General features: G+C 36.0%; 1 long non-coding RNA gene across 1 annotated transcript; it reads left to right on the top strand.

Annotated features, from left to right (window-relative positions):
* The first annotated feature begins 36,495 nt into the window (after positions 1–36,495).
* Positions 36,496–56,568, top strand: LOC112948056. Its single transcript, XR_003249528.1, has 2 exons — positions 36,496–36,573; positions 56,158–56,568. It is a non-coding gene; the product is annotated as an uncharacterized LOC112948056 (long non-coding RNA).
* The last annotated feature ends 15,521 nt before the right edge of the window (positions 56,569–72,089 follow it).

Genomic DNA, 72,089 nt, shown 5'->3' with positions numbered 1-72,089 from the left:
GATTTCATCTGATACATGCTGAATATTTTCTTAAGAATATGAAACATGACTTTTTCCACTTGATGGCTAGAGTGACAAGCTAGAAGCTATACAGCTACCTCACTGATGTCTACATTTAGTCAGATTAGTTCCAGTCTTAAAGACCAATTACGAGCCAGTACTTTTCCTAATAGCTGTTTGAAAGTGTCCATGTTAGCTGAATTTTCTTGATCAAAATAAAAGAAGACTGGTGCCTAGATTTCCAGATCCTTAACCAAGTGACAGCTGGCTGCCTCAGAAAGGATGTTAAAATTTGACTGGAGATGGAGAATGAAAACCWTCACTTTTCAGTAAAAGGCCTCTCTAGGTCATTTGTAAGGCAAGCTAAAATAATTTTCTTGAGCACAGATTGCAAAATAAGATTTCAGTCTTCAAAGTTCATAAATTTTTGTTGAAGATATACATTTGTATGGTGAATAAACACTGATGAGTGACAGGAGGAAATTCATATTGAAATATGTAAAACATGTTTTCTATTGATTGATTTTCAAGACCACTGAGTAGATTGCACAATTAGACTGACGTTAACAGATTTATTCCATTTCTGTGATTCTGTCCAAGCTTTTCAAGCTGTGTTATACAAAAGACAAAATCCCTCCAAACTAATTGAAATAACATTAGGCATAACACTAATGAAACAAAACATTAAGTGTGAATTTAAGCAAATGTTAATAAAATAAAAAAAAACCTATTATGAAATAACTTCCTATCTAATCTTTCTATCCATCTAATCCATCCATCTAATTTATACATAAGCTATGGAAGTAGATTTTCTTTCACTGTGTTCTCACAAAACCTGATATTACTTGGAAGACATGCATGCATATTAATTGTAATATGAGTTACAGATACAAAAAAAATCACTATTTCCATAAAGTTGTAAGCCTTTACATCTGATTAGTTACAACCAAGGTTATCAAATGACTGAAAGGTTATTTGCACAATATTTATATATTCAGATGATATGTTCTATATGAGTATGGGGAAATATRGGAAAAAATATTGCCTATTACTCAAGAATCTGTAGTCAAAAGTGTCCTATCTGTGGAGGCCCTCAGGGACAGATTAGAGATCAGAAGCTTAGACAAATACTAAAATTTTCTGGTCATTTTTCTCCTCGTATGTCAAGGATGGTTGCCAGGAGAAGAAAAGTGGGAGCAAGTAATCACTTCAACTTAAGATTCAAAGTTCTTAATTCATATACAGTGTCTAATGTGTGTAGCAAGCTTATACAATTAGTATACTGTAAGAAACAAATAATGCTGAAAGAGCAGATATTGCTCCAAATGTTCCCCAAGCTTCCTGTTTAAAAAGATCAGCAAATTCACATGAGGGAAAATAATATTTTCCAAAAAACTGTTAAATGAGAAGAAGACAGAAAGAGATTTAATGAAAATAAAGTTTGAGAAAACTGGAGATAGAATGAAGAAAGTAGGAAAAAGAATAACACAAGGACAAGGGAGATGTGATGTGGCATGGGGCAGAGAACAGGAGAAAGGACACCAGACTACAGGAAGCAGCCCAGTGCAGATGTTGATGCTATTACTTGTTGGCAACTGTTAATGTTTTTGCACTTGGCAGCTACATTTCTCCAGCTTTACTGTTTAATTGTTAAGCTTCCACATGTGCATTTCAGCTTCCCCTCAAAAGGGAGCGATTTTCATATATCCTGGATACTCAAGGTATCTGACAGTGCTAACTGAACTACAGATGTTCATCACCTCTGAAAGTCTAGCCAACCCAGATGTTCAGGTGCAAAAGCATGTGTACTGCAGTCATCCAAGAGCTTCTGTCTCGCTTTTGCAAGATTGTTTTCTATCCACTAACAGGTTTTTTGTTTKTTTGTTTTTCCTGTCTATTAAAAAAAGAGTAAAGTTCTTTTCTAAAAAATGTGAAAAGTGAACATCATTGTGGAACAGATGGAATTTTAGGATCACACCATTTGATCCTGCTCATTCTGATCTCAAGGAAAAAAATCTCGTTTACTCTCCCCTCACTAAAACCAATGTGATTTATGCTACAGTGAGTCAGAAAGGAATCAAGGCCCCCAAAAGTTTTAGCAATTTTGTTTATAAGACTGAAATAGTATCCAAGTGAACATTCTGGATCTATAATGTTACATATGCATTATATAATATTTTAAATTTTAAAAATATTATGTAATATTATAAAATGCAATATGTCCAATATTTAAAATATTACTATTTTTAAAAATCTTCTTGAAAGACTTTTTTTTTTTTTTATGTGAACGCATGGAATCAAAATTTATTTCTATAAGTTATTACTGAATTTCACTTGCTTTCATGCTTTCATTTATGTTTCCTGTTAAATATGACAGTATGGCAAAACTAAAGCAAACCAAAACAAATAAAACCAACAACATCAAAACAAACATAGATTGTCCAACTTAACCCATTCATAAGAGGAACTCAGAATATAACTTCACCGTCTTCTGTAGGATTCAAACTTGTTCACATTCAACGGTATCTCTTCTTCTCCTCCTTGTAARTTATTTGAAATGAATGTTTTCATGAAAGCCATGAGTCCCCCAGATATGTAAAGCAGCATCCAGACAGCAAAACATTTTGATGCAAATTGATTTTTTTTCTGTGAAAATTAATGAATCTGAGGCAGATATATAATACAGAGCAAGATTCCCCAAACTGAAAATAGACCAGCAATAAAAACGCCAAAATGCGATAAGGCTGCAATATGCGGAGGAGATTTCATSTATCACTTGGACAAAAAAAATAAAAGTAGTTACTGTAAATGAGTGGGTGTTCTTCTCTTGCTGTATTTTCCCTCCCTTCTTTCCCTTTTTGTTTATTTGCTTCATTTTCTTTGATTGCTGAACAGAGATGTGCTTGCAAAATGATGGATTAATTAGGAGAAACTTACAGCTCTAGTCCTCACCACCACTCTGTCTTTAAAAAAGGAAATAACTTCATTGCTATAAGGTCCCTTCCAAAATCCTCATTATTACAGCGTGGTGGGCTTTGAAAGCCATTTACATAATAGCTAACAAAAATGTACTCAGCAAAACACCGGGCCCACTAAACACGGGAGATAATTACATTGGGAGAATGATATTCCACTGCCAGCTCCATTTTCAAGATACATTTATTTGCCCTGTACACAGCCCCGAACAACCAAACAAGCATTAACATATCGCGTAGGTGTGCACTATTGCAATCTACATGGTGGGGGAAGGAGAGAAATACAACACACTATTCTTGGCATATATGTACCACCTGAATGATATTTTTCATTATCTCCTGCACTGGGAACATTGTATTATTCCATTGGGAAGTCATAGCGAAGATATAATTATCAGCAAAGTAATGGGGATCCTCTTGCTAATGGCCAGCTATTCAAATATCTCAATATAATCGCCTTGCCCAATCTCTCCCCGTTGCCTACTCTTCTGGAGAAACTCATCATTTTTTCCACTTACTCCAGCATAATGAATTCATTTTGCATTTTCTTTGTGAGAAATTAAGAGGAATAGCAATGTAATGTGTTGACATTTGAAATGCAGCATAGAAAAGTTTAGACTGGCAATTTAGTTTAATCGCCCACTAGCAGGGAGAGGTTGCTTATTAAATTAGTTCTTGGTGTACAGGACATGCATTTCTCACTAGATCTCTCTCTCTTCTTTTATCCATGACCCTGTTCACTAAAAAAGCAAAAAAAAACCACCTTGCATATTTTATTCTGTAATTTCCTTTTATAATCATTGTTGTTGAAAAAGTATGAGGGGTGGGTTAAAGAATCTATGCACTCACATGTAGAAAACCTATCTTCTAAAAAAAGAACAGAAAGTGCTACTAAAAGTCTCTTCCTTTTAAGCCAACCCTTCATAAAAAAACACTGAACATTTATTGTTACAAAAGTTCTCATGGCATTTTTTCCAAGAAAATGAGCGTTTTTCCTGATGAAATTTCAACATAGACTTTGATATTCCAGTCCTTTTTGTGCTTACTTTGAAGTTTTAATAGGAAATTAAAATGTTGCTGTAAGTAGTAGAAAAATAGATCCAAGTAATTATTTGGAAGTGGATACACTGGTGTAGTAATTCTATAACTCTTGATAAATCTTGTTTGTTTGTTTCTTTTTTTTTTTTTTTTCCAATTTGTTACAGATGCAAAATATAAAGACAGTCATCTCAGCTTGGTATATCAATGAAACAGCCAATAGCAGGAAATGTTAGTGACCAGCAGGTCACTCAAGATGAGAAAAGTGAAATATTAATTTCTTATCTACATATAAAAAACTATGGGTAAGAACATATTACATACATTAATTAATTGATTGTTCCCTGATATTTTCACACTCTGGCCATCCCCCAGATTACTTTCCACAGTAAAAACACACTGCTATTTCTCTGAAAATGAGCAAAAGCAAGTTTAATATGACTGGGAAAAAAAAAGCCTCACAAGGTTTATTACCATTTGTTTATTTATTTTAACATGACTTTTCTCAGTAAAAAAAAAAGGCTAATTAATACAGTTAGCTCTACCAGCAACGAGATGACAACTTTGTACCAAAATATATTATCTATAGATAAAAATATTATCAGATTAAAAGAAAATACACAACAAAACAAAACATTGTCAGATAATATTGATAAGATTCTCATGTAAAAAATGTAATAGAATAAAATAAAATGGAATAAACCACTGTGTTATTCAACTTTTTGTGAATTTGTCTTTCTTCATGTAAGGTCTGAGTATAATTTCTTTCAATTCTTCTCTTCTTAACCTGTAGGTTCTTTCAAGACAGAAGAATAAGAAGTGGTGTAATTACTGGCTGAAAATATTTATATTGTGTAGAATGCAACTACCTTAAACTGCTGACAATAGTAGTTAGCTGTTTACCATAAAGTTCATATACTTACTGAACATATTTGAACCCTTTCCTCAAGCATCTCCATAGTAGAGATACTTAAGAGGTCAGCAGAGAGGACAGGAGTTCTCACGATTAAATTAAAGGGAACATTAGAGGGGATTTCTAAACAGAACAGCTAGAGGACTTTGGATATATGTAAAAAAGCTTTTACTATTTAATATGTTAAGGACTGTCACTATTTAATAACATTTCTAGAGGAAAATCTTAATGGCTGTCTGCATAGCTGAAGTGTGTTGTTCCTAAGCAAAATCTTACCTGATCTATCTATTTTTACAAGAAAGAAATATGGCAATTTCTTCTCACGTAACCTTGTTTTATACTGGCAGTTAATTCCACCGGCTTTATTTGAATTGCTCCTGATTTACACTGATGACAGAACAGATTCAGGTTGCATGGTTTTGTGAATTTCTTCCTCTGGTAGTTTTGCTTCTTAAGGAGCTAAAGTTGTGTGCTGTGACGTACTGGCTTAAAAATCCCTGCAATTCCCCACAAACATGACTCAGAGCTCAACACATATTATGCTGGAGCAAGATGCCAACAGCAGGTCCTTAACAAAGCTGTTGATTTCTCAGTGTAAAATAGAGTTTTCTGCTTGAAAAGTCCTGCAATTTCCTTTGTGCCAACAAGCCAGCCTTCACCCTCTCCCTTCTTACAAATATGCCCATATTTTTCTTCACTCCCTTGTAATCTCCAAGTCTCTGGAATATTGGCATTTTTTTTTCTTGGTGAGAATATTTATGAGTATGCAGGCTGTTCACTGCAATTCCATGCTTACTATWCTTAGCCTCTGCAAAGAAGCCACACTAATTTTCACATCAGAGCACAATGGTTTGTAAACTTGTCTTACAGCATTTATTTCAGGAATCTTCCAGTGTCTTTCAACGGGAAATTGGCAGTCAAATATGTTTAGTTTGTGGAAACAGCAGCCATAGCACCAACAAGAACGACATCTCACAGAACTGTAAGTCGTTAAGAATAGAATTTCTTCAATTACTAATGCATACATTGTCAGGGGTGAGTGAAAGGAGTCGTCAAAAGGGAGAGGTAGAGGAGGAGAAAGTAAAAGAGACGGAAAGTACTACAATAAGCTCAGAAACTTGCTATGTTAGTCAAAACCTGTCAGCATTCAACCTGCATTTCCGAATGACTATTGTTAAAAAAGTGTTAAAAAAGCAGACTGGTTCTATTGTTCATCTCTTGGGAGAAGAAAAAAAAAAAAAAAAAAAAAAAAAAGACTTGAACTTTTAAAGGCTATTTTTAAAGGATCCTATTTAAAGTTTTGGCAGAGTTGGGAACCTAATTACTATATGTCATTTTTCTAAATGTAAATGAGAACGTAGTTGAAGAAAGAAAAAGTATCTGCAGTTGTCTTGGGTGTGAAGAGCCCCCCTGCTGACTGCACGGCTCTTTTCTCTTAGCTTCCCTGGCCACCGAAAGCACCAATTCTCTCCACAATTTAGATCATGGGAAGCCACTGTAGGCATGGTGGGGTGCTCTGGTGAACTGGAAACAAGAAGGCAGAAGGTCCCTCAATGATGACAATAGTGTTGTGACATCTGTTGATACCCACGATCTGTAGCTGGGAATCGAACAAGAGTGATGAGGGAGACAYGAACCCAGATCCTACCAGCTGTTTGGGGCATCTTCTCCCATTTTGTTCAACTGCTCTATGGAGAAGGTGAAATACATTAGGAGCCTGAATCAGGAGAATGGGATCTAGGGGATAATAAAATATAAACCAGCGTGTTAGTAAGAAATGACTAGTAAAAGATGACCTAAAGTTGCATATAGAAGTCATGTGTTCACAAAATGGGAAATTAGATCACAGGGAGCRCAATTCCATGGACAGTGACAGAGAATGAGCACCTAGTCCTCAGGGACTCGTGAAAATATGCACACAGCTAACAGGTGTTTTGCATTTTCTGCACCTTTTTTCACCTAAAAAGAGTCCTCCAGTTACCATTATCATTACCTTCCTCAACATCTTCATATCTATTGCTTTTTAAGGCTAAGCTGTTGTTGAAAAAACAAACACATAAAACAGCTATGCCTATATTCTCATGGCTCTGCCCTTCAAAAGAGACCAAAGGGGGAAAATGAACTGAACTGAAAAACATTAGGTTTGCACAGTAACAGACAACACTGGCATTGTGCAAATTTTACCTCTTAGCCTTAGCTGTGTATTTCTTACCTCAGGTTGTGTGTGGAGGTACCTAAGGCATCCCCCCCCAGGTCAGGATGTAGAGTTACAGGTGTAAGGATAATGAGGAGCCAAGGGCTACAGAGTTTTTCAGGATGCTGTTGTCATATAGCTCACTATATCTGTATTTCAGCAGGCACTGCTGAAAGCATCATCCGATGTCTGTCAGCAGCTGTTGGATAACACCTCAGTCCTGACACATGAGGAGAGCTGTTGGTGGAAGGGGAAAGCAAGCAAAAATATAAGGAGATTCTCTCTTTTTTTTTTTTTTTTTTTTTTCTGGGTGGGCCTTTTATTATTTGCATTTTTGTAGTCTGGGTTATGACTATCTGCCAGTTATTGCTAAACTGGCCTGTAGCAGAACTCACTGTTGACTTAACGAGGCTGACCTTTGTTATCTATAGTGTGTTATATGCTATACATAATGGCTATACTTTAAATCATTTCAGAAACTGAATCTACTGGAACCCTGGTGTGCTAACTTAGACTTCTATTTCTCTATGGCATACATTGAGCCCTTCGCATGCTATAGGGTAGTACAGGCAGGACGCAAGCGATCTCTGACATTCACTTCTCCTTAATAATCTGTCACTGTTTCAACATGTTATTTGTCACTATTGGTTTCCTATTCGAGAGACTGGAATGAGAGAGGTGTTACCAGTCACAAGTGACATCTGTTAGCATACACAAAAGTGAATGTTCTTCCTGCCTACCTTGTACATACATTTAAATATGATTTGGCGYATTAATCTCTACGCATCTCTTTTTCTTTTAAATAAGGCTGTCAACCTATTATGGCATATATATGCTTTCCTGCTTAAGTAAATAAATATGGCACCRTTTTTACCAGCTCTTAAATGACTTAGTCATGCAAGTTTTTGATGGTTATGTTCATAGCTATAAATTAAACATCCCTGGGACTGTTCATTTTTATTGAAGGCCAAAAAGCATCCATGTTATTAATCTCTTAGCCCTCAGAACTGGATGGCCTTTTTTAAACTGCCTATTGTGTCCTTAACACATGCTAATGATCTGCTATGCACAGGAATTTTGGGAGAATGTACTAGTTGGTTCAGACCAAAGACAGACCAGGAACAGACCAGTGTGGAGGACATGTTCAATTCATAAAACTGTAATGATTAATTTAGTGGTATAGATATAACCTGTGTGACATCTCACTGACATGTTTTGATTTCCCCTTTTGACTGGAAAGCGTGAGGAAGAGAAGGATGGATGGATAAATGACTACATAACTGTCTCAATTCACTACCTTTTTTTTATTTTTTTTTAAGAGGATTATTCTATAAACATTTCTTCCAAAATGAAAAATCKGAGAATAAATATAGTATTTATGTCTAATTTGGATATTACAAAATCTCATAACTTGTCATTTTTTTTCTGAAACACTAAAGGGTTTATTCGTCTATATTTTTAAGTTATTATGACATCATTACAATCCAAACTTTTTTATTCCAGTAAGATCTTAAGGGAAGAGAGAAGGACTGATCATGTATGATCGTATTTCCAGGGTTGAATACTCAAAATAAAATTATATTAGGAAAAGCCCCTTCTCCAATTACTTCTGCTCTTGGAGGAATTTCCATTTACAGCTCTGAAGCTGATGCAATTTTTATGCATTATAAGGCCACATTCTATCAATTTATTGCCCCTCAAATGAGTGCATTAATATTGATAGCAGCTAAACACATTGCAAACATGTTCTGCCCATTAATGCTCTGTAATAGAGTCATGTTATCCCATGTTATTCCCACTGTGATGGTGGGACTGATTTTTGTAGAGAGGGGTTTGAAATAAAAACCTCAGATCAAAGTATCTTCAAAAACTAAGGCTCATATCCACTGGTAGCATCTCAGATCTGCTAAAGATTCACAGTCTATTATTATTTGCTCCCAGCTTCTTGAGAGTCACAAGAAAATAAAATAAATGACCCCAAATTATTCTGAGGACTCATTTACACAATTCCTGACCTCGACAGAGGTATGTTATCRAGTATCCCATGACCATTATCCATATAGTCAAGAGAGAAAGGAAAGGATGTGAAAAGAAGGAAAGATAAAATGCATCTTCCAGTTTCCCTGCTAACCTCTACAAATGCCTGCTTGGTGGCCACTAGCCTTGAGATAAAAAAAGTTGCAATATCCTGATCCTTTTCAGAACATTTGACTGTGAAGTATCACACTTGCTGGGACTCCATTTGGAAGAGAAAGTGATAGGGCATAAATTTGGTTTACACACCTAGAAACCAGAGAGGCAAATCCTAGGTCCTTTATTCTACCTGTCTGTTTAGGGTGATAAAATATGATGATACTAAGTGTTCCATGGAAATGAAGAGTCCTAATACCCAAGACTGGGTATTAGACCCAACATCACATTTTGATACCCAAGATGGCCATAGGAAAACAAAGCTCTTTAAAGGTTCCCTGCTCACAAAGTTAAAAGGTAGCGTATTAGGTATGCGTGATATAAACATGTATTACATAGACTTATGTATATTGTAATAAACACATTTGTTCACTAAGGCTATCGAAGGATTTTGTTAAAGTAACCACATCCTGTTAATGATCCACAAGATGTTAACCATGAATAGGCTTTGCTTGCATAGGAACAAGTTTGGGAGACCAAGAGATAGCCAACTATTTTGCATACAATGGGCACTGAGGGCAATGGCAAACAGAGGGCACTGAGGAAGGCTTATCTGCCTTCCTCCAAAACGACCATCAGAAGGCAGATAACGACCACCTAGAAACAGCCGACGCAAGCACATTCCGACTGAGCAACATCAACAACACACAGCGCAGACTCAACGGAACCTTCGGAAAAAACACCAAAGGCGGGACCTGGATTCAATATAAATACCAAGACTTTGGGGACTTKGTTGGGGGCCTGAGAATGATTACCTCCAGGCCGCCCCAGCGCTGTTGCCCTTTGTATCCAGCTTACTTTAATAAAATGTAGATGAGAAATTGACTCGCCTCATCTATGACATATATTACATATAATTATGTACATAGTCCCATGCATCAGGAAAAATGTCACGTACCAATAAACTTTGCCTCTTAGACCTGCATTAGAATACTYACTGAAATTAGGATGTTATCCATATGCCCATAGAGCTTAAACACATAGAAAACTTCAGACTATGAACTAAGTTTGAAATCAAGTTTATGAAGCCACCAAACACCACCTACAAGAAAAAAGTAAAAAATAAAGAGGTAATAAAAAAGAGACATCTCCCCTTCTTTCTTCTGATGGTGTTTGCCACCTTTTTTTGTTTGTAAACTCAGAGAACTTTATTAATAGGGTCTTTGAGGTTTGTAAAAGTAGAAGAAACTAAAAACAAAATTGACAGAACATGAAATAAAAAGTTGAGAGAAAAATAAGAAATAAAAATATCTCTTATCTTGATGATTTAGAAACTATCTTCAACTATCTGTGGAAYAATGAGTTACTTCAGGGTCATCATCATGCCTCTTACCACATGTTTGTGACAGGAAAATAGGTGCCTCCGTTTCTTTCAGCTCTTCCTACTGCTTTTGCCTCAAGGTTGGAATGAAGCAATGTGCTCTGTTTAGAAAGATGTCTTTAATTCACAAGGAAGTCAGCACTTGTGTGGAATCCATTAATCAGTAGCAGAGGATTTACCCTGCTGTCAAGTCCCAACCAAGAACCTGCAGAGCTACTTTGCTTCCTGGTTTGGGAAGCCCACACCATTTCAGAAGCCTAAGCATAAACAAGACTTATCCTCCCCACTTGCCCAAACAAACTCATTGCAATCTCGATGTTCTGCACTAGTTTCCAGTCTTTTTCTGGGTCAAATGGAAGTTGCTTTTTACTCTAATTAGCATTGCTTTAGGCTACTACTGAGAGACCTTACCTCTGTGCGTGATACTGAAACCACTAGGATCAAGTGAGCCTCTAAAAAAAAAAAAAAAAAAAAAAACCACAGTATTTTCTCCCTCAAGGAAGTCAGTGAGTAAATAAGTGACAAATATATAAACAAATAAAGCTTGGAAAAAGAATGGAACAAGCAGTATTTTCACAATTTTCTCTCTTTCTTTACTTCAAACAACTGTAGGTATCTCATTCCTATGTAACCTGAATTTCCTCTCCTTCATAGCATACCATGATGCTCCTCTCTCTCCTTAGGATGTTAATATGATGGACACTGTGACAACTCACACTTCCTCTTTGTTTCTGAGTTATAAAATGTATTTTATACTTAAGGGCTTTTTGTTTTTTCCTCTCTCCCTTTTTTTTTTTTTTTTTTTTTTTTTTAAATGTACTGGAAGATGCCTCGAGTTTAAACTGCCAATTACCAATTTGAAGTAGGAGAAATAAACAGAAGGAATAAACTTTTCTCAGCTATGCTGTGAAGGCAAAAAGAGAATTCAACCCACTAACATTGTTGCAGTGTGCACATTAAATATTATTTTGATGTTGTCTCTATCAGTAGTGCTAATTATGAAGTATTATTTGTTGAGTGCCATCAGTGTGCTCACTGTTGTAATCAAGCAATCAAGCCTGAACTGGGGAAGGATGTTCTCAAGTTGGAAAAATCAGCTGAAAAAGAGAATGGGTATTTGGAGCCACATATTCTTGTGTTCTAATGCTTCAGGCAGAATTTCCACCAGAGACCTACAAGAAACCTTTGTAGGGGGCCTCATTAAGATCTCGAATCAGCAAAGCACTTAAACACATCATAGAGGTGAAAGGATTTGAGAACCCAGTTAAAGTTAAGTGCCAAGTCAGGAGCTAAATCAGGAAGAACATACCCTATTTTCTATTTTTTTGTAACATTTCCTTTTTCAAAGGAAATGAAGAGAAGAGTTTAAACTTTTCCCAAATCCATTGTGCTAAAAAAACTATCACAAACCCAATCTTTGAACTAATCTGCTAATGAAGGTGATTACAATGGTTTGCTAAGCTACTAGAATTGTGAAAATCATCCTTTGGTTAAATTACTCTGTCCAAATACAAGCATTTATAAAACAAAACAAAATAAATTCAARGGTAATTTCCCCCATTACTCTTAATACCAAAAAATATGCCCTTTGTTTAGTGAAACTTTGCATATAAACAAATTTTMTGGATTTGCATATCACAGAATGCCTTTGATTCTAGTCTAGAGGTTTAATTCTAGTCTCATTTCAGCCATACAGGCATCACTTTATGATATCAGAAAGATTACATCTTCCTTTCCTGTGTCTCAGTTTCCCCTTTCTTCAAATGGAAGGGTCTGATGTCAGTGCTCTTATAACATACTCTGAAACAGTGAATTCAGTAGAGCTGCATTTTATCGAATAAACAGCATCCCTGAAATTAAACAAATAAAAACAAAAAAAAAAAAAAAAGGAAAAGAAAAAGAAAAAGAAAATCAGAAAATGCAATTCAGGATAGATTGATTGTGGGGGGAAGCACCTTAATTTAAATCTTGGTAAACCAAGGGTAATTTATATTTTTCCCCCCTAGGCAATTTAATCACTTCTCAATAACAAAACTGATTATTTAACCACAGACAGTTCTGTTCAGACCAGTCACTTTTATTAATAAGATCCAGTCTGATCTGATTAGAAAACAAACTTCAAGAACATCTCCTATTAGCTTCCATTCATCTCAGCAGCAATTTAAAGTGCAGCTCATGCCTTGTTTAAGACACACACAGAGCCCCATTCGAAACACTCCCACTAGTATATTAGATATGTCTTTTTGAATTTTTTTTCCTCGTTTTCCTGGTTATTCTAAAGGCAAACATTTGCAGAGGACAAGAATTCCAATACTGTATCCTTTGTTTGCAGTGAAAATAAACAAAGAGATGGGCAGCTGACAGGAAAGGATGAAGAATTTTCATTATGAAAGAGGCATGTAAATCTCACATCATGCTTTAGATGAAAATGCTGTGTAAATCAGGCTTCTCATGGAGGTACCACCGAAYGTATTCTCAACACTGGAAGCTTCTTCCTTCCCTTTGAGATGGTCACAGTTTTTGCTGCTGCTGCCTGTTTATGATGGGATTGTTTTCATCTCTGAACATACATAATTTGAAAATATACTTTCATATTCCTGCCTGCAGTCTTCATTTTCCTCTATGCCCTTTTCTGTGGTTCCAGATTTAGAAGAACCCTGAGCATACTGAAGTTGCTCTTCAAAGCAGGCATTTCACGTACTGACAGCAAGGGACAGGGAAAAAGAATAAGATTTCATGAGCTGACAGTCTAAAAACTGGGGGAAAAAGGGACAGAGAAATTGAAACATCACAACTTGCTCAATATTTCAGGGGAAAGAAAGACACAGGATCTGCATCCTCATGATTAAGGGTCTTATCTCTATATCCATGCTCACAACAAAGCAAAACTAACTCAACCACATCCACATCCATTAATTAAATGTATAGAGTTTCTATTTGATTCAGCAGTTTGCATTAAAAGCACCTAGGAATATTGTCAGTTAAAGGCTGCTGATCCCACAGAAGACACTCACAGTGTAGGATTCAGCAGTAAACCAGCTAGGAGCACAGCTTGCCTTTCCTCCCAGTCACAAAGCTCAGCACTTGCAGCTCTTTGGGGTACAATGCTGCCTCTTGACCAACTGCTTGTAACTGTTTTCATCCTCACTCTGGTACCCAATTAGTACCTTGTTAGCTACACACCTGCAGTGCCTTCACCTGGAGGTCACTAAACCTCATGGGCCTGATTCTCCAGTCACTGTTCCATTCCCCCCTACTCCATTAAATCAACAGCTTTAGAGGAGCTGAAATAAAAGGGGAACRAGGTGATCTGCAACATTAACCCTTTTCCCTCTTTGTATTTTAGCACATGTACCTTTCAGCCATCTGTCACTGCTGTGAGAGTAATTAGCTAATAGGAACATTTCTTCTAATCAGGGCTGGGCAAAGCAAAGGCAAGAACAAATGCAACTCTCAGGCTATTGTAATGTTGCTCTAAATCCTTCTGGACCTAGTATGTCTTGGGAAGAGTAGTCGGGAACTACTTGATGTAGTAACCGCATCAGCAGTATGCTGAAAGTTGTATATCTAAATAAGTCATTCATGATGACTGCTTTGTGTTTTGGTCTCATCAAAATTCAGGCCTCCTATAGCATGGGGAGGAAAGCTCTGGGAAGTGAAATGAGAGCAGGGAGAGAAAAATGTAAATAGAAAATGTATGTCTGAATTGTGCTATGGGGACTAGTCTGAATATAAGCTACTGGTAAATGATGGTGCTTCACTCAAAGAAGCATATTGTCCAGTGGTGCTCGTATATATACATATATATATGTAAATATATAAAGTTTCAAAGAATTATATACATATATATTGTACATATATAAAATTTCAAAGAATTATCACAGCATAATACTGATTTGAAAAGCAAAGTCTCCAAGAATTAAGCTAAAAGAAATCCCCTGAGGAGAGGTGTATGTGTATCTATTGAAAGACAGCATTACCATCTCCATTTCAGGACCAATATTGCACCAACATTTCGTCATGATAACTTCAGTGTTTGATGCAGAAGTATCTTTCCATAGTTGACCCTAGGGGGAATATAACTGTTCAAAATTTTCATGCATCTGGCATAARGAATGGCTTGAATTTAAGAAGAGATAATATAAATGCACGCATTAAAGAGGGCTGAAGTGATGAATGTAAAACTAAAAAAAAAAAAAAGAGAGACTTTTAAAGATACCTAAGACTCATGCAACATTTAGATATACATTATTTTCACACACATTTGCAATTTATACTTACAAGCAACAAAAAATGGTATTGTAAAATGCAGTGTAAAAGAGCATTTATGTGACATCCTGACCTTTCAGGAAAGGGAAAATATTAAAAATCTCACAAAACAGTCATTCTCATGACGCTTATAACTTTGGGTATACCCACCCAAGAGGTCTAGAGCATTTAAATGAGGCATGGTACTCCATATCTTTATCTTTCAGCCTTCTAAGAGATTCTCAATGCAACAAAAACTTTTATGTTGTTTCATAAATGCTATTGCTTGATTTAAACACTGGATTTAACATTTATAGGTTTAGATTTTGACTATATCTGTTTTTTATATGTCATTTAGTGAATGCCAGAACATATTCTATATGGACCTCAGCAAGGTAGATTAGATTTTTTCTGCCATTTCCAGAAATGGCTTTCTTGATTTTTAGGAGATAAAAAGAGAAAATAAGGTAGGATAATTTAACAAAACTTCCAGTACATGTTTGACCATCTTTGTACCAAGATGTTTGATGAAACAGTATTAGTAGAGCTTTCATAAATACCTATTCACATTGTTGCAGTCTCAATTAATAAGAAAGTAATCCAGTGAATGATAATTCTGGTTTAACTTTGATGACCAAATGAGGAAATGACTCTGTATAAAAGCATTAATGATGCAGACACTTTGGAAGCAAAAACATTTCTGAATCAGGCAAGCATCAAAGGTGTAAGAACTAAAATAAAAAAGAAACAAAGGTAGGTTAGACTAGTAAATGATTTTATTTTTTTTTTTTTAAGTAGCTGTGGCTTTTTAGTAATAGTCCTCTCTCTAATATTGTTATTAGTAATATCCTGTTGATAGAGTGAACAGATAACCTTGTGTCAGAAGCTTGCTTTGCTACTAGACTCATCTTATGATTGTGAGCAAGAGCATAGGGATGAACTTAGCCAAAAGGGATAAGCTGTATCCAGTCTTAAAGCAGTAAACCTAAAATGTATCATCTGATTTTCTCTAGAGTACAGTGAAAACACAGTCCTTTAAGAATACAGTTCCACTATTTTTATCTATCTATCTGTCTGTCTATTTACTTATTTATTTTTCAATTCAGTTTCACTGTGAAATAGAAAACTGAGGCAAGAATTATGACAAAGGAGCTTCTCCCACAGATTGCTGCTGCCAGTGTTTCTGTTTTGTTCATTGTTCAGTGTTTCTTATTTATGCTGCTTTTAATTATTATATTCGGTGTTTCTGAGACTAAGCCTCACTATAAGTAACTTGCCTATGGCAGATATTTCAGGAAATAACATTTTCAGTAAGCTAGAGAAAACTCATGTAAAAACATTTTTTTAATGGAAATAAGCTGCTGTTATTAAGTTGGGTGTTGATGCAGTGAAAGTACTGAAGCTTGCTTATTTAGAGTTTACTGTGGTCAAATTAAACATGCCAGAAATTTGAATAGAAGCACAACTTAAATAAAAGATGACAAACAATTATATCTCACATTTACTTTTGTGCTAAGGAGAACTGTGACATTTCATTCAGAGGAGCTTCTTAGGCGGTATAAGGATGTGAAAAATTCTATTCCTCTTTTGCTTGAAGTTAAGGCTTTGTGAAGTTGAGACTTTCTCTCAGAAGCTTCCTGTGATGTGGTAATTCAAGGAAAAGTCATTGCTACTGTGACCAACTCACCCATCTGTCTAYGTTGCTGCTTGCTGGATAAGCAGAGATTTTTCAAACACTGTAGTTTAATACTTCCCTGAGGAGGACAATAAAACTCAGAGTTCTCCTGTAATGTGYATCCAGACAAAATGCACAGCCCTAATAATAATAATGAAAACATAGTACTGAAACATAAAACCTCATATCTAATTGTGTTTGGTGGGAAAAAAAAAAAAAAAGATGTATCTTTTTCACAAAAAGTTTATCAGTTTATCTCTGTTTTCATCCAGACACAGCCATTCAGTGACTCTGTGCATCTCCTGAAGCTCCTTCTTCTTTCAACTTTTCCTTCTCAGTTTTGATGTATTTTTCTAATTAGTTCCACCAGTTATGTTTATAGTCTCTGTCAATTTAATATGTATAAGAGGTCAAGTGTTTTAGCTGCTGACTTCTCCTAGTGTTGCCCTGGAATGCCTCACTATGCCTCTGGAAATACATAATGGGTTTCTGTCTTTATAAAATTACTGATCTAAAAGATGCTGTTTGTCACTCCAGAGCATTTTACCTCACTTTCAGTGAGATGTATTATGGTGAATATAACAAACTTGACCCTTTTTTTTTTTTTTTTTTTAAATATGTAAAATAAATAAATAAATAAAGAGACCAGGTTTATCCCATTCTATATTAGTACCATTTATATCATAAAATAAAACTCAAGGTACAGCTTAGAAGTCATATGTGGTTTACTATATGGGCACCTGTTCAATTGACAATGAAAGCTGACTTTACTATAATGGAAATGCCCAATGTATATTTCTGGAACATTAATTCAGCCTATAATATTGCAGCTGTCAAAATCTAGTGATATAGATTCAATTTCATACATTTTCCTTTTCTTCCTAGTAATTCACTTTGAATTTCCATGTCAAGCTTTAAAAGGAGATATGTTAAATATCCCCTCTGAATTATTTTTTCTGTCTTCAGATTCTTTGTCTTAATGTGTCAGGCTGGGCATCTCAGTCTTCTCAGAAGAACAGACTCAATGAAAATAAGACYTGTTCAATGCAATGAGCTGCTTCTGTCTAGTGAGAATAACCCAAGAATGAAGAATTCTGTAATTGTAGGATAATCATAGACCTTCCAGATTCCCTGGAGAGATATTTGAATAATACAAGGTTAAGGGGCTTGGCATATTACCTTAGGACAGCTGTTCTAGTCTTGCAAGAGCACATGAAAAAACCACGAAGGCAGATTAGGATGGGAAGTGTTATTGTACAAACAAACCTGTCCTCACTGGTATAACAATAGCACAAGGTGCTGTGCTAGGACAGATGGAAAGTAAGTAATCAGGAGGGAAAAGCAAACGGAAGAAAGTCATAAATTGGAACAGGCAAAGGAATGGATCACTCATGATACTGAATGCCATTCTCTTGAGTTCTGCTGAGACATTATTTTACTATTAAATTAATATTGTGACAAAGAGAAACTGTGCAGGGATATGAGGAGGTTGCATATGGAGAAGTTGTCCACTTAGGTCATATATCCTCTCTAAAGGGTCAGAGTCGTGTCATGCTTGATAATTACTGACAAAAGATTGCAATACATACTGCAATACATGGAAGAAACGGCTGCTGTGGATGAGAGAGGCAGACAYAAGAAAAGGTGCAAGCATGTTAGTCAAGCGGGCTGTCATTACTGTCACCCAGTCTTTGCTCTTCATTATAAATTTTAAGCCTCACCAATAAGAATTAGGTACTTGCCCTTAAAATGCAGGAGTGATTTTTTATGGAGTATTAACATGTGGCTTTTTTCAGGTGAATCACACCTGATTCACACCTTTTCTATGTAAAGGGGGTTTCTATGACTCAATAAAAAGGCAGRTTTTTCTTGCCTATTGGTCACTCTTTCCTTTTCCACCTTTTCAGTATAACATCTCACCATTCTCCACTGTGTTTCTCTTTCACTGGTTGTATGCAGGTTTTTCTCGGTCATTACTTATCATATCTGCAGTGGTACAACACTTTTCTAGATTGTTCTGAATTTTCGCACCCTTTTTTCCCTCACCTTTCTGTTTCTGAGGTGGTGTCATCTCAAAGGGAAGATTACTGTCTTGTTGGCTACACGTTAAGTATTCATGAATGAGGATCAATATGATATAATTTTGTCATTGATGAAGATCTGCTTTTGTCTAATTTGCTRTTTCAGTGTGTTTGACATACAGATATAATTACATGTTAATAAAACCATAATATTGGAGGATGAACCCTTTTGCTGTGGCTTTTTGAATGCAGTTCTTAAGAATCCTATTTATTCATTAGGAAAAGATGAACAGAGCCAATAAGAGAACCAAAAAAAAGATATACTCCTAAGTCAACATAAACTGGCAAAACTAAAAAAGCTAAAAAGTAGTTGAGATTCATCTTGTTATCATACCAGTGTCATATTAATGCCATGGAAGCTTCCAGACTTATGCAGAGATCCTCAGTTTCAGTAGGGTCAGTCTTCCAAAGTTGGTAACACTCCATTTTATCAGCTAAGCCTGGTGGTCATGATCTGACTCTGAAAAGACTGACTGACTTATTCCACCTTAAAAATGAAAAKTGAGAGAATATGTTCCTTATCAAAAAAATCTCATGGCAAAAGAACATTCAGAAGCCATCAGCTTATGTGATGTGAAAAGTAATTAAATGCAACAACAGCATGACATCAGCAGTGGATAATTTTCAGACTTTAAATGTCATTCTCTTCTTCGAAACCCACAGTTGCTTGAGGTTTTTGTCTCCATTTCACAAGATAGAGTACAAAACATTGTGACATGCTTAATATTTCTTCCGCCAAGCCGTCCATTCTGATTTCATTCTCACCCTTTACAGAGTTGTTGATTTCAGCCTGCATTTGGCTGCCAAAAATGCGATTGCACACGCAGCACCAAGAACAAAGTGAAAATGAATTATGCATTGGGAAGGAAGTTATATTTGAGTCAAAAAACTTAAGACTTCAGCACCTCCAAATTACAATATAATTTAGGAGGAAATACATTTAAAGAGATAGCAATGGAYTGAGGCAAGAGAGGGTCAGCCATGTCGAGGCTTAATATAATTTACAGTAGCTTTCAATTATTTATTTTTAAGAAGCCACTGAGCATACTGGATCTTCTCAGTGGTAACGTCAAAATATGGATATTGGGAAAAAGACATGAATAATAGTGACAGGTTGTTATGCATGATAATGGTATATGGGGACATTTAATATATGGATCGCTCACCAGAGCAAAAAGCGCATGTCATTTACTCTGAGAACACACGACTATATACTTAGTGGCTCTTTTTCTGCACTATAAAAGTTTGTTAAACTTGACGTTTTCCTTTTCTTTTTGATTTAAAACCTCTTCTCTTTGAAACAATGGCCGGTGAGTTCAGACTTATTTCCCACAAAGGAAAACCAGCTGGTAGTACTTGCAGTGACCCAGATAGAATAAAAAAGACCTTTTAAAACTTTCTGTTCATGCAACCAGAAATATTTTTTTTATTATTATTTTTTCTTTTGGTAATATTATCTTGTGCAGAGAGATAACAAACTTTAAAGGAGTGGGCTTTTTTGAAACCCTAAATGAAATCTGGAAGATCTGTTTTCAAATTCTTGACAGGCTTCCTTTATGGTAGTGGACAAATTGCTCAGCATAGACTTCACAAACTGGTTTTAATCCTCAGAATCCCTGTTTAGCTTTTGGTTTAATACTAGAAGCATCTAAATCATTGATATTTTAGTTTCTACCTACAGATACAGAACAGCAAAATAAACAGCTCCTATATATGTTTACCTAGAATTATACTACATGGCAAGGTTTTTAAGGATTCTGGAATCAAGACAGTATTCCAGGTTCCTCCAGCTACCATTTCCGAAAGAAACTTATCTTCTGCAGCTTCTGGATCATGCCTGCCAGGCTCTGGAGAACTCAGATACCTTAAGGTAGCTGTTTAGTCAATTGTGTTTAGTTCCTTGAATGCTGTTTAATTAACCTCTGCCAGTTATTTCTATACAGGGTAATCTGCTCAGTATTTTCTGATCTGTTGGATCAGTCTTACACAAAAGATTGCTGGAGATAATTATATTTTTCACACAAACAGGTTGAGTTCTCACAGCCATATCTGGATTGCTTTGAAAAATAATCTCCATAGCAACATTAATAATTTTCTTTTCCTCCTACAGGACTATCTCCCTATCTCCCTTCTTGGTGGTTGTCTCACAGCTTTGGGCAACCAAAGTATGGCAAGTAATCACCTTGTCCCCCAAGTCCTCCCTTAAGGGAACAACTCAGTTCTGCCTGAGCTTTGGCGTGCAAACCTGACAATTCCAGCAAGCAGTATTGGAACACTGTGTACACATTTGTTCTTCCTTTGCCATGTTGTTTTTTGTTTGTTTGTTTGTTTGTTTGTTTCCCTAGGAAATGTCTGACCAGCTGGTGCTCCAGAGAAAATTTCATAACTGACAGTTTTGAGGAGGAGGTAGGGTGTCAACTCCAGAGATAAAAGCCTCCCATTAGCCCCCATATGGAGTCTAAAGACAACTTTAAAATTAGAAGATATAAGCATACATACAAGCATATTTATAAGCACATAAAATTAGCTGAGGTGAATCCTTCCTTAAATCTCTGTATTTGCCCCTTTCCCTTCTTCAGAAGTGGATCATGTTTGTTTTATTGAGAAATATTAAGGAGCATTACAGGGTGTTTTTTTTTTTTTTCATTTGCTTTTATTTTCCCTGTCAATTAAGACCTTTTTTTTCAGTATTTCTCAAAAGAACTGATCTGAGATCTGTATTTTAGGAGTAAAGTTTTGGCCTGTTTTTTCTCTTTATTAGTGAAATAAAACAGAAACTTTTAGTATTTCTGGAGAAAATGGGTTACTGATAATGAGTTGTACTGTTTTGTCAACAGCCACCCCATTAGAGACAAGGAAAGACTAGAACTGTGTATCTGTACGGTGATTCACATCTACAACTGTATTTGTAAATTCCTCTTTTACAAATCATATTTGTAAAAGATCACATTCATTTGATATATTTTTCATCATAGCAAATATAATAGGCTTGTAAAAACATCAGTGGATTGGTCTGAGTAGATCAGCAGGTAGGTACACCAGCTGGTAATTAGTGGGTATGGTTTGAGCGGAGATCATCATTTTTCTGTTAGTCATAGTAAGGACAGTCTAAATAYATTGTGAGCAAAAGAAGAAATAATTTACTTACAATTGCATTTTTTGAAATTCCCTGTTGATATGCCAGTATGATTTTGTCTGATAGACAACAATAAGAAGCAAGAGACAGTAGAAATTATGTTCTTCCATTTATCTATACTTCTCTGTTCTTAGGAAAGAAACAAATCTTAATCCTAATTCTAATCCTAATTTTAGGATTAGAAACACAGGCCTGAAGTTCATTAATTCTTATTTGTACACTGACTTTGCTTTTTTGACTTTCCAAATTTATGGACTGATGATCACTATGCCAAAAAAAAAAAAAAAAAAAAGAGTGAAAACCAGTCTACAAGGGAGGCAAGAGTGGATAGCTCTACTTTCATTGATGGTGCACGTTGTAAGGAGAGGCTGAAAAACCTCATTCCAGGAAGAACTCCAGGAACAAATGAACTGCACGTATCCTGTGGCAGGTTTTTTGTGCCCTGCAGAAAGGATTGCAATGCTGCTTTTCTAGTAGCCCCCACAGGCATATTCAAAGTGGGAAATTAACAGTGATTTCATCTGCTCCCACCCCTCCTTGCTTCTTCTTAGCCTCATTTCACAACAAAACAAATAAGCAACAACAAAATAGAAGCAAAAAGTTCTTCCCAAGTGTCATGAAGGAATCAATACTGGGCTCAATTTGATAATTGGAACACATCTGTAGAAGCATGAAGAGCAAATATGACTCTCTACTTTTTTCTCTGCTCCRTTTGTTTTGCCTTTGTGGGATGAGAGTTAACTAGTACCAACACTACTGATAGTTCATTCCTCTTTGGTTGATCATTCAGCATAGGAACGCAGCATGTGTGCAGCCTAGGAAGTTGGTTCCAGATCATGACTCTAGAAAATGCTCAGTTTTCTTTCCTTTAAGGCAAGATATTCAAGGACTACTGCTTAGTAATACTGGTTTGCTAAAGTTTGAGTAACTGTCCGTCATGAATAGCACCTGCACAGCAGCACAAGATGGGACAACTTTGTCTTTTACCATCATATGACCACCTAAAACATCACTCTTAATATGGGTCTCCATGAGCCAAATACTTCCCATAAAAAGAGCTTTTCTGATGATCTTCATTCTGCATTTGGAGGTACTAGCTAATATCTTTCTTGCAAACTTCCGCATAAGGAATCTTGCAGAATTCCTAAGGTTCAGTGGTCTTTCACACTCTCTTTTCTCAGGTGACTCTACCTTTCAAGAAGATTTATGCACACCTGTCAAAAATGCTAGATTTCTCTCTTTCTCCCTCTATCTTTTCATCCTACCTCTTAAGTTTCAGAGCTGGTTGTCACTCTTTGAAGAGTTTATTTTCTGCAAATACATATTGAGCACCTCACAGTTTCCTCAAAACTACAGAAGATTCTGCTTTCAAATGCAAATCTGCTCAGTCAACAACAGAGCAGGAATATGTTTAAACAAGAACAGAGATAGCTAATCACTGTACTTTCCTAAGATTACTTATTCCTGAGTGGATGATTCTGCCTTTGCTTGGTACTTGCTCAGGTACAACTCATATGAGTGTCTAAAGAAGTTTTGTTTATGAAACAACTTAGGGAAATGTGAGTGAGAGTGTGAGCATATAGTTTAWTTTAATCTACTATTGCATCAGAAATTTCAGTGGAATGGTCTCTTGAGGGTACAAATATACTTCAGTCTTCTTATCTGTATCCTCCTGTTACCATTACATATTTTRGCAATTCAGGTGCATGCTGTGATGTGATCTGTAAATCTATCYGGTCCCTCAGTATCACAAAGATGCTTCAGGAGTACACAAATTGGTCAGTATTTCAAATCTATTTCCCTCCTTCCCTCCCTGCCCCTCACATTTTAGTATTCTAACGTAGAATTACTCAACTTGTAAAGTTTAGCTCTACTCATATTTTTTAGAGGGAATTCTGATATCTCTAGGTTAGCCAATCTATGCTCAGATCTGGAAACAAGTTTAGTATCATGAATGTTCATTTCCCATCACTTGTATTCACAATGCATAACTTGTGAATGCTTTTCTGTGGCACATATCATTTCAGCTAATTTCAGTCTTTTAAAAAAACGGTTGTCCAGTTTATATTCATCATCCACGATAAAGTCCCTACAATAAATTGAGAGACAGATTATTCAAAGAACAATTAATTTTGCCTTGAGATAACTGCATAGGCTAAGTGACTAGCTTCTATATGACTAAAGTTGAGTGAAATCAATCATGTCCTGGATGACCAGTTTGGGAAGGCAACTCTGCTGACCATGCATAAAATCTTCCACAGTAGTGGTACAGTAGTCACAGTAGTCTGAGATATGTGTTCATGTAGTGGCAATTTTTATTCACCACAATACCTAAATTCTCAGTTTGCACTGATCTCCAGCCATGCCTACTCAGCTGCTGCAAAATACAGTGTAAATGAGGTAGCTTACAATGTTGTTAGATTAGCAGCCATTCCAGGCTTATGAGCTTTGTCAATGTACTACGTGCAGTCTTTTCCACATATTTTCCACATAGTACATTGAGAAATAATAGAATGGAAGTTTTACTCCCAGGTAGGCTATTTTCTGACATTAAACAAATTATATCCTATTGTAKATGATACAGTGTTTTTATTGGCATCTTGATTCTGGAAATGCAACTCACTTCAATTTAGCCAAACTATTTTTTTTTTTTCATACACATATGCATGTGTGTGCATGTATATATATATACACATACACTATATATACCACATATGCTCATATATATATATATATAAATATACACAGATACATATATTTAAAACCAGCTGATAGTTCAGTGCTGACTTAATATGATTTTAACTTGCGGTAAAATTCTTGGTATTTGTGATGCTAAAATTATATTCATGTCTATTGACTATTGGAAAGTTGCTGAAATATTGAATTGGTTGCTCATTCGAGTAAATGCCAAATGGTGTAGGTGCCAGTGTACACTCTTCTGGTAAGTCATGCTATTTGTTCAGAACAATATCTCTGCCTCACATAATTTWATGTAATATAAGCATCAAACTGGGATGACATCAGTCATATTAAGGGAAAATTTTTCATTATGGCATATTTTCGGTAAGTTACCTGTAGGATTTTACTATGTTATATGCTGTTGACAGATCTACAATTGCCTTTTCAAGATCATCTTTGATATGCTGAATAAAGTTGACCAGTATATGACTTTCTCAAGTGCAATCCATTTTCCTCTGGAATACGCTGGTGTTCAAAAAATGATGCCAAGTACTTTAGGATGAGACATTTGTATTATTTATAAAGCTGGCACAGTAAAGAAATAGGGCCAGAGTTTTTCAGCTTCCAAATAGTCTCCTCTGATTTTAAGAGTGTTGCAAACCTTCTTTGCTGCAATAGTTGAGATTTTTGTAGATAACCAAAATGAATTAAATAGGTGAAGTAAATAGAACTTTATTATTGATTCAGAGTATTTTACCTGGAAGATTCATTGCTGTCTGCACTACAGTTCTATTGGTTTGGATATCTCTACTATATAATCCCAATGCAACTGCAGTTGAAATACACTCTTATGCTGCTCTTTTTGTCATTCCTTAAAGCACAGATTTTGCTGTGATGCCTTAGAGTCTTGCTGATTTTGCATTAGGCACATACATAGCTTAATCCCACTATTTAATTTTTCTTCTTAGATCTTCAGGTAAGGATGATGAATCTGAGTCTTCTAGTCATAAACACATACTGGATACAATACAAAARCACTCTAGTGCAGTTTTAATATGGAGATGACAAAAGCATTTCTCCCTAGAAATGTTGGACAGTAAGAAGAGAGATGAGAAACACCTGTAGCTTCATTATTTTCTACATACAGACAGTTCAGGATTATTTCCTCTATGATATTTTGTATCCTGCTTTGAATATCCTGAGGAGGTTAATGCTACCCAACAGTGTTAACTTCAAATTTATTTTGCTTGAAATGCACTAGAAAGGAAAATTCATCTTAACAAGACCAGCATTACATGCTAAAGGACTTGCAGTAGACTACATCAATTAACTTTGAAGATATTGAGAAGAAAAGTCTTTTTTTTTTTTTTTAAGGTATTCTGTCATTCTGTGAGTATTTCTTACAACACATTGTATCTTTTTTATTATACTCTTTGATTGTTTGACCATATAAGCCCTCATACAATTTTCAGTTTTTGTTTGGTAATAAGACTTTCTGTGGACAAAGACGATACGTCCCATATCAAAATCATTATGGTGATTTTATTTTCTCATTCACTTGACAAAAGTATATTGAAGAACATGAGAAAGGAAAAATATTTGTGCATTCAAGGGCTCTCAAGCACACTGGATTGACAAGGGAATAATGCAGGGACTGTCAAAACAAAAGCAATTCCAAAGTTTTGTTTCAGATATAAGCAATGTTCCCACCTACTATTGATCATGGCAGTGCCCTTGTGTGCTCTTAAAGATTCAGAGCCCATTTCTCATAACAGGGAGCAGTTACAGATCAGACCAGTCCTCTTGCTAGCAGGGGAGAAGCTGGACAAGCAGCAGCTCGAGGTGTGAGCAGTCCACCCTTGGTTCTGCATCTCCTCAGTATGAAATAAAAGTCAAAACCTGTGGATGTGAAGACCTCTGCCCACTCCAGCAATAAACAAGGAAATTTTACAGTGACATGCTGTTTTATTTTTTTCTTCTTCTTCACTACCTTTGTGGTGAGAGGCAGAGCTGGACTCTGTTCAGGTAGCAGACCCGTTTTAGTGAAACAATGCTTTGGGGCTTATATTAGAGGGCAAAATAAAACATAATGCTTCCCTATCTGCAGCTTCAGAAACAACTCTTGCTGTGTTTTTCAGCTTCCTTTTGAGGTTTCTGTTGGCAGAACATCAGTCAATTATTTCTACACCACCACTCTTCATAGTAAAAGTGCTTCAGAGAAGCCAGTAGCATCACAATTTTGAGCACCAACTGAAAAATTAGCTGTTAAGAAAACATGTCTCAGTTCTTTCTTTCAAAATCTAATTGATAAAGTTCAGGTTAAAGTAGTATTTTGGTTTGTTTGATCGTGTGTTTTTTAATAGTTTCTTGTATGTTTCATGGTAAATTTAAAAACAATGTTCATACAGCAGCAAATAACATTGCACATACATCTGCTGCTTTACTGTTTAACTGTCCCTTATATTCACACCATAAATCTGAATATATTTATAACACATGTATATTCTCCATCCTGTCTTTATACATTAAATACACAAGTTGAATACACTGAATAAAAGACATAGTTTTTTACTCATCTTCCCTTTTGTGTTTTGCTTTAGCAATCTGCTGCACAATGCCTTGATTTAAATGAATGGTATAATTCATGATTTAAAGTTGTACTAAGTATAAATTGCTTTTTTAACTCTTAATCTTGTGGCTATTCTTTTTTTTTTCTAATTACTCATCTACACCTTCTTAGAGAAAGCTCCAATAGAAGTCAGTGGTTTCATGTTTAAACCAGGGCACTCCTCCTAGCATAGGTATCTAATATATTCCTGAGTTCATCAAAATCTATGCAGTTAGGGAAAAAAAATACTTGTTTTGAAAGCACAATTCAGAAAAAAACTAAGTGCTGGAGATTATATATGTATCTTAGGGTCCTCCCCTTAGGGTCCTAAGGCCTCCACAGCATTAACAGATGAGGCATCTCCGTTCATACAAATAGAATGTATGAAATGCAGAAGTCTGAAGACATTTGTTACTCCAGGCTGAATAGAGGGGATCTTGCTTCACCTCAGGCAAGCAGTCTTTTCAGAGCAGATTGTTTAAAATGAGAAAGTCGCCTTCCAGTTTATCCTACTGGTGAGATACTTTCTGGAGAAGAGTAAGATCAGTCCTTGAGGGCTTCCATCACATTCCAAGTAACCCCCCTGAAGGCAGGGCTTCTAGCCTCTGTGCTGAAGACTGTTTTGTCTACCAGACAGGAATGTATACTATGTTGAACTCAAATATAAACAAASATGACTGAGTATATTCCTGGATTTTATTCTCCTTTTTGTTCTGTTTACAGATTTTCTCCAAGGAAGATCCCTTAGTAGTGGACAATTAAATCCATTTTCTGATTATTCTGCCTCTGAGTTATACATTTTATGTTGGTTTACTGCACACGGTGACCCTATTTTAGCAGCAATGATGGTATATGTGCTGGCCCCTAGCTGTTCCATAATGTGCTTGGTAAAACACACYTTTGGAAATGAAATCCTCCTTTACCTGCACTGAAGAGAGCTCTGAAACCAATTTGACCATATCCTAAGACAGAGTACAAACTGCTAAGCTATGGGACCACTGATGTAAAATGTTAGCTTTGAACGAACATCAAAGATTATTCCTGGGAGGGACAGCTGTATAGGACAGACCATCAAGTTCAGAAAGTCAAAGATAGCAAAGCAGGATAGCAGCTGTGCCTGATGTGACTGGTTACACTGGTACACATTGACCACTGGACCAGTAATGATTCTTCATGTCTTTGATATTGACAGTTATAATAAACTGCCTGCAGTTCATTCATCAGTCAGCTTTCTATAACCTCTTTCTTCTGTCTATATATTACCACTTGTATTGCTTCAAATAGAATTTTCTATTGTATTTTACAAACAAACTTAAAGGGAGGAAAGCAAACGATACATTGCAGGCATAGACCAAATAAGTGTAGCATGCAAAGTGTAGTTTGTTACGGCAGATATATCTCTATTTGCACTTCTGCTATTATTAACATGTGCACTTAGAAATGTGAAACAAACCTTAAAGCCATGTTTTTGCAGAGCCCTAAAGCTGATTAAATCAAATGCAGATGTGGAATTGGTGCAAAACAGATGCTGAAAAGCCATGTCAATATCCTGAAGGAATCCATTCCCTATCAGAAAGAAACTTAATTTCTACTATAAAGAATTTGATTATGTATTGTTATACCAAATGTGATTAATGTTTTGTGGTGATTAATCAACTGCAAAATATATAATTATGCCATCTGTATTTTTCCAGCTTCGTGTCACTTAAGAATTCCACTGGGGAGTGGGAGGTGGGATAATGAGTACTGGTGGCATTTAGAGTGCTTAAAAACGTACTCTGAAAGCCTGGGGAATCTAGTAACAAAAAGAACTGGCATTTATTCTAATAGCAAAACACTAAGCATATTAAGTAAGAACCCAGAAGACCCATTGGCTTGAAAGCTACTTATGTGAAAGACCCAGTTATGAGGTTGGAGCAGCCTGGGACCCATGAGGGCTTGCTCCAATTCAAAGGTAGCCCATTAAGCCCTTGAGGGAGCACTCAAAATTCAGCTTTCGGACCACCTCCTGCTGACTGATTTATGAAACAGCCCTGACACTGATGTAAGGATCATCAGCTGTCTTGTGGTTCCAGGCAAAGTGAAGCATATTCACAATGGCAGTTCAGGGCAAAGAATCACACTAACTACTTAACCATTGAAGCASTGTTTTTCCAGACAAAACATTGCCTTATATTCTTGACATTTGGCCCATAGGTTGTCTATTACCATAAAGAGATGTCTTTTCAAAACGTTATGCAAAATTAAAATAAAAAGTAAAAGGGAGAAAAATAAAGGTTCCTTAGGTAAGTTGGTCACACCACCACCAGAGATCTGCACCTGTTTGCAGATGAGTAATGCAGATTAGACTTTTATACACTTCTAAATTAAAATATGCCATTTGGGAGATCCTTCCTTTGTCTGCTTAGTGCTTGCAGAGGGAAGAAAATGTGAAGACTGAATCCAGAGTCTTAATGGTTCCCACATGTTTTGCAAAAAGTGTTCTGGTAATATTTTGTGTTCTGCTTTCTTCCTAGCTATTATTTATTTTGTGCTTTTATTTTATTATTTTTAATTATATAATGACATGTAAAAATACACTAATAAACTTTTCCCTTCTTCCTTGACTTATTTTAAGTTGATGCAAAGCATTATGTTGGAATATCCTAATTTCTTCAGTGTGAAAGGGATTTGGATGGCTGTGGAAATCAATTTTCAACCTGTTACATTGTCCCAGAGTTTCAGCCTGGCTTTGGGCAAATAAATTACGCACAATGAAGCTCAGATTCACCTAGTCAGCACAGGCATTTTCAGTCTCAATACACCAATATGCATGTACCCTAAGGATGGGCTGTTAGGCTCTCTCTGGTTCAAAAGAGAATCAATCAGAAATCTCTAAAGAGAGAGAAAAGAAAAACAGGTCCCCATACATATGTTTTCCCTTGAATCTGAACCGTAATGTAACCTGGAATTCAAGATTCATGGTGCTAGAAGGGAAGTACATGAGAAAAAGCTGGAGATAATAAATCAGTTGGTGCTCTTATTTTGTGTTATTCAAGCTACATTTCTGGGAAGTAGAAGTTGGGGTTTAATAGGTATCACAAACAGCTGCCATCTGAGCAACTGAAGCCATGTCTGCGGGACTCAGCCTTTTGCTTTAATGCAAACATTTAGTAACTTCCCTCCAGCTCACAATCATATGTAACTGGGCCAAGTAACTGCTCTCTCCAGAGTACAGACTACTGCAAGATGGAAGCACGTGCACATCACACTACTTGACTGCATTTCCCTTATATATCCCAAGGGAGGCACTTGGCRGGTGTGAGGGACCTGCCTGCACCTTGGAGCCCCTTTGCTGCAGAAGCTCTGGGGGTCCTTGGGAAAGAGGGCAGGTTGAGAGCTCTGAATCCTGTTTAACTGGGTGAATCATCCACCGAGGGATCACCAAATGCTGTTAGTGTTCAGCTCTGGGCATCCCAGAGATGTTGTGACTTATTAACCAGCTCTGTTTTATCCGCCAGACATATAAATATCTTGGATATACTCATATCTGTTCAGGCATCTGACCTCCCCCTCTCCTTCAGAATATGTRCCTATCTATCAGCTCAAATTCTGTAAATATAATGATTCTGGCTCCCTTATGTTTTGTCTCTTCCTTGCCTGTTTAATTTCTCTAACAGCGCTGCAGGAGGTATTTCCTTCCTGCTCTGCTGGGGAATTGGTCTTGGTTCAGGACTATTGTAGCTGTTATAAAAAGGGATGCTGCTAAAGTTAGACTATGGTGTAACTCAAGTATTGGGAGAGCGATACAGGCTGATAAGGGAAAAGAAAGATTCTGCTTATAAGAAGACATGCTTTGGTAATGAGCAATAACAGGAGAAAAAATAAACTACAATAAAAGGTGCATGACAGTTTGAGTTTGGGTGATATATACCCGGTTTTAAAGTCTCCTCAGTGTGTCAGTGGTTTATTCATGGCAGGCAGCTAGTGTGAAAGCAGCAAAAGCTACTGTAATGTTATGAAATGTCAATGCAATTATGTTTTAGGGTCAAGTACCTTTTTAACATCCTTTTTTTTTTTTTAAAAAAAAAAAGGAAATCAGGAGAAACACAAAAGCAAAATATGAATTTAAAAAGCAACAGGACAAAAAAAAAAACATATTATGGAATCATACTACATTCTCCATTCTGAGATAGTTGGGTAGCTGGGGTATCCCATTTAGTCTCCTTATATTTCCTCCAAATCAAAGTTCTTTCAAATTGTAGAACAACCTGAGCAGCAGCAGAAGGCGCTGATGTTACCATGTCACTTTTGACATCTTTTACTTACTATGTCAAGTAGTTACAACCTATTATTCATAACAATTCATCTCAGCCTGTTTTCAGTAGAGTGTGGTTGAAATGTACCTACAGCAAAAGAGTGTGTGTGTGCATGGACATGTGTAGTTAGTGTGTAAATGTGAATGATCAGCAGAAGTATTTATAAATTTACATRAGAACAGCAAATGTAATTTAGAAAAGAAATTACTGGCAGTTCACTTTGTGAGAGAAAAGAGATACAACAAAAGGATGATTCAGAGCACTGGTGATTTTGCCAGGTATTTGCACCCTAATTTTCAACTGTATAGAACCTGGGAAAAAATACATTGATTTTTTTGCTGATTAGACTTTTAAGTTACTGTAGTGTAACTGAAGAAAACATGGTTCCAATACCCCATCTGTATTTTAGCTGCCCTTTCAACCCCCAAATGTTCAAATTCTAAAGAATGGACAATGTGCTACAAAATGCACTGTAGAGAAACCACCTACACTTTTCTGTGACTGGAAGGGAAGGAAAAAAAAAAAAAAAACTGATGATCCAACAGGTCATTTCCATTGCTAATTTTTATGATTTCCTGCCAGTCTTTTTCTTCAAGTCTTGATTAAATATTCAGAAAAATCATTACTTATACATAAACCTAATCATTTAAAGGTGCTTCAGATACTGCAGACTACAACCACTTTGTCAAAGGAAGGCAACATTCAAAAGACACCCAATTAGGGTGTCTTTTGAGTCCCAATTGGGGCAGATCATTAAGGAAATATATTGCAATTAAGTTTACATTCACTGGATGGAACTTTTTGCCAGATAACAGGAATCTTTCAAATGTTTTTTCTATTCATTCTATCATGATTATTATCACAGTATGAGTTCATTATTTCAGATAAAATATGTCAAACATTATTGAATTTTGAAAAAATAAATTAAAAAGTCAATTTACCTAATTAAACAATTATCAGTTCAAACTTACAATTACAAATGAAAACAAATATAAAATTATGTGGTGCAAAGGATTATTTTCCTTCCAGTGGATACGTGTATGTCTCAATAATGTTAACTCCTTGAGTACTGCAGGGGGGACATATCTAAATACATTGTATTTAGTAACTGAATGATCTTGGGTCATATCATTCTGCCTCAAGGAGGACTCACATACTCACATGGAGGATTTAATATCTCTASCTATTTTCTCCACAATTCCAAATTCAAGCGATTTCTTCAGTCTCCAGATTCAACACATCTAGTCTAACCACAGTTACAACAGAAAAACTAGCTCGCTCTTGTTCTGATCATGATGGTTCATATTACAACAAACCCCATAAATTTCCATTCAGCTTAGTCTTGTAATGTGCTAAAGTTGAACAAGAGAATGTTTGCAAAGTTGAAGAGAGAATTTCATAGTGAAATATCTCTTAGTCAGAGTTCCAGAATTGTGTTCCAAGCCAATATATGAATCTTGTTCTCTTCCTCTCCCTTTTTTTTTTAACAACATAGTTTTATTTATTAATTACCTTGTGAATTATTTATTATCATACATCTACACTAAAAATATGAGGAGTAAGAAAGAAAATCCTAAATTGTGTCTTCATGTGAAATGTACCTTTGCCTTATTTTTTTTTTAATACCTAATGCTTTGCAATTGGAAATCCTGTCAGCATATAGAGTATAAGACATATATTTATAGATTTTTTTTAAAAAATACTTATAAACACAAAATGCCCAATGCCAATTCTTATAATCTCTCTGTAAAAATAGAAGAGAAGGCAAAGCAAAAGAGAATATCAACTCTTTTGACAAAGAATGTAATCTTATTTTTTCAAAGAGAATACAGGGTCAATGAAAAGCATCAGTCACAGTATGGAAAACCTTAACATCCAGAGATTCAATTTACTTACTGTTATGCAGCAGGGAATTTAGAGTCATAAATTCTTCAAGAAAGGTGCATTCAGAGAAGGTTTTTCTTCCTGTCACCATATATCCAGAACTTTAAGTAGAAGGAGTGTAATAGAGAGAACTAGACTCTAGTCTAGTTCTAAAAAAAAAAAAGAAGAAACTAGAAAAGAAAAAAAACACCAACATGACTGACAGCTCAAGGGTCTCCCTGCACCCCCTATGCTGACATTCAGAAATCTTAGCACTGCACTCCTTAGTCTCCTGGTTGTATTATAAGAATACAATAAGAATTGTATTATAAGAAAAGAACACAGTTTTTCTGGGATTACCACCATCCGGAATCCAACACCGCAGATCAACCACCCCATAACTTAAAACAGAGGAAAAACTAATGCTGAGATGCTCAAATGATAATCTTGGTTTAACTGAACTTACTAGCTCTGACTCATTCAGGTTCCCTTGTGACCCCTTCTTGCCATGGTCTTGACTTTCCATAGTAGATTAAATAGCTAGATACTTTGGTTGAAAGGAATACCCTAGCTATTATTTAGCGAATACTAATAAAAATCTGACTGCTATCTCACAGCACACTTGCATTTTTCCCTTTGTTATCCATTTAAGAAGCAGAAACAACAATAAGTGGTCTAAGTGGACAATTAGTGTTGATATTAAATTACTAATAAAGAGAATATTCAGACAATAGCAGTCAGTAATAATGTATGAATTCTCCAAGAGCTGCAGAGTATTTACATAAACTATTCATCCAATAACTCTGAGTGAGATGGATTTAAAGTTTCTATGACTAATTTATAAATATTATTCTTTGATTTGATTACTCTGATGTTTTGTTTATTGTAAGTACAGAGTGCGTGAATTCAGTAACTAGATTGTCAGGAAAGACATCCAGGAAAGTGGAAAAGGRATTTCTGATATACACATCTCATCAAACTCTTGAAAGCATACAGCATTTTTTCTCATAWATGCTTTTGTACCAGTCCTTCCCTCAGTTTGTCAAGGAAGAATATTATTAGGTTGCTGTGGAGCTGAAATACTTTGAGACAGGAAGAGGAGGAGCAGTGTTAAGTAATTGATTAGAAAGTGGGTTTTGGGCCTCAGATCCCAACAAGAAGCTACAACAATATGGGATATGAGAAGTCTTTTTGAAAGTTTTAAGGGCACATGGATAGTAGAGGCAAGCTGAAGCAGGCTTTCTCTGTGCTTAGAATCCATGTGATTCAAGGAGCTTTTGGTCAGTCACATTATTATCTGGTAAAACCTGACATATTAAATCCTTTTGAGAAATAGGTTATATAAACTGTGGCTGAACACTGTATAAACCTCTCAACTGAAATGGTTTTGCGTCCAGCTACTTCAGCTGCTCACAGTTTCCTGTCAGTCAGCCTTGTCTTTGAGACATAACCTTAATRAGGCACATGAGTGTACGGTGTTAAATACTTTTTAGTATCTGCCTTGTTTCTTCCTTTGTAACCAGCATCTTTGGCATAAACAAGCATTTCCAAATTTAAATTGTACATCGAGTGATGTGCTATAGCCATTTCCTGCAAATTTTGTTTAGTTCTGTCTTTAAAGCTCTAACAACACCTAAATCAGCCTTAGAATTCTTCCAACAAGAACACAGAATCTGAATATGTTTTAGAATAATTTCTCAAATCTAGTAAAATCAAAGAAATAAAATAGATTTGCAAGTTTGTTCTGTATTTCCATTTTGAAAGGGTAGTCTCTAAAATTATACAGGTTCTTATGTAGCTGCATCACTATATATATATAAAATATATATGTGTACATGCATACAGAGTAAGCTGTCTCAGTAGAACTGCCATGAAATAATATGTGTTCAGGTGAGATAAGTCTCACCTTCTTCATAYAGCTATTTTAATTGCAAAGTATCAGACCATTTTAAAGTGAGATGTATTTACTAACACTCTTGTCGAAAAAGTGAATGCATTTAAATAATGCCAGATAAAGACACTTGTATCAATTCTCAGAGACTTGTATTGAAATACAGAGCATGGTTTCTAAGTTATTTGACCTGTTAGTGACCACAGAACAAAATTCCTGYCTCACAAAAAAAATTACTTTAGACAGATTTCCTACAACTCATAAGCTTAAATAGGTTTATATGCCTGTTCTGGGTTTTTGAATAGGAATTTCAAGTTTGACCAGGCTTTGTCATATTAGTATGCTTCATTCATAACTCAAGTTGAAAGGGGAAGGGGAAAAAAAAGAAAAAAAGAAAAGGGGAGAAAAAAAAAAAAAAGAAACAGAAAGGAAACAGAAACATGAGAAGAAGGGGAGATCAAAGGATCAGCCGTGAAAGGGAAAAAAATGCTTTTCAAGTGCACTGTATTTTTTTCTCTTGGTAATGGATTCTCATCACAAACCCAAAGCAAAGCACCCATCATATTGTGGGCATATAGTATAAATTTATTAAAAAAAAAGAAAAAAGTTTGTTGCTCATTAGAAGTGGCTGCCTTTTCTGAGAAGACACTTGAAAGCTAAGAGCAGAGAGTGAGAAAAGTTACAAAATCAGAAGATTTAGAAAAAGAAGTGAATTTTTTAAAAAACCAAAASCAATTATTTACAGGAGTCAAGCAAAAGATAACTGCTTGCTATAACTGCTACAGAAACCATACTACAGCTCCCTCTCTCCACTCCAGGGGTAGTAAGGACTTTTTAAGCCTATCAGGAACAACATTGAGGTGGATCTGGTGTCATAGGCCAAAAAAAATAAAATCTCAACTCAGGGCATTCTACCTTCTTTAGTTTATCACTAGCCTATGTTTATCACTTAACATAACCTTGTACTTCTTGATTGAGGCAATAAAAGAAAAAAAAAGAACAACAAAAACAGAGCTATTTAACTATTTAGGGAAACACCTTTCCTCCTCCATTCCAAGGCTTACCTTAAGCACCTTCTCCCAGTTTCTACATTTCTCCTTCCTTTCCCCTCACCCCAAAATCAATGCATCTGTGTGAGAGTAGTGCTCCACCTCCTGCTCTTCCACCCACAAGGGTATAAAAAACATGTCAAGAAGCATTCAGTTTGGCTTGAAAGCTATATTACAAGTACTTTTCTTTGTTTTGTGTTATGTGGATCCTCCAGTTGGGTAAATATATCTTCCTGGGCTCCTCAGAAGAGCATTAACGTCTTTTGGAAYCAGACAGACCAGTGCAGAGGATGTGTATGTAGAGTGCAGCTTGTGGCAGGGTATGAAAAGTAGACATCTAGCAAAAAGGATTTTGAAGAAAATAGTGGACTTGAGCTAGCATCAATCCACAAGTTTCTTCTCAGTATGATGAAGGTAAGCATATTGTAGAGACCAGTAATGAGAATCACACTTTTTTATTGTTATTGGACTGTATATTGCAATGGCTATATCTTCCTTTAGTGCAGCTTAAACTTGTGTTTTCAGTATATTGCTAAATCCCTCTGCTAAACTTAGGTAGTATTGCCTGATATTAAACACTACACTCTCTGTATGGAATATTAAACCTGGTGAGAGCATGTTGAGCTCTCGCATCTCTGAACCATCAGCCTCTCAAAAGGTAAASCGATTTGACTCTTGTGTTGTGAAATACACTATAGATTCTTGGAGAACTTAGGCTTTATAAGGTGGATGCAGCATAAGAATGTGGAAGAAAATGTTAGGTTGTGTCAGATGGGACAGAGCAAGCAGTATGTAAAAGAGAAAATACTGTTACATTTGAAATATTGGTTGAGACATTATGGGTCTGTAAAGAAGTCAGCTTCTTGAGTAGGGGAGACAGACCTTGAGCCCACAGGTGGATTCTCTATGTTCACATTTCATCACCAGCATTAAATATGGAACTGAGATTACACTGCAGAAAGAGCCACTGTGCGGCTCAAAAGGGATGTTTTCTCCTTTACATCTATGAGTTTGGCCTGAAGTGAGYGCTCATTGTTGTGTTTGTCTATCGTCCCTTTGGGTTACTGCGCAGATGGGATGTTCTAACAGGCAGAGGAATACTGTATTTCCTGTGAGTATAATCTAGGTCTTGTGCACTTTTCTAGGAATAAATGTAAGAAGACATTATCTAATAACTTCAAAGYGAAAGACATTAATACTGGCAGAAGGAGGAAAGATTGAAGTTAAGTCAAAAACTGACATCTGGGAAAGATAGTAATTGTACAAACGTTATTCTTGGTGTAAGAGCAGGATAAATATAGTTTGCTGCAGTCATTGGCTCTGAAGAAATAAAGAGAGCTCATTCATATTTTTTATGGTCTATGGGCTGTAAAGATCACTTAGGTCATCACTTCATATTGTATTAGGTAAACATTTAAGAAGTAAATACATTTTTTTTTCAATTTTGCTGCAAGCGGAGAAATAGACCATGAAAACTCAGGAGAAAGAGCTTGATGTTTTAACACTATTATTTTTCTGAGCTAAAGCTTCAGTACTGGAGGTGTTCACAGCCCCATATTTAATGTACAAGCCTCAACACCTCCGAAAAAATATTGCATTGAGGTTGCTGTAGAAGTATTGTGCACGTTGAGGTTCTCACATTGGAGTACYAGAGCCATCTTGCTCTTGATGGTGAAGTAACGGAGAACTTGAAATCAGAATGGCTTGATTCTAACCAGAATTCCATATCTATCCTCTCGTCTGGCTGTACCCAGTTACTTAGGCTAAAATCTACATGAATTGTTGTAGCATCCTACTTGGGGATACAAACATAATATGCACTTTGTCTGTTAACTTGGTTGCAAAGAACACCTAAGTCACTTCTCAGTGAATGAGAGAAAAGTATTTCCATTGGCTGACTAATGAAAAGAAAGTGATATGAATTACTTGAGTGATCCACAAGCACTTGCATGCTGATTGGAGTATTGATTAGAATTAGATAAWGGAAATACTTAGAATTGTGAATTTCTGCATTTCTGTCCATGCAGAAGTTCAAGGTGTGTAGAGCTCTCTGTTTCAGATAATATACCAAAAGCTGGAATCTACCTTTTTATTGTAAAAGAGGTAATRAAGTTTTCATCTTAGGCAATTCATAGTACTTCTAAATGAAAATGCCTATTGATAAATGTTGGTCAATGCTCAGCCATCAAATTTCATGGGAAAATGGCAAGAGGGAGCTTGACCGTAAAGAGTGATGCTTAAGATGATATGATGGTAAAAGTCCTTATTTCTCAGTTTCTACTCCTAAGGCATCAGGAAAATTTTCACAATGCTCTGAATGTTTTTAAGTCTCATAGGACTGTTGGACTGCTTAATAATTAACTAGGATAAATGCATAACAACTCTCAACATATTGTCACACAAGATGTCTCCATTTGAGTTTCCACAARCTGTCAGGATATTTCAGATATTACTGTGGCCTTTTGATGAAAACAGGATAAAGCAGCAACCTACATGGGGTGCAGGAAAAAAAAAAATGAAAGTTAAGAGTGAAAGTTTTAATTTTGAAGTTTAAATGATTTGTTAGTGGCAACCTCAACTATACTTTTACTGGTTATTTTACCCAATTAAATTCCTTAGATAGGTTTGCTATGCTTTAAAAATGCATGCTCAAGTTTTGATCATTTTTTTTGTTCTCTTAAGTTCCTTTTGTGTTTTCTACAGTGTGAACAGTAGAAACGTTACTGCAGTAAATTGCCTTTGTTTTGCCTTGTACATATCATAAAAGTGTGTATTATCTTCATTTGTCTTCCTTCTTCTCACTTAAATATGTACAAAATTATTTCTGAGGATGAATAGGGAGAGTAAATAGGTGTAATGATGTTTTGTGTTACTGATGAGAAATTGTTGTGCCCTTACATTAAATGGGGTAAGAACAGAGTGAACTGATAAAACAAACAACACAGGTAATTTTTTAGTTAAAAGACCTTGTTTCTCGGTTACATCCTTTTTTAGTAAACAGTAATGGACTYTGAAGGGGACAGAAACTTTTTTATATCCAAAAAATTTGATGTCCCTTTCTGAACTGTTCCTGGGGGAAAAAATATTCTTTGGAGGAAGCATATGCGCTCTCCTCCCATGGATTACCTGCTCTTCCTACAAAGAAGGAATAAATACTTCTCCATGCCCCAACATGATCTCTTTAGATCCCCTCTGTGACACCGTCTTACTCCACCTAGCATTTCTAATGGATTCCTCTGTAGCAGGCAGAGTTAAAAGATTTTTCTTGTTGTGTCTATAAAAGAACCCCAAGAGCCTAGAGAGTTCAGGGGAAAAGAAATAGCCAAAATGCCCATGGGGACTTTAAGGCTTGAGTTATAAAGTCAGTAGATTAAAACAATTGAATCCATATAAATCAACTAACAGGGCCTAAGGGGAAGCAGGGTAATGTTCTGAAAATATCCAGAATGGTGTAAAATACATGGGTCATACTTATGGGTCACAAAAAGAATAGCAAGTGATGGAATGAGATTAGGAAAAGGCACTTTCACTTGACAAAGCCTATTTATTTTGTGCAACAATCTTCCAGCMAAAGGGATGCAGGTGGTTATTCTGACTCATTAATAGATGGGCTGAACAATACATTAATAAGTGAAGTGTAAATACCTTCATTTCCAGAATTAAAAGAAAAACTGGCAGGATCTCTTAGAGAAACAGGTATTTTACCTTTCAAATACCCATGATTCTATCATATATGATCCCTTTCAATTATCAAAGCATTGGGCTCATTTCAGCAACATGAGTCCCATTAATGTCAAAGGGAGAGTCAAGATTAAAAACCCCAGGCATCACTTTAAAAATGTAGGAATTAAAATGATATAACTTTTCACCACTGGAGAAACCAATTCCCCAAATATGAGGCTCTTCTGTTTTTTTTGTTTGTTTGTTTGTTTGTTTTGTTGTTGTTTTTGTGTTTTTTTTTTTTTTAACAGGACCTACCCCTGCTTATTCTCAGCATTCAAAAATAAATACTGAGGCCAGGTCACAATTAACCAAGAGGTACTGATTGTGAAAAACAGAAAATTAGGGACCTAATATTAACTATTAAAGAAATTAAACACATATTTTTTCTAAGGAGAGCATCTTTTGAAGGCTAATCAGTAGTATGGTCCTACATATTATCTAAGAAATTGGAAATTACTGTCTAYTAAACCCAGCTTTCAAAAGCTCCGGAGCTTCTGAAAAGCCTCTTTAAAAGGCCTCTAATTTTTTTTTTTAGTCTGGGCTTGAATTCTTGAATGTTTTTCTCTTAAATGGAAATTCATTGTTTCTACCTTCATATGTATGTTTGCATTTGTAKATGTTTTGTAAGTATGCACATACTTACATACATGCTTTGTCTCCAAAAGGATGCACAAACATTTCAGAATATRTAACTCTAATTGCCTGCTTTTTTCTTTTTCAGATTATGCTCTCTATACTCTATTTTCCTTTTGCTGTATTGGCAAAGAGTTACAAATGTCCTATTTGCTTTCTTTTATCTCATTACATTATTCAGTGATTATCTGGATACATACATTCAGAAAAATCAGCAAGTAACTTTTAAAGAGGTTTAAGAACAAGCAAATGTATTTGTTAAAGAATGAAGCATGAGATTAAATTGAAGCATGAATGAAATAGTTATTTATGGCAAAAGATCAACAAGGATGCTAAAATGGCTGTGGTCCCACTATTCTAATGCCAGAAGTCATGATGGTCTCAATACTTGCAGCTATCAATAAAGTCTAGCTGACAGCTAATGCAGAAGGAACATTTAAAGCCCCGTGCAGTGCTAAGGTTGGACTTCACATTCATGTTGCCTATCTGTTGAAGCCTTTGACTCTGTCCTGTGAAGACTGAGGGGAAAAAAGGTTCACTTGCCTTAGTGGTTAAGTAAGCTGGAAGTTTGAATATGCTCTGCATCAATACTTCTTGTTGTAGGCACCTGTACTCACTAGTGTGTTGAGCTCATTCCTTTTGAGGGATCAAGATGCTCACTGTCTAGAGTTCACCACTTGCAATATGCATGCTTATTCATGGAGCAGTTTGCTCTCTGGTATGTATAGAATTCCCAGCAAAAGGTATGCATTTCATTGATGGTGAAGTTATGCTATGGCCCTATGGTCTGAGAGCTGTAACAGATTGAAGTCTAACTGCCTTCTGTGATAGGCCAGGTGATAGCATTTTATGTTAACTTCAACAAGATTTTCAACACATTTCCTGCAACATCTTTGCATCCAAATTGTGGAAATATGGATGGATGAGTGGACTACCAGATAGGTACAGTACGGTCCTGAGTGCACCAACAGAGTCTGTAACCTTTCCTTCCTCCTCTACTGGGAATTGTCTCATCAAAATATGCTTGTTTGAGAATCACTACAGGTGGCTGTTGTTGTTGAACATGAAGCTCTGGACCTCCTCTTCTTTTCTTATTTGAGTAATGTGGGACTGTACCCTTGTCAGGGAAGTCACTGTCTTGCCTGTCTTGCTGTTGCATTTGACCCCTGGCTCTTGCTGCTCCCTGGCAGTGGGTGGCAAGCTGCCTGGAATATCAGACTCCGAGTGGTGTCACTGATTTGGGATCTGACTGGTGGCTGCTTAGTGCAACTTCTTAGGAGTTAATACTAGATCCAATACTGCTTAACATCTTTATTAGCTGCCTGATAGATCRTCAGAATGACTTTTAGCAACTGTATTGATGACATGAAATTCAAGGGAGGAGTGGATACCTGATGGTTTGGTAGAGCTATTTAAAGTCTAGCTGACAGCTAATGCAGAAGGAACATCTCAACAAACTGAAAGAATGGACTGCTAGGAATTTCATAATGCTGAGCAACGTTTTTCTAATGTCCTGGAATAACCCAGTTCAAACTGAGGACCTTATTCAGCCCACACAGACTGAGCATTGACCGACAGAAAAGGAGATGGCTATCTTGGTTGATGAGTTCAGCAYGTCCTTAATGAAGGTTACCTACAGGGAGAACTGCACTGGTGAATATTGATCTTGAGGAGCACAACTAGTAACTGATAGTCAGACTTTGTATCATTGATCATGTTTAAGCTCAGATGTCTGGTTTATATCCACCCTTTAGTCCCTTATCCAGTCCAATTCTTCCACAGTTGGCTACTGTAATGCTCTGGAAAATCATAATGAGAGCTTTCCTAAAATCAAGGTAAATGATGTGCATTGTTCTCCCTTCATCCACAGAATAGCCATTTTATTATAGAAAACAATCAGGTTTCACAAGCGTATTTCACCCTTAGTAAAGCTGTGCTGGTTGTGCCCAAACTCTTCCTATTTTTTAAAGTGTCTGGGCATGGTTTTAAGGAGGATGTGCTATAAAATCATTCAAAGAAAGTCCCTGTCTTCACCAATGGAGTGGTGGGGTGGAATGTAACTTCAACAAGTTCGTTGTGGCTTCCAGATTGAGGTGAGCAGTCATTTCAAYGAGGATAAGGCTGCCCTTCAGAAGTGCATTATCAGGGCCAAGAAATWGGCTGACAGAAGCCTCATGAAGCACAACAAAAGCAAATGGAAGACTCTGCATCTGTAATGCCAGATGAAGACTCGAGTATTCCTGAAGGTTACTTTAAAATGCTGAAATTTATCATTTCTACACTGGGGAAACCAATTGCAAAAACAAATGTTAAAATATGGATAGGAAGCAGCTCTGTATAAAAGAATGTGGAAGTCTTGGTGGATCAAATATTTCTTTTCCCCCACTGTAAAATATAACCAATATTTATGTTGGTAGCACATATATAKAGAGAGAGCTCTAAAGGCATGTATAGGCTAAGGTTTATATGTAGACTTGCTTTCTTTTATTAAGACATTTAGTATATATAGGAGGGGATGGTGCCCTCTCTAGAATATTAACCTTTTTTTGAGGTCTAAACTAGATGGAGCAGATTTTGAGACTATGGGGAGAACTATATGCAAAGATTTCTTATTGAAAGGATCATTTTTGTAATTATTTTTGCAGTTGCTCTTTTTCTCATAATAAGATTTTTTTCACCAGAATAACCAACTTTTCTGTTTAGTTCATAAATTGGGTATTTTTTCCTTTTTAATATTGTAATATCTTTCAATATAAAATGAAAACCAGACAAAATGAGGGAGAACTGAACAGTCATGAGAAAAGAAAAGCAAAATTATTAAATGTAAAATTTACTCAACTTAGACTCAGCCACCTGCACAGTCTCAATTGTTAAGTTCTCATATCAGAAAAAGAAATATTTAGAAGTGGTGGCTGTGTTAGAATATCAGCTACTGGATACAAATGAGGGTATACAGTGAGCTCCACTGAATATAAGTTATTATTACAAGTGTGTTTAGTGATGACAAAAAGTGCTGCATTTGTTCTCTGGAACGGTTTATCCACAGACTAAAATGTTCCTTTCTGGCCTTCAGACTGTGAAAAATAGCCATGACTRCCAACTCTTCTTCAGTGAAGGGTTGCTGAGTTTCCTTGGTTCTCCTCTAGAGGAACTCACCTCTGTCTATCTGTGAAGAGGGGCTTCATTGATATTGATAGATGCTGGATTTCAGTAAGTAACCTCAGGGTAATCATCTTTGCAAATTATAACTTTGAGTCTTTTTTTCAATTAGGACTTTTCAAACTGAAATTAAAGCAGCCTACCTCATGACTGGGTATAATAGGAGACAAAACCTAACCATAAGAAATCTCCAGATTTTCAGTTCTGTAATAGTAGTATAAGCATCGTTTGCTCCCCTAGATCCCATAGAACTTCTTATGATCCAAATCCCATATAACTGAAGTCAGTTTTACCTGAAGTTGTTAACAGAGGTGATGGAAAATCCAAGTGCTGGTTTCGCTTGTCTCAGCAGTGACCCATTGATGCTGAAACGTATAGAGCATTAAACACAGAATGGATTTGCTAAATAGAAAGATTACACACAGCACAGCAGAAACAATTCACTGTAGATCCAGAGGGCATTCATTCGAGCAAAATGAAAATAAAAAGCAAAACAAACAAAACTCCTCACATCCTAATGCCAACACTATTAATGTGTGTAAACAATAAGTTAACTCACTGACATTCTTCATTTGGGGGCAGAAAAGGTTTTTMCCAGAAGACAGAATTGAGAGGGATATATTCATTACTCTGTTGAGGTAAAAATCACTTGGCAGAAAATATAGGTGATATGGCTGATAAGCAGAGCAGATTCTTAATTTTTTTTACTCTTTACCAATGTTATTTTTTCTTTTTATCCCTTTCTTAAGGACATAAGAACAATACAAATATATCACACAGTAACTGTTATATAATACTACCACAGCATGCTTTGGTGGTATTATATAGGGTTCAGAGAGACAACCTGGGATAAATTCATATCCTTCCCTTGGAAATCAATCTGAATATCCTCTGAAATAAGAATATTACAGCACTATGACAATAACTTAATGAAAGGTATTATATAGTATGAATAGTCATAACTCTATTTGGGAATTAAAAAGAGTCTCGGTGTTTCAGATACAGTAGTAGTAATGCTTGGGTATTAAAACATATGGAAATAACACCAGAGATTTAGAAAATTTATCCTAAAATGGAGTCATAAATTATCCTTCATTTTAAACTTATGAAGGACAGTTCTTAGACGTAGTTCTCATTTCTCATGTACATATACAGTGTGGATGAATTTACATGCTGAATTTCTACAAGAAATTTTATACTGTTATTCATGAAAATTGTTGTTTCATCTTAGAATAGCTCCAGAATCGTATGTATACATAGTTTGTAAGTAATTCTCCCATTCAATCCAGAGATTTTCTTTACTTTCTTGTCATCAAAAACCGACCATTTTTTCAATTTTTGCGCAGCTGTTGTGGYGTGTAGTCCCACCAAAGATACTTTCAGTAATACCTACAGAGACTGATAGCAATAGAGAGTAATTTCAGCAGAACCCAACACCACTTCTCAGCTTTAACAAGGGCTCAACTAAAACAAGAAAAAAAAATAAAAAATAAACAAACAAAACCTCATTAGATTGAATCAATAAATAACAACAATGGTGAACATTATGGCAGGAAGCATTTACCTTACTAGAGTAAGACCTGAGTCCAAGTTTGTCCAGGTTTGGGTTCTGGTCATTGCAGATCCCTTGATGGATGCAAAACAGTTATTTTTAATAGCACTTCGTACTTCTAAGTGGTAATTGCATGAATGAAAACATATTAAATGAACAGCCCTGGGTGTCAAATAAAACAATCCTTCTGACAGAGGAAAGAGACTTACAATAAACAGTTCCTTTCTATACACAAAATTAAGAATACAGGGTTAAGTTCAAGAGTCTGGTTCTAGTTTTCAGAACCCACAGAATTAGCATGAATTAGTGCAGGTACTCCCTTCAGTTCTGTGACCATAACTTCATAAAACAAGAGGAGATGGAATTTTGGAATGCTGAAGTCATTGGGTCTTTCTTAAACAGCCATTAGAGAATGAAATGAACTGCCCTAAGGAATAAGCAAAAGTACTTATTTCTTTCCTTTACTTAGAAAAGGAGTCTAGGATGACTAGTTCATACTGAGATGTCTAGCTTAGATGTTTTAACCTAAGTGAGATGAATTCTTCCCATTCACTTCAACTAACTATCAGTCTGAAAAATAGGCATCTCATCTAAGCTAGTTGCCTGGACTCCATCTGTAGTCAATGGAGAAAAATAAGTACMTCCTGAGGGAAATTCATTCCACGATACTTGGTTATCTTTCTTTGGAGGGAATAGGCCCTCCTCCAGAAGTGTTTTTAACCAGCAAAGGAGCCATGTTGACTGTCATATGTTACTCTAACTTTTAGATGCCTGAAGTTGGCTGGCATAGATCAGAATCTTAACCAAAATAGTGTCTTTTCCATAGATATTAAAGTTATATATAAAATAGAGAAGCAGAAGGAATTTTACTGTTGGCTTCTTCAATAGTGGATGGATTTTGCTCAGACAGCTAGTTACAAGTCATATAGAAAAACATAAAGTATGAGTGAAAGAATAATAAAAGTGAGAAAGAGAAAAAATATAAGAAGTAACTTYTGCAAGCCCTGTGAGAAATAAGTCCATTTATAACTATTTTATGCATGGTTAAACTGAGCTACAACTAAGTTTACTTTCAAAAGCTAAGGGAGAGAGATCTGCAAATAGGGCCTGGAAATTTTTAAACTATTGCGCACACATGAACTTCTAGATAGACAGAACTCCATTGTGTGAGAGTTAAGGCTCCCATGAATGAATATTAAAAAGTACTTGAATTTGAAAATATTCAGAGGAAAAAATGATCATATACTTTAAGATTCCCAGCTCATGGAAATCAGCAAAGAGATGCTCTGCGTTCAGCTACCCACATATTTCTTACTATATAAATTCCAGTCTTTATTCCAGTCCAGTATTTACAAAATTCACTCTAAATGAATTCAGGAGAGGAATTTTAAAATAATAAAAAAAAAAGTTGTTTTACTATTTTTATTTTAATCCATGCAGATAGAAATAGATTGAAATTTGTTTATTTTCCTTTTTAATCACTATATTCCTTTTATTTCCTCTCCTCTGGATCAATCTAGCCAGTTGCTTACACCTAAACAAAACAGCTGTTGCTCCAGTCTCATGATGAGAAAGTATGTGTTTGTTTGGAATTAAAAATTGAACAAGATAAGTAAATATGGTACTTTTTTTGCTTCTGCCAGAGCATGGAAGAGGTGTAGTGTAGTTCCCCCCCACATATGTATTAGTGAATCCTTTATTCTTTTTTATTTAAAATTCAAATGTGTACGGGTTTGAAAGGAAGATACGATTTGAAGTCAGCAGCACTCACCCCTGAGGAGTTTTATATACTATAATAGGAATGAAAAGTTAGTCTGATGAATGACAGTCACACATAGGAATCATGCATCCAGTATCTGTATGCCTGCATGTAAATACATGCGCAGAATGCAAGCCACTGCTGGAAAAGAGGTATGATTCAATTACAGTTCATCTTCTCAGAATAAAAAACCCTTGACATAGCTTTACTTTTTGTCTTTCACATTATCTCTATAGATCTGCTGAAATGAATGACATTATAACACTACAGAGTATCTGACATTCCTACCATTAAATTCTGGTAATGACTTCATAACTCTTTCCATAAAGCATAGCTGTGTCCCTAAAAATGGAGTTGGCTTAAGAAATCTCTAATGTTTCCTGCACCCATTTTTCCTGCTTCATTATTTTTATATGCATTTTAGATTGTGTTTTCTTTTTTGGTTTCACAGAGTTTTGGAGATTTTAATCATCACTTTGTCGTTATGATCACAGAGCATTCCCTGTACTATAATGCTTCAGTCAATAGATAAAACTGATTTTTTTTTTTTTTTTCTGTAATCACTTTACTCCAAGAATTGGAGCTTAAAAAGACAAACAAATAAAAACCTCTAATTATTGCAAGACTTGAAATAAAATGAAGACAGCTGGAAATAGATTATCAGCAAAGTCAATGCAATGTTTGCCTAGAGGAGAACGTAAGGTCAGCTCTGTAGACTTCTTGGAACTGATCTCCTGACAGCGTAAACAGAGCTCTACCAAAGTTAATTTACACCAAATGAAATCTTCTCCCTTCTTTATTTTGTTTTGTTTATCTTTACATTGCAGCATTGCTGCCTCAGAGCCCAGTGGTGAAAAACAGCAGGAATAACCTTACAGAGGCTTTTGTATATTTGTAGCTCAATGCCAAGAGCCTTCGGAGGTCTGAAAGAACAGCCCACTACTACAGGTCATTTGTACTTCTTTCTGTATCAGCGATAAATTCCAGCACACAATTCTCTGCTGTGCAAACAAATAATAAGAAAATAGCAAAAGCGCAATTTTCGTTTCTCTGCTGTGTAGGCAGTATTCTAAAGACCAAGCCTGCGCAGTTCAGAGGGGTTGGGAGTTGTCACTATTCAACCAAGAGAATGAAGAAAAAAAAAATGACTAAGGCAAAGGCTTTTCAAATCTTTCCAGGACTGACAACTGTTTCAATAAGACATGTAGATGAAGCTGAATATTTCCATGCACTTCTTTCTAGCAGGATTTTTCTTTTTGTCCATTAAAAGAAAGTTGCAGCTAATGCTTTTATCATTTTGCTCATCTGTGAAGAAAATAAGTTTGTTTTGCTTACTATAAATACTGTAGTTTTCCTCTTTCTTTTCTACTTTTTTTTCCTTTTAAATCCTTCTTCTGTTGCACTTGACATCTTATTTACAGATAAAGGAGAAACACCTTATATATCTGTATGAATATATGATAGGGTTTGCTGTGAGGCTAATCCAAGAACCATCGTGTGTCCAAATCCAAATATTACCAACATTAAAAAAAATAAATAAATAAAAAGCAGCTGAAATGGTTAAACACACTCTTTTGAATTTCTAGCCCTTTTCCTGCTGTGATGCTAGTCCTTTTCTTGTTCCTGTGGGTACCAAGGTTTATTCTTTCCTTGTCCTGGTGGCAGCAGGGAGTGTCATGACAAGTTATTAGTTATTATGTGGAGTCTTTCAGTGGTAGGAGGTTGTTAGATCCTAGAGTGAAGGAGAAGAAACTAACTAAGGTAATCTTTGCATTTGCTAGCATATAAAAAGCTCTTTCTTTGTTGGTCTGCAGTTCAAAATTATACCTGAATTTGTAATATATAGTGGTTTTTCTATGTTAGATCTATTTTTTTTTTCTTAGCATCTAAACCTCTTTTGTCTAGCTCTAAGTCTGTGTTTATTTAACCAACTTTTGGTGAGTTTATAGCCAGTGCCAGCAGGAGCTTCATCAATCAAGCAGTGCTTTATTCCTTTCTACTGCATCACATGTCTTCACTTCTCAAGACATCTCCTGTCAGGCAACAACTATATTTCTCCATGCTTTATCATTGTGTTAGGGTCATAAATATTTCATTCCACATAGAATAGCTGCTTATTTCTGTTACCTCTGTAAAACTATTGTTGTATCATACAAAGATAAAATAGATTAGCCACAGAACTCTGATCAATTAGGGAAATTGTTACAGTAAAAAAAGAAAAAAAGTTTTAGGCAGACTGAGGAAAGCTTAGAGCGAGCCTGACTAGCCTGGAGCTTTGTAAACTTGGGATAAAACCTGTGACTTGCCACCATCTTTGACAATAAAGCATTATAGGGATACAAAGTAACCACCTTTCTACTTTCTGTTCCCCTTTTTTCCTTCCTTTTTCATTATTTTTTCCTGTTGAAATTGATCTCTTAARCCTCATATGTTTCCACTTCTGAAAGAAATTTAGGAAATTCCCCTATTAATGTTTCCAGAAAAAAAAAAATATATATTTTGCAATAGTAACATTCATTAGTCTAGAAATCTATAAAGCCAGTAGTCCATATTTCCTTTCCTGGTATCACCATATTATGAATTTTACTGTTCAGTGTCAGGTACATTTTCTCTCAACAAGAAAAGGTCTTTATAGGGCATTACATATGCCCAGATATCATGAAATGCATGCTGTGAAAGCATTTTTCAATTGTATACTGTACACATTGCTCTTATCAATTCACATTTGTCCATTGCCTCTTGTGCTGTAGTGGTCACCATGAGAAGTTTGGCTCCATCTTCTTTACATCCTCCAATCAGGTATTCATAAATATGGATAAGATCATCCTGAGATTTTTCTTGTCCAGGTTAGCTAGTCCATGTTATCTCAATTCCATGTCAGAGAGATGCTTTATTCCCTTAATCATCTTTATTGCCTTATGCTGGACTTGCTCCAGTATATCCATGTCTCCCTCTGGTGTGCCCAGCACTATATACAGCACCAGCACTGAGTAAGGAGAAGTATCACCTCCCTCCTCCTGATGATGAAGTGCTCTCTTAATGCAGGGATACTGTTGATCTTGTGCAAGCGTGTTATCTTCTGCTTTGACCCTGAAGGAGATGTACAACAGTGACAATTGGCTAAGTTTGCCTTCAAAATGGGACTTTCATACATCAGTTGGTACCTGGTGCTTTACATTATTTTTATTACCATTGAAATAATGYTCATTGGGTCTGGTCTCCCTGGCTAGATTCTAGTCTGCTAGGCTGCTATCATCAGACCTTATTTTTTTTCCCCAGATATCAACTATGTTTTCTGTATAACTCTGTTTAGGTTTTTAAATTATTCTGTGTTTTTTTTTAAGGGGTAGAGGTAGAGTTTACGTCACTGTACTGATAAGTGATGTAAGTTGACTAATTTACATTCTCTGACTACAATAGCACTGTCACTATAACTGCTACTATTACTATATCTTGCCATTTTGTTTCAGCTCAATATTCTTCTCACCCTCATTTAAATTATTATGCATCATTTTTGCATCCTGTTAAACATTTCTTTCATTTCTCCTCTGAAATTACAAGCTATAGTGATCCCTGTTTATTTACTCCTTATATGGACTAGAAAGTTTTTTGTGTTGTTTTTATCTAGGGAAGAGGGTAAGTGAGAGTTGCAAATACCTGGGAAAAAGGAAAGAATAGTGAAAAAAAAAAAAAAAGGAAACTTAGAACTTATATTCTGTAACAAAGAAATGATTATTTGATGTAGCCATTCTTAACTAGAATGAAAACTACTAAATGTTGCTATTTCTTATCAAATCTAGAGTAAAAAGTGATGTAAATAAACATGAGTTTGTTTTATTCAAATAATTGGCTTTAGTCTTCTTGAAATAAATTCTACTTTTTCCATCCTTTCAATGACCCAAAATAGATTACTCTAATATACGCATAATAAGTGAAAGTCTTTGGTACTGTAAAAATATGGTTGGATACTATTTTGCCCTTTTTGGTTAAATCATACCTATCAGCAAAGGTTTAGATTCTTATCAGATGAGATTTTTCTAGTGGAAAAAGATTTTTCCCAGGCAAAATAGAAATATTAGTTGAAAAGATTATCTGCTAAAACACTTTGGGATTCCTCAGGCTCGAAGGAAATGTGAACTAATGCTTTCTTGCCTTCTTATTGACTGGAAATTTGTCCTATCCTACAATACCGAACAGCTCCAAAAGTTTATTCTATCTGCTCAAAACGCCTTTCAAATGAACATGCGTAGCCTGTTCCAGCCTGCTTTTATCAGCACCATTAGACACTCAAAAATAAATAAGATGAGCTAGTGAATGAATGCACAATAAGGTCATATAGATTGACCCAAATGTCATTTATGGTCCTTTTGCCATAATCTGTGATCTTCTTTAGTYTAATTGCTTTATATTCTTGTTCCTTTCTGCATTTGGAAATGATGGGCTATGGTAATTCCTCCTGCCATTTCACTTGCTTCATTCAAGTTGCATCATGAATAGATTTGGCCCTAAGTGTCTCAAGGCTTTGTAGAAACCCATCAGAAAGACATGACATTCTTTGCAATTATGCACCCTCAATCACCACCTAGGATTTATCATGCCCTACTATCGTGCTTCTTGCTGCCATCAAGTGGGGAACAGGTGGGAAAAGAGATTTCATTATGGTTAGTTTATCTCTGCAGACAGGAGGCTTTTGAGAACAGAAGAGAAAGTGTGATCCATCTCAGTAGTGGCCTGATAAAATCCTTGTCATCTGCAGTTTTCCTTTCAGAATTTTTTCTTATTTGGGAGTATTTCATCTAAATCATCACTCTTCGGGCAGTCCTGTGTGAATCATAATCTTCTCTGATATCACTATCAGTGGGAATGGTGCTGTCAACATTTATGTCAATGCTGAGGTTGTAATTTCTTGACAGTAATGTTTCTCTCTTGATATAACACTGTTCAACTTGTCGGGAGCTCCTGCTCGGTGCTTGCTCGCTAAGAGAACACTGTCCTATCCATGCATGTGTGAGGTTGAGAAGCCATAGGCTTGCCTATACCACATTTATTTGATCAGGCTTTTCTGTGACTCTGGGAATTCACTGGTACTGAATGWAGGTGGTTTAAGGATGGGAGAGACTCAGGATTGCTCAGTCATCAGATTTTCATCCTGAATTTATACACAACTATATAATCAATGTTAGTTCATGAAGGTCTTTAGAATAAGCATTACATGTGTCCTTGCATGCATCATAAGCAGCATATAATAGGTATACACCTTACAGCAAATTAAAAAGCTTCCATAACAAAAAAATCTTTATCCCTAAAGTTCTAAAATGCCACAGAGACAAGAAGGATCAAGTATACAGCTAATAGATTATTTTAAAATCCTCAAGATTGTTTTTCCCTTATAGTATAAAAAGAAAAAAATGTACGCATATTTGCCAATRCCATGTAAAGTTTTAATAGAAATGAACTATCAAATCCCAGATAGAAAACTCAAAGTGGAACAAATACAGAAAGGGACTACTTGCATGATCAAGGCTATGGAGCAACTTTCCAGCAAACTGGAAAGCTTGGCTTGCTGAAACTTTCAAAATGAAAGGGATATTAGAGAATTTGATTGCTGTCCATCACAAACCAACATCAGGGAAGTGGTAAGGGGAACAGCAGAGAGAGAAGAGGCCTRTTTAAGCTAACGGGCAATGTTTGCACATAAGCAAATGGGCATAAAGTGCTGGAAATAGATTTGAGATAGAAATTGGAAGARTTTTCTTTCCCATTAGAGAAATGATGTTCTGTACAAGCCTATAACCAGAGACCTGGGAGCAAAAAATACTAATTTATTTTAATATGGAAAGTGATGAAGTTCATTTTACATGCTGTTCACTATAGCAAAGGACTTTATGATCTCAAATGTTTCCTCCCATTTTTATCATTCTCTGAAAAAGGAGAGGAATATTCACTAGAGTATATTTATTCATCTGTGTTTTGAAAATCACATTTGTGTGCGAGTACATTGAATATAAAGCTAAGTCACACAACACTTCCTCAAAAAATTTAGTAGTCCTGTGGGTGGTATGGACTTCTGGCCATCTACAAGACTGGGCCAAACACAATTATAAAGCGGAASAGATTTGTTTGGATATATCCTCTACCAGTTTAAATYCAGTATTTTTTGYTTGTTTATTTTTGTTTTGAAGTATATATATTGCAGATTAGGCAAGCTCAGAGTAAAGGAAAGGAACATTATTTCCTTTACAGCATAGTGWGGAACAAAATGTAGTTCCCTGTTCATATTAAAATGAATCTTTAGTATAAAGACTATTTGGGGAAAAAAAGTATGACTTTTAGCTATTATATAAATTGTTTCATAATTCAATCTTGACTTCCTCTGAAGTTATCCTTTCTGCAGCTGAGTTTGCAGCCCTCTAATAGCTAGCTGTATCAGCATTTAAAAAGACAGCTGGTGAACTGCTCTGTTAAGTCATTAGACTGCCTTCATAACCCAGAATCTTTGTATAACTTTGTATTACTTTAATAGTCYTTGTATTACTTCAATAATATTTCAGGGTCAAGCTGGAGTCCTTAGTTGACAACCAGAACAATTAGTTTGATAGATACATATTCAATGTTGGAAGTTTCAGTAGCCCTCCATTTAAATCTGTCAGTCTTTAGCTAACAATAACTGAATTCCTGGCCTTTCTCCAGGGATATTCGGTTTGGTATCATGGTCCTAGAACCATGCTTACCATCTCTTACTTCTGTGTTTCTCTTAATAGGATATTTAAGGTTGTAAGGGTCCTCAGAGGTCATCTAGTCCAACCCCCCTGCACATGCAGGGTCACCTAGAGCATGTGGCACAGGGCTGCATCCAAGCGGATGGAAACCCATGGTTCTGGGAAAAGCTTATGTAAGATTTTATCCCTTTTAAACCTCACAGAATTTGCAAAGTAACTGAGCGTCCAAAACCACAGCTTGCATTCTGCAACTTGACAGTTAAACTGTGGTCACCTCCTATTCTTAGAGGTGAATCACTGCCTTGTGAGTATGTCACTTACCCTCTACATCTTCTTGGGAGGCTTGCTAACTTTTCTTTCAGCATACTGATGAGGACAGTACATAGAGTATGATATTCAGATTATCCAAGTTTCCACTGAAAGGAGGGTTGTGCTGTCATCACTTCTGTGTGGTCTTACAGAGAAAAGAAAATGGAGTTTGAAATCAATTTTAACTTTGTTTCACTTTTTTCCCCACAACATAATTTGTGAAAGATGAAAAATGTATTCCAGAGCAGCTGCAAATCTTAAAAATTTCATGAAAAATAAAGCTTTCTCAGAACTTTATGATCATTTTAAGTTTAGCAGAAGTAGTTTCACCACTTCTCTCTACTGCACAATTACATATATAGCAACCATTTTTTTCTTCTTCCCATTAATATTGCTTCCTGTGGCTTATTCCCTGGAAAATCAGGTCTCTATTTTCAGTCAGTCTGGCTCTACTTTAAAAYAGAAATTGTTCACCTGTTTGCACAGAGTTCCCTCAGTCACTGCAGCAGATGTACACAGCTCAAATGCATCCGTCCTATATATCCTGTTAGCAGCTGCTTGTCCTAGAGCAAGAGGAGCATACAACTCACTCATCAGAAGACATAAAAAGGAGTCTTCTGAAGAAGTCCAGGTTGTGAGCCAATGGGCACTTCCTCAGAAGGTGCAAAGACTTAGGAAAAGCTGAGTGGTTTATAGCAGACTCACCTGGATTTCAGGCTGGAAGGAGATGTGCCTTTTGACCTACAGTGTGATAAGAAAGAAAAGGTTCATATGACATGTGCTGAGGGAAGGAACTTATATATGAGAGTAATCAGCTCATGATCATGAGAATCAGCTGTTCAGACATATCTGGCATGTGATGATCATAGCCCATCAGAAAGGCCATGATGCTGTGTTGAAGATGAATGAAATGCACACCTCTTCAGGAGGAAAGAGTGAAACAGGAGGTAGTTAGATMTGAGTCTCACTTCCCTAAGGTGAGACTTGTCATATCTGCCTTTTGGTGTACAGTTCAATGACTGCTCACTAGAACTAGATCTGTTCATTTCTGCATGCTCTCCTGTAAATGGTAAAATTATAATGAAGAAATAATGGAATTTTTAATGAAGTAATCACAAATACCTTCTGAGTTACTTTTGGATGCCAAAAGTTTTAAGCTATGTATGATAAATATTTATTTCTTCAGTTYAAGTTAAAAATAATAACACCAATAAGTTAGTGTTATGGACTTATTTGGTTGGTGAACATAATATTCATCAAAATCTGACAGCAAATATTGTAGAATTTTTACTAGGGTTAAGGGTGTACTTAATTTCCAAAGTTTTCTCCTTCTGAGCAAGGTCATGTGGCCTGTGCTGTACATAGTCTCAAATCTCATTTCCATGTTTGTGTATAACTTTTATTGAGATAAAACAATGGAGTTAAAGATCCTGAGGGAAATGAGGAAGGCAAGTAGCAGAATAATGAATGACTCTTAAGGAAAGCAGACTTTTTTTTTTTTTTTTTTTTTCTTCTCCTTCCAAGGTACCATTTGTGGGATTTTGTGCCCTGAAGGGCAAAGGGGCCTGGGATAGCTGTTTGATTTTTTTCAAGGGCAAAATTGAATTGCAAGAAAATCTATTTCGATCTGCAGGACATTGAGCAAGTATGGCAAGAGCACAGCTTGGTTTACTGAGTTGAGTTCAAAAACAAAAAAGAATCAGGATGTAGACGGTGAAAGCCATGATAGGTTACTCGGGAGGAGAGTTGAAATGTTGCACAGAGATGCAGTGATGAAATTAGGGCAGCTGAAATTCATCTGGAATTGAAATTGGTAGGAGCAGCAAAAAAACAAGGAAAAAAGAGTGTCCACCAGAGAATGAGATCAGAGACCTAGTGGCAAGGGCGTGGAAGAAGGCAAAGTACTCAGTATTTTCTTTACTTCCTTTTTTAATAGTGTGGTTTGCTTTCTAAACTAGATGCCTATAAACATAGGGAATAGCAGTGTCTGTAGGAGTGTAGTACTCCATACTACAAAAATCAAGTTAGGGAACACTAAGGAAAACATCACATATACAAATCCATGGAATTAGATGCGACYCATCTGCAGGTACTGAAGGATCTGAATAACATCCTTATAAGGCCATTCTCTGTCATTTTAAAAGGTCATGATGACTGGGAAAKGATCCTGAAGACTGAAAAAAGGCAAACATCAAACCTACTTCCAGGAAAGGCAGGAACTGAGATTGAGTTAAGAAATTACAGGCTTCTCAGTCTCACTTCAGTGTCTAGAGTAGTCAGACTTTGGAAAAAGTTGTTTGGAAAAAGTGTGGAATCACCAGCTTTGAAGATGTTCAAAGCTACAGGACAAGGCTTCAAAAATGGACCTTTTTGGAGTAAGGAGTGGATGGTCTCTAAATGTCAACTTTTCAATTTAGACTGTGCAATGTTTCTGCAGTTTAACTGTCATTCCTCTTGTGCTCTGTTTAGTCTCAATTTCTGAACAATGCCCATTGTGTGTGTTTAATCATGTTCTCCTATCCTGGCTCTGGATCTTATTAAAACGAACTCTAGCTTATGGAATTTTGTGGGATTTTTGTTCGTTTGGTTATTTTGGACAGAGACCACTGTTGTGAAATTGAAGCTGCTTTTCTATTAGAAATATTGACCAAGTGCACTGATCACTAAGACTTGCTCCCTAACATCCCCTAATATTTACATACTTATTGAACATTTGCTTTCTCCCTTCTGCCCCACTGTTTCCATCACAAGCAAAAGGCATACAGCTGGGTCTTTCTGGTTTGGAGATATTTTAAGTTCATCTCCTATATCTGACAAATCTGCAGAGTAACTTACAGACACAGACCAAAGTCTTTACTGTGAGAGACAAACAGAGGCAAAGATAGCTATTTGATTTATTGAAGTTCATATTAGATACTCTTGTATGGGGAGAAAAATGATGTATTCTGGAATTTAGGCTAGTCTCATATTGACTAGTCTCCATGGAATTTTAAGTCCCTAGAATGTCAAAAATTGCCATAATATTCCTTCCAATGAGATTACTGTCATAAGCATCTGGAGAGAAAGTCCATTTTAAAGGAATATTCATGAAGCTTATATTCCAAATATGTAATTCTGAGAAATGTCACAGCGATTGTTAGAGTTACAGTCACTAATTAGAGAGTATACAAACTACCATGTGATTTATGTGTTCCATCAAAACTGAACTAGGATTTTTGGTGTTTGATACTCATAATGAATTTGTGTTCTATATGCGGATCAAACTTCAATTGCAAAAGTCACTCAGTGAATCATAAAAATGGAACAAACAGATGCAAGAAAATTGTGGTTGTCTTGCTGAGAAACAATTGAAGGAAAAAAAAAAGATAAAGGTACTGGATCAATTATTCACTGCAAATTACACACTCTGCGACCATGATCATTATAACCCCTTCACATCCTGTTACTCTGCACTCCATTATGTCTGCTTACCCCTATGGAGCCTGCCCTTTTACCTTCCAGACACTCCCCCCTTTTCTAGCTGTCAAACAGTGTGTTTCATTCCCCGTTTAAAGGATTTCTTCTTTCTCCTTTGTGTGCTGCCTGTATCCTGCCATCCCTATCTCTTCTCCTTGCAGTTCCATCACAGTAATGGCTTTCAAGACTAAAATGGTGGGGGAAATGCTGGTTTAAAGACCATCGGGCTTCTATTCACGGGGACACTATTGAAAACCAAACTGGTTTCTTAAAGTTCCCACTGAAGTGTAGAAAAACGTTCTTTCTTTCCTCCTTCTATTAAACTGTCAAATTTTTTTATATTTTTACCAAAGTCTTCAGACTGATTCTTGAAACCTCTGCTGACAAGCAGGAGCTCTGTATGGCTTCCATAATGAATAGCACTAAATAACTTTTAACAGATCCTGCCTTTATCAGCAGGGCTCAGCACAAGAAAGGATAATGCACAGTGATTTTGGTATTGATGACACACAAGTATTGACTTATGGGTTACTTGTTAATTTGTGGGGGCTTATTAATGATGCTTCTTCAATTTACCATTTAACCTTCCAGAGTGCCTCTGCTATTCTGCCATGAAAGAACCCAGACATCAGCCCTTCTATGGCTGCTTTAAGGAGGTGTAATGTCATTCTTTGAATTTTGAATTTTAAGCAACAAATTGAAGTGAATTGGCCAAAGTCTGACAGGAAAATTAATTAAAAAACAAACAAACAAACAAACAAAAACCTCTTGCAACCCATATCAGCTCCTTAAATGCTAAATTCTTTCCCCACAAAGCACAGAAGAATTGCTGCAGTATTCTAGACTTCACAGTACCTCAAGCTACATTATGCTCTGAAGGTATAAATTTATATTTCAAGGATAATAGAGACTGAGAAGGAAAGTAGACACACAAAGATATATAGAAAGTTTGCCTTGTACTCATCTTCCTGATTATTCAGCAATGCAGTAAGTATACATATATTGATACTTTACATTTAAACTTGGGCTTTTTTCATCAAAGCAGTCTCCAGTTTTCATTTATATTGTGATAAAGCCTGAATAACCATCGTTTTGGGATATGATGGTGATACAAAAGCCAATTCCATCTCTAGAACCATGAAAGTTCCTTTGCTACTCAGATTAGATGGAGTTGATTTAGAATCTTCAGCATCCTCGCTCAGGAGCAAGCTCTGATGCGACTGTGTTCAGGAATGTTTATCCTTGGAACATGATCAAACGACTACTGTACTGTTTGGAAGGCTATTACAGTTTTCCTTAGCAAAGTAATTGCCTCAGGACACATGAAGTCAGATATTTAGTATATACTTGGTGTATTTTGTCTTATTGTGAGGTATTGTAACCACGGGTCTTCAGAGAGTACAAGTATTTCTGACATATTCATTCAAACCCTTTAGTTTATATGCTCAGAGTAGTTCATCCCTGTAAGAAAAGCAATTTTGAAAGCAGAATATAGAAAAAGAAAGTGATACAAATTTCATGGGACAGAGTCGGAGAAGGGAATAGGTAATAATACTTTTGAATTTGAAGGTACTTTATATTTTTACTTTATCTGATGTTTATAAGCTCATTACACCTGGAACAGGTTCTGTTTTTGATGACTTCAAAAAAAAATCCATTCTTTATGTTTAATCTGTGCTCTAGTATGAACATAAGAAAATGTATCTTGAGCTTCATGCCCTAATCTTGCTACCTTAAAGCAGAAGTGCTAGGATCTTTGGGGTGTAAGAATTATTTGAATTAAATAAACATTGTGTTATGTATGGCAATTAAGTCATTTTAGTAGAAAACTTGAAATCAAAAGAACAATCTACTTTGCAGAAGTTGACTCATCAAAGTATGTGTGTAAGAATGTCTAATATGCATGAAAAGAGTTGTGCTGAACYTGGTGGACATTAATTCTTTATTAAACTTTTGGGAGAATTGAAAGGTCTTGCAGTCTTTTATAATTTCTAACTTATGTGTGTAGAAAAATTTCGCTAGGCAACAGTCCTTTCAGATAGCTTARGTATTTTGAGAAATATCTCTCCAATTTTCCCTTGCTAGTTAAGGTACTTGATTAGGCCACTTAGATTCTATAAAAACTTCTACCAAAAGAAGTTACCTCAAAGGTGAACTGAGGCACATCTRAAAACTTACAGCATAGTCTGCCTCTGAACAATGCGATGAATCCATAAAGAATTCCTCCTAATACTTTTCTAGAAAGAAGATTAGGATAAACTCATCTGAACTACCCAGGAAATTCCTTTTGAAACTGTTATCCCATGTTGCTAAAGGAACAAGCAAAACTGCAGACATCTCTGGAGTGCAAGATACAGATAGGAAGTTCAAGCAATAGGAAAGAGAGAGAAACTTCATCCTTCCCTCAATCCAAAAGCAAAAGTGCTTTCCTGCCTATTGCACTACAAGAAGGGAAATGAAGAAGAAAAAGAACAGTTGGTGGCACTGAAAATAATCAGCACTGAGTACGGGGTACAGGGAGCCAAATGCCACACTTGCAATAAAGCATTCCTGACAAGATGTATAAAGCAAATCCAAATCCATGGTAACAATTTTACAGAGGAAACTGTTTTGTAGGACTCAATAAGATAAAACTTAAGACTTAGAGTAAACTTTTCTCATCTCCATTAATATCCTATTTTTTTAAATATATATATATATATATGCTAACATCTCATTTGCAAAATCCTCTCCTTACGGCTCTGATTTCTGCTCAGAGAAGTATTACAAAGGTCACATGTAAGTCAGTATTTTATGAGATTACTCTAGGCCATTTACATTTTGGTAAACAGTACCACACAGAGGGTTAAATAGTTCTGCTGCTGGTCACACAATGTGAAATCCAAAGGGCAGAAGGCTTTCTTCATCCTGTATGTACCACTCAAGACCTCTGTTGACTGTTTAAGAGGATCTTCAAGGAGATGAAGTTAGCCTCTGTGTCTAGGGGTGAATACGTCAATGACAGCAGGACAACTGAATGTTTTCATCTCTTCTCTAATCACCAGGACACAGCCACCAGTTTGCGCAGACACGAGAACCTGCATCACCTCCTTATCAATGTTCCAATCACGTGAGTCTTAAATCTGCTGGAATGACAGCTCAAGGCTGATGTAGMAAATAGTAGTTAAAAAGCCAACAGATGGGGAAATGAAATTGATCTTTTTATATATTTATATATTTGTGTTTACTTGTAACATTTAATACATTTTTATTAAAAAAATACACTTGTTTTTTCAGCTGAACATCAAAAAAATATTGCTGTGAATCAGAGTTTTATGTAAAAGTAGCTTAGCCCACATCTCTATGAGCTCTAATTAGAGATGTCTTGTCTTTAAAAAAGTAGATATAAAGTGGGGGAGGAAGAAAGTGTCTGGACACGTAYGGTATCTCAGTTGTCTGGTGACTGCGACAGGTGCATTTGTCAGGCCCCAGGGAGCAACTCTGTTAGATTCACTTTATTAATTGAGCAGATTATATGACTTAGAAGATCCATTCCTTTCACTACTCCCATGCCCCCCTTTTCTTTTTTTTTTTTTTTCTTTAACGTTCTGTAGCTGAGACAGGGAAGGGGGAAGATAAACTTCTTTTTGGCTTTATCAAGCTATAATTAAGTTTGAAGGGAGCTAAAGATCCTACAGAAATGCAAAGGGCTCATAATACTGACAAGGTCAATTATCTCCTGATAAGTCCCGTGCGGGCAAGTATTAATAATATGAGTAATATTAATTGAATGTGAGTTTGAATTTTAATTCTTATTTAAAGTTTTCTTCCACATGACTCGCATAGGATGACAGATGCAAGGTAGAGAATGGTTAAGTAGGTCTCCAGCTCTATTGGGTTCCATGCAATTGTAAATAATGAGAGTTCTTATAATATTTGCTGGTTATTGGGATGTCTAGAATGATAAGCAAAGAAATCAGGAGAGGGAGGCTAAGTAAACCTTAATAACTTAGGATTTTGCATGCTTTCTTTGTTAAACTAATTTCAACATATTCCAGTTACTAAATTAGGAACTAATTTAGTCCTAAACTAAATTTCCTAATTTTGGTAAATTAGGAAATTTACCAAAAGCCAGTGATGGAGCAGCAGAACTGTCAGGTTCAAACATCCCAAGGTTTGCCAAAGACATGGATATATCACTTGCGATGTTCTAAAGAATGAAGTCATTTAATCAAACATTCTACCTGGTACAATCATTTGGGTATCCTTAGGAAACTGCAGGTTGTCCAACAGGTAATAATGTTGCTACAGATTTTTTTGAAAGACGTTCATATGTGAAGCCTTCCAGTACTAGATACAGTGCACCCTTTCTGTTTTAAATGCAATTGAAATCTAGTTTCAAATTTTCTAGCCTGAGATGTTCTGAAATCATAGATTTATTCAGTTGTGAAGTGAGCTGCATTATAAAATAATTAAAAAGAGCTCCAGTGAAACCCAGCATGATGTTCAGTACAACTCAGACATCATGATCTAGACCTGCCTATAGCAGCTTAGTCAAAATTATTTATGATTTTATTAGATCAATTTTCCTTGTGACCTCTTTAATAGTTTCTTATATGGAGCAGTTTGACAATCCAGCAAGGGTGAATTTTTTCCTTTTCTCTTTTGATCTACTTGTAATACTTGTCAAACTAAAACATAAATATTGGACTGAATTCTCCAATAATTCATCTCTTTATGTGGCCATTGACATCTACCATATCTATAAAATAATTATTGAAAAAAACTAGCTGCCTTTCACAGATATAAGAAGAGAGGCACCTAAAAACTGGAGGGACCTCACTGGAAACTCCAACTCGGGACTGGTGCAGAGTGAAGTAGCAGCTCCTACTGACAGTTTTATTTAGCTCATATGCCCTTCCAGTCATTAATTAAAACTTATATTCCAAAATCCACAAGACTATATTTTAGTTTGGGACATTGCTAAATTTTTACTGTATTTAATTTTAGTTGWATTTATCTTACTTAGCAGAAAATATCCATTTTTATACTTTTATATACTATGTGTTCTATAGCACATTTCCACATTCACAAAGAATTAATACTACTGATTCCTTTACTTCTTTTAACCTATTTCAGTTACACTTTTATAGTACATACACAATTAAATGATCTCACTTTGGGGCTTTTCTTGAAAAAGCCCATGCTTTCCAAATGACCTATCTCTGTCTTTTATTCAGAGGGCCTGAACGTGCTTAACCAGACAAAAGCCAATATATTTAGCTTTTGCTCTAGAGAGACTATAGTAAATAATACAGATAGTTAGATTGCCCAATGCCACAAGCATCCATTTTTCATGGAAAATGTATGATCTAAGTACACAAGACACTGTGGATGTACAAAAAAATGGACAGTAATCCCAAGTCTCTGAAAGAAAACAACAGCAAAAAAAAACTATTTATATTAATCAAATGTTCCCACTGGGTGGKGGTAAAGATTCATGGGGCATTGTGTGTACAGTGCAGCACAAATATTGACTAGTAAAAAGATTGTTTACTGCAGAAGAGATGGGAGACTCATTAGTGGCATAACAGTACCATACGCTGGCCTCCTCCAGAGGCACAGAAGTTAGTMGCAATGAAAATGATGCCTGAGAATGACGTGGCCATCTGTGAGTTTACACATTGGATGGCTTAGAGGGGAAAGAAAGGCATGAAAACCTGATGGAAGAGTTCCTAAGAAGAAGCAAGTGCTCAGGAAATAGATGGAATGTAATCACAAAATGCTTTGGGTTTTTGATAAAAACATAGAAGTTAGCAAGAGAAAGAAACGAGATCTTTTTTTGTTGTTGTTATATATGTTTTTGTTTTAAATACCATCTTTTTATTTCAAATGGCAGTTGTAAAATGTAAGTTTGTTTTGATAACATAGTCTGGGAATAAGAAAAGTGTCCTAATGATTGTTTGGGCCATTTTCCCCTAAACCCTAACCCCCATGAATTGAGAGTGTGATAGATATAGCGAATGACAGAAGTTTGGGCACACGATATTAAAATTTGAAGGCTGCAAGTAGGGTTCAATAAAAATATATCAAGAAGGATGAAATCTTTACAATTCACYAACACATTTTCCTCTGCAATCATCAAAAGGAAAGTAGCAGGGGTCTCAGTCCAAGTATGTTGAAATATTCCATCCAACACACCTCCTCTAAATGTGGCTTGACAGTGCTTGCGTCCATTTCCCATTTTTGTCTTAAATGGGTGACACGTAAGTGATGTGGGTTTTTTTGTAAATAGAGTACTGTCTCTGGCCTTTAGCATCATGGCACTGTGCTTGCACCCTTGGCCTCTCCTTTAACTGCTAATGCAGTCATCTCCTATACACAATGCTGGAATGGAGGCCTCCAGCTAACTAGTCCATCCCCTTGCATAGTGGCAGGATTGATTGCACAGACTTATTCCATCTCTAATAATTGGGTATTACATCCTCCTTGAACATTGTTTCTGTGTTTACACAAGTCCTCTTTTCATTTTACTTCACTGAGCTGATCCTCTGTGACCATTTAAAGCTTTTCTTTTTGGTTAACCTTTTGTTTCTCTGCTGAAATATAGTCCATAATGTCCTCTTCCCACCTTGTAGAGGGAAAGAGGAAAAAGTATTATTTATTTTCAAAAATACCTTTAAGAAACCTGTAGTTAACTCAGCTGCAGAATAGAGACTCATCAATGTATGATCAGTCCTGTCCACTCATTTTAACCTGTTCATTCCACATCTGATTAGTTTATAGATGTATAAATGTTTCTGCTAATAGTTTTTCACATGTGATTARATCCATGAATCACAAAGATTGGAAGATTATCATACATTTGTACAAGTGGATTGTTAGATTGTAGAATCCAGTTTTACAGACATTTTCTAGGAAGTATTTTTCATGATGTTAATGGAAAGACCTAAAATGACAAACATGGGCATGATTATTTTGGAGGTGAAGAGTCACTTAAATATCTATACAGATATAAGCCTAAATCGCTTAGACTAGCATGTGTTGCCACATGAAAAAGGACAGGAGGCCCAGATTCTTAATACAGCACCTGAGATACTTGAAAGAAAAATAGTAATCCTCCCAATCTATGTATAAGTGCATTTTAAGCAAACAGGTGACTAAGTCCCACGTTTACCTGTTTTTGACAATAAAGCAAACCCTTTAATACTCTGAGTCTCTTTTGGTGGTGTGTAGGAGACCGTGAAAGAGGCTCCGTGACACAAGAGGGCAGAGCTAATCTGTGGCTGTGGTCCTCTCACAGGGTTTTCCCTAGGACACCTTTAGTTAGCCGTGCTCAGAGGATCACAGTTCAGTCTAACCTCTCAGCACCACAGCAAGTGAGCATTTCATAAGTCTGTCTCCAAGGAAGTATGAGAAATGGGCAGTATGTGAGATTTTGCTCAAGTTTTCCAGGCAAAGCAACCCAAGCTCTATCCTATTCTGTGAAAGATAAGTGTCTGAATCCTTCTGGGATGGAGACAGTATCCTATGGGCAATGGCCAGGAGGAATCCAGAAGTAAAAGCTATACCCAGTAAACCTCATATCCTGTATCAGCATGAAGCCTTGATATTTAGAGTGTTTACATCTTTGTAAGTGCTTTGAAGAGGACTTTCATTTCATTAATTTCTCTACTCATCTTTTGAAATTATTTGATAGAGTTGGCATCCACAAGTTACTGTGGCAACAAGTTAATTTGTTCTGTTTTATGTAAAAGGACTTTCTTTGTTTGCATTTAGAATTTCCCATCTAATAATTCCATTTGACTACCTGTAATTTTGTGCCATGAGAAAAAACAAATATTCATTTGCTAGTTTCCTTCATAATTTAGAGACCTTTTTTCAAATAATCATTTCAGACCTCTGTCTAAAGATCTTCAGTCTATTTAATTGCCTCTTGTACTGAAGCAGTTTCATCAAATTCTATCATCCTTGCATGTATCTTTCTGAAGGCTGTTTTGTTTTTTTGAGAAGCATCCCATGTTCTGTGTGGGTGTTTCATACAGGAGAATAAAGATGCAATTCTGTTTTGGTTATTTATTCTTTTCTCATCAATTGTGACGTACAGCTACAGTAATATGAGCGTAAGTATCCTATTGTAGATGCAGTTAGGCCAGTATAAACTGTTTTGTGATACATGGGAATGGGAACAAGCCACACTRCTATCAAGGAAAGGCATTATACATGTCAAAGTTCATGCACTAAGAGGATTGTAAGCCTCAGTAATAACAATAATAGCAATGATCTCTTTTTGTCTGAAATAAGTTGTACCAATGCTGTGCTTAAATKTAATGCTCAGACCATCTGTAAACCAGGGTCACAAAGGAAAATGTTTCAGTATATGCTTGATTCTAAGCTTGTGAATATTTCTACATATATTCCTTTCACTTTGCAGCATTGCTTTTCATCTGTACAAATGCGTTGCTAGATTTAGGCCCAAAGTATTTGAACAAATATTTATTARATGTTTCACAGAATTTTTTAGCTCCTCCAGGAGCCAGATTCATTATACATCTTCTTGTACATATACTTGTCTTATACTTCAAAAAAAGAACTGTTCCATTGTCTCATACTTCAAAAAAGAACTGATTTCTGATTGGAACCGGGATCCTAACTTTTAAGTACATTAGGAATTCAGTTCTATGTCTGATCTGTGCACAAAATAGCCAAATTTATACTTGAATAGTGCAAAGCTCTTCACCCTTGTGGCTTAGTACACCACTATAATTGCCTGCATAATGGATTACTTTCATAAATTGGATTCTGAAAAAAAGGCAGTGAGCAGAATTTATGGTTGTCTGTATTGGCTTTACCATTTTGAGTGAAGAAGATTACTTTGGTCCAGTGTGATCCCAGTCCTGCATTTATTTTTCCCATCAGGAACTTGTTTTTACAATGCCAAAGATCAAACTCATTTCAAATCCCACCTTGTCCTTAAGGAGGTATCCTGCACTCACATGATTATGCTACAGTCCCAAATGGGATAAATGAAAGAAGTCAAGACAGGCTCATTATGTGTTCAGTGGTGGATTTAAATTTTCTCCATCTGTTCCAAGAATGGKAATGAAGTCCACACTTAAAAACAAGCTTGTGGAACAAAAAAAGGGATTTCGAGACACAACTTTGAATCCCAGCTAGCACTTGAATTGTAGAGAAGATGGTTATCTATATGACATTTCTTAACAAGTTATCTTTCCATGGAGAGGTCTGGACCCAATCTCAATGTTTCTTTAAACACTTTAGYAATTACAGAAGTATATGAGTATATACATATCTTTACAGGCTGAAGTCCACTTTTTCTCTRTTCCTTTGGCTAGTGTGAAGTGAAGCCCTGACTCCTTTCTACCTATCCAAAACACAATGTGAGTAATAGTCTTTTACCTGTCAAATGCAAAGGTTAGATTTCAGCACTCTTCTCCCTATATGATTTCCCTATGAAGTTGATCATTCAATTCCCCTTTGATATCTGGAATGTCTCCTCACATTTGAGGTAACTGGTATTATTTGATTTTTTTAAAGTTTTTTGTTTGTTTATTTTCTGTTGTGTTCTTGCTGTATAGTGATACTAGTAAGATTTTATTTAATATTTTTTGTTGCTGATGTTGTTGAAGATGAGTTTCATTTGGACAGAAAAGAAACCCTTAAAYTCAATGCTTGTGTTATTTTCCAGATATCATTAGCTTGTCCTCTTATTCATTAAAACAGAACTAGATGTTCTCTAGTTTCCATGGATATGTTTATACAAAGCTTCCTATTCATCTAGGTTCCTTTGACTAGCAGCAATTCATAATGCTCTACCTATTTATTTGTTCATTTATTTCATTACTATTATTTATGAACAAACCCTAGCAGATTTTGCACTTTGTGGTTGCTGGGTTATTACAGAAGAGACATAAGATCTTGTTTCAGTTGAAAGGTGACCGTGCTGCTGGTGAAAATTGTAAACAAAGACGTTTCTAGGTTTTAACTGAGTGAATGAAGGGATGGGAGGTGGGTTTTAGATCCTAAAAGTTTAGGAAATTTCCAGATGATTTGAAGTGATCCAATGTCCAAAACTCTGTTTTTCAAACTGACATGTATGGTATAATAGATAATGCTCCAAATGCAGTGAGACTTTTGGGACTGTATTTAAGGAGCTTCTCTCCATTGTCTACTATAAATATCTATAAATATCCTCCCCTCATTACCTCACAGGTGTCTTCTCTTTTGCTTAATTTTCTTACCCACCCTAAAAGGCAAATATCTRCTTTCCTAATTTTCTTTAAGATGGTGTATGTGTTCTGTGAAGAAATGCACTTGTTATGCAACTTGTTGTTTTTACCCGCTTTGATGTTATGATGATGAAGCTGAAGTCTGATGACACTTACCAAGAGCAGACAGACACTGTAGATGGATAGACATCACCTACCCAACTGCATGCAGACTTTATTTTAGCAAACATAGAATCTGAAGCATTAGAAGTGCATAGCAGTTGCCTTTCTCAGTGGATGGCTTTCATGACAGAACAAGGAGGAAGCAGAAGCAAGTCAGAAAGTAAAATACCTGCTCTTTGAAAAGTGATACTATCAGTGCAACTTAATATTTGTGACACAGACTGGACTGACAGCCCAAGAAAGGAGAAATCTATTAACCCTGACAGTCCAACTACATTATAGATGCAGAGCTGTTGGAGGGACCAATTATAGTAGAGGTGTCACTTGACTTACCTGCTTAAAACCTGTTTTCAGTCTGCAGAATGAAAAAGAACTTCACAAGGATTAGATTCAAGCACAACAAATTGAACACGACCAAGCTTTAAGCTCAGTGACAGAGTTAAAGTTGTATTTACAACTTGCTCTGTTATAGCAGAGATAGATTTGATCATGTTAGACTTCATGTTAGGTCCTTGCAGTGCTGATTGTGGACTCATCATTGACTGTGATGAGTCCACTATGATAAAACCTGCATTAAAACTCTTATTTGTTTTGAAAATAAATGAAGATACAAAGGCTTTTCTATCTACAGTCAGGTCTCTTGGACAAGCCAGTCATGGCGAACAGTCCTTCAAATATAAATATTCACTAAGTTTCTGTAACTTTTGTTTCCACCTTCTAAATTAACCTTTTAGAAAGAAAAATATGTTGTGTATTGTCAGGTTCTAATGCTCTACTGTAGTTTTCACATTTATACATAAAGGGAAACTTCCCAAACTTTGAAATGCATTTGTATTCAAGATGTTGTTTTAACTCATTGTAACAAACTGTTAAAGTTTCTTGTTCACTTGCAGTATATTTATCACTCCTTAGCTGCCTCTTTTACAAGGTATTTGGTAAGCTCTGGTCCTCACTGAACAAGAGCTGAAGCCAAAGCTAGAGCTCAGCCTCAAAGAAGCATGTTTCTTTGTATAAAAAGGTCTTTGTATAAAAAGGTCCATTTTGCAAGTGTCCACATTTACTCTTTGTGATCTCAGTCCTACATCTGTATAGGAATTTTCTTCTACAGAAGTACTGTTTATATCTATGTTGTTTACTTCATTTTATTGTAGATGAAGGCTGGCTGCTGTATAGGCATTAAACTTCTCTGTTGTCAATAATTTTCTTAACTGAGTCACAACTCATTTTAAAAGAGTTTTTGAATGGAATTCAGTTCTTAAACATTAACTTTCTTTTTATCCTTATGTAGGTTTACACATTTTCTGGAACAAAAGTTATTTTTACTTGGCAATGAATTGTAAATGAACAGAAAAAAATGAGAGTGAAAATACTCTGTTTTCAAGTTGCTGATCCTCATGGCAAAGATAAGAACTCTTTTATGCTATATCTGTACCCTGTAATCTTCATTACCTGGATATAAAGATGAAAGATCAGATTCTGATGTCGGTCTCCTCAGTGAAGCTCTATTGTTGTGTTCTTGGATAGCTCAGTATAGAAGAAAACCCCCCAACATCTTATTTTCTGTCTTATCTTTCCCTAAAGATTGCATGCAGTTTCAAAAAGAAGAACATAATAACTTGGAATCCACTGCCTCTATCATATTTGCTCTCTGCACAGAGACAGATTTAAATTTTATGTAAGTCATCCCCAAAGGGGAAAGTCTTGCTACCTGTTAGCACAGTGCCCGWTTTTTTCCAAAAATTAAATAAAATGCAATGTGTCTTTAATGCTGCTCGCTGAATTACAAATTGGGGAGCTGGCACATCTCTCATTTTATTCATCCTAATTACAATTGCCCTGTCACTGAGATGCCAGTCTGACTAAGAGCAAATCAGGTAGTGACTCCCTAGGGTCTTCTTTGTAACAGGAAGGCTGTCTCTAGTGGCTTCAAAATGACAATTTCCTCTCTTTTCCTTCAAAGTGGAGCGTTTCCCCTGGACAGTTTCACATTTGATTATTTTCACTAGCCTCTCTGTCTTGAGTTGCTTGATTAGCATCTCAGTCACCTAAGAAATTAAAGTTTGTGCCTAGGAAGAAAAAAAAAAGCAGTAAAAAAAAAAAAAAAAAAAAAAAAAAAAAAGAAAAAAAAAAAAAAAAAGAAAAGAAAAGAAGAAGAAAAAGAAAAGCTAGTGAAAAACATTATTTCCAGTAGGGAAGGTGATTCGGGCACAGAAGAAATGAAGCTCTGACAAACTTCTGATTCCTTAAAGCACATTACTTCTGAGAGAAGTAATAGCCAGAGGCTATTTTTAAAAAAAGTTTACTTGAAATATTCCTCTGTGGAAATTATAAAGGGATAGCCAATTTGTATCTCTGTCTGGAAAAAAAAAAGGTGTTTTTCTATCATTGGGGCAAGTAGATTCAAAAGTTATTTCATAAACTCTTAAGTGTATAGAAACAGAGTCTTTGGATCCTCTGTTGGAGAACATACACCAACCACAGAGATATTTCTGTACAAAGCATTCTAAGTGAAAAGTAAAATAGTGAGAAAACGAAGATATGGTTGTTTGATATGATCCAAAGTCAAATTATGCTAATGGCTTAAATTCTACCGATTACACTGCTCCTTGCTCCAAAGCAAAAGGCCTTGTGTTCTCATATTTCATGTTAAAGATCTGTGTATGGGGAGCCACAGTTTATCCTCAGTACCTGGGGCACATGAGCCGTGCTGAGGCAAAAACTTGTGGTTCTGGCTGATCGATCTAGTCTAATCTGTCTGTCTTGACCGTTTCAAACATTGCTGTTACCTTAGTTCCTAAACATCAAATACAAGAAATAAGGTAGCRTGAACATTGTCCAAAGAGACAGCAAATGATTCTCCCTTTTGTGAATCACTAGCATACCTGTGTTCCTCAGAGTTGTCTTTGTTGCTTCGTTTTATTTAGTGTAGCCAGGATAGAAATAAATCATTTGGAGAAAAGATAGGAGTTTGTACCTTATCTTAAAATATCTTCTTCAATCATTAATATTCAATCAAAAATATCATGTAAATAGAAAATTTTCTTTGAATTCCAGCAGTCTTTGAATTAGACTTGTAGTTAATKAAATGGTGTTTTGGAAATTTCTGCGCATTTCCTATCCCGCCCCACCCAAAAGACTTACAAAAATAACCAGAAAGAAGTTGGTATCGCATGTGTATGTGTCATCCTGAAGTGAAAGATGGAATAATTTTCAGTGTCCAATTGCACTTGATTAAATGATTACTGTCTTTCCATCTGCTTGCAAAATATTTCCACCTTTTATGGATTCATGTAAAATTCTGACATTCCAAGTAAAATGGAAGTTATGATTGTCTTCTTACACTGTTTTACTTGTGGAATAATTTGCAAGGCTTCTGTCAATGTTATTGCTTATCTTTATTATGAATGCCACTTATTTGGAGGCAGATTTGGTTTACATGGCATGCCCAGTTTTTTAGTTTTCATTGGTGATTTTCACAAAAGAAATGAGAAAGTAGGTATTTTTTTTCTACTGATGTAGAATATATGTAGATGAATGATATTTGGATGAGATATTTTTAGTTTATTTTTATGACTAGGTTCTCCTCAAATACTAACAATTATATATCTGGTTAGACATTTAAAGAAATCTGAATCTATTTCTTCTTTGTTAAGCTCAGATCAAAATAATACTGTAGGAACTTGAATAGAAAATCGAACTGCTGAAATGCATATCAGGAAGACAGAAAAACACCATCGACAGAAAACATACTTCAGAAAAGCATAAGAAAATATTTCTGCTGCATGATCTTGGTTCTCATTGCAGAGAAAAGATGTGAGGTCATCAACAGAGACACAAGGTTGGGATATTTGATGTGCCTTTTGCATTAGCCTCATGCAAATTTTGAAATCCCCAACTCATATTTGCTCACAGGAATTTGAACTTTTTTTTTAATTTATATAATTTCATATTAATCTCTATTTTGCCTGAAATTATTTATAATTTGGGTTGGGTGAAATATACATATTTTCCTTCTCCTTGGATTTCAGTATGCAATTTTCTTTCATTGAGCAGTAAAAACCATTTTGCTATGTTTTGAATCACACCTGGCTTAAAATCCAACCACTGGATTCATAAGCAGGTTTTGAGACCACATGCTTCTGAAAAAGCAACTAGAAATTATATGAAACAGTTTGGGTACTACCACATGAATACTTCTTTCTACAGGTTTTTTTGGCATTCTCACCCAT

The sequence above is a fragment of the Nothoprocta perdicaria genome, unplaced genomic scaffold, assembly GCF_003342845.1.
Source record: "Nothoprocta perdicaria isolate Ctin4 unplaced genomic scaffold, notPer1 scaffold_10, whole genome shotgun sequence".
NCBI classification, from domain to species: Eukaryota; Metazoa; Chordata; class Aves; order Tinamiformes; family Tinamidae; genus Nothoprocta; species Nothoprocta perdicaria.
Note: the sequence above shows the minus strand (reverse complement) of the source record. Positions and strands in the feature narration are given on the sequence as shown.